The 72,089-nt window shown below is 35.1% G+C and overlaps 1 protein-coding gene across 1 annotated transcript; it reads left to right on the forward strand.

Annotated features, from left to right (window-relative positions):
- Nucleotides 1-21,531: 21,531 nt before the first annotated feature.
- LOC131069633 (SKP1-like protein 10) lies at nt 21,532-22,101 on the forward strand. The gene has a single exon (XM_058005150.2). It carries the CDS (start codon nt 21,532-21,534, stop codon nt 22,099-22,101), a length of 570 nt encoding a protein of 189 aa, XP_057861133.2.
- The last annotated feature ends 49,988 nt before the right edge of the window (nt 22,102-72,089 follow it).

The following is a 72,089-nucleotide window of genomic DNA, read 5'->3' on the forward strand; positions in this document are numbered from 1 at the left end:
AAATCTCACATGGTATCAGAGCATAATAAATTTTTATGGGCATAATAAGTTGTTTTTTCTAGATTTTTAAAATCTTTTAAAAACACAAACATCATTTTATAAGTCAAATTGGGAACACTTTTTTTTGTCACTTCACGCATGTCTTGCAGTGCTTCCAACCGACAGTCAAGGGGGGGGGGGTTGATTTGCTCCTTTATATCTCTTGGCCACATCCCAATCGAAGGCGTCTTTTTCTGCAGTATTCTACAGGGCTTCTTGGTGGAATCATTTTCATGTTTCCAGATTTGCACTATCATGTTGTATGCTCTTGCATGAGCAATGTTGTACTCGCACTATCATAAAGTGCCACACCTCTTTGTATCTTGTCATTGTTGACATATTTGATGCAATCCTCTTGTACACAGATTAGGAATATCTTGTGAGACTTAGTGCATGGCTCCAGTTGAGACTTAGATTGTACACATGTGTGCATGGCTCCCATGAGACTTGGATTGTACCAGTATTTCTGCTCTTTCTAAGTATCCAGATGATGCTCACAGCAAGTTGTCTCCATGCCTGATACTTATTTTTGTGCAGCGAGTGATTCATCGTCATCAACTTGGTACCTGGTTTTGTCATACTTTGACATTATTGGTGCAACATTGGCTCTCTTTCTTCCTTATGGGGAGGTATTTTGGTCATCATCATTAGACCATCTTTGTAGGAGATTCGACATTGAGGGGGGGCTTCATGGTCTCTTCTTCTCTCTAATGGGGGGGACACAGTTTTGTTCTTCTCATTCATCATTGAGAGCATTGTGTTTCATCATCTCTCTTTTGGGGGAGGGTTTTTTCCCATTGGGTTTTTCTCTCTTTCCCCACTTTATGGGAGATTGTATTTGCATTTGTACATGGGTACCTAACATGGCCTAGTAGCTGGGACCCATCTTGCATTTCTTAGTTGCATTGTAGTCTTTAGTGCGTTCCCCTAAGTTGCACTTAAGGGGGGGTGTTGGTGTAAATAATTATTCATCTTGGATATTATTGCACTATACTTAAGTTTACTTAGGTACATGCATTTAATAGTAGTTTGGGTATAAGACACTTGGGTGTTTGTGCTACATTGGGATAGTGTGTGTAGGAGAATTTCCACCTTTTATGGTGTTGATCTTATCTTGTTGTTACATTCCACCTCATGTGGAATATTATATTATTTCTCCTACCTACCCACACCTATTTCCTACCTATCCTTGTTTCTTATTGAGCCACATGTCATGTTTGTGTGCTCACATATCCCTAGCCTTGCCTATATAAGCAAGCTCATCTACATTTTTTGTATGGACAATCAATCAATTATCTTGTAATGATCCAGTTGATCATATTTTGCATCTTGATATAATACAGTTTATTCCTATCATATATTTTGTCTCTCTTATTTGTGCTTTCCATTGCCTCTAGATCTTGGCAAAATCTCACATGGTATCAGAGCTGGTCCATGTCTCACAATCAACCATGTCCGCTTTCATTTCCTCTTCAATCAGCACCCATAGGACTTCATTGAATTTATCCTCATCAAGTATAGTTGCCTGAACGTAGTCACTAATGTCAAGAAGAATATCATCCTACAAATATTTGACGTCCAGCTGCACCAGAGGGCCTTTCTTAGCCTTAAGCACCATCTTGTTGAACGTGATTAACCTGGTTCCTTCCTACTATGAACTCACCCTACAAGCGTTGTTCGTGATTTTCATCTTGCTTTGCAATCTTTTCTAATATAGTGACGACCTTCCTATATTCACTTAAATCTGTTTGTGCTTTTCATGCAAAAGACCATAACTGTCGGACTATATCTTCCTTCTCTTTCTTTGGCCAATTCAAATCTAGGTTGTGAAATGTTAACTCACTGTCATGAGGCAAAACCATTCCAATATGGGCAAGTCATGACAATTTCCTCTTTTTAGCTATCTTTAATTTTTTTAGTAAAAATGGCAGCATCAAATGTAGTAATACATGCCACCACCTTTTTCGTGTCCTTAATTGCTTGAATGACATTAATGACGGTACTTTGTGAATCTTCCCTTTATTTTCTCCCTGGAAGCAGTGCATGATGTGGCATTTGATGAGGCAGAAAGAGGAATGGCAAGAAGCAGTTATTCTTATCGACCTAACAGGCTCATTTAATTATGGCGGCGTTTAAGCATGATTCTATCTTTTCCTCCACTTGTGTAGCCACCTGAGCAAGTTACAAAAATAACTTGAGGTTACATCACTAAAATGTCCTTGCTTTGAAATCAGATATGTCCCTTAAAGCTTTGAGAAACCCCAAACTTAATCACCATATAAAAGATGTCGGAGGGTCAGAAGATCGAACAAGTTCACAACCATCGAACTCTTTCAAAGACAACCACAAGTTTGACTTTCTAATGATGTTGAATTCCTGTTGACTCCTCTAAGTATGTTGGGTGATTGGGTAATTCTATAAGTGAAGAATCCCGCAATAGAGGTTAATAAACCCAAACAAGCCACGACAAGAGAGGGAAAAGAGGGAAATCAATAAAGATTTATGCCTTACCAAAAGTTAAAAAAATTATGGGTAACACTTCACAATTTCCACGCTGGCACAGGCAAGGAGGGTGTTGGGAGAAAACATGGAAAGAATAGCTCTATACTCGGCACTAGCATTTGACTAAAATGTCTTCCAAAACCATCTCAACAACTTCATTTTATACTCAAACTATAGCCATCCCTGCGATTTCATGAGATGAATACTCCTTGAGGAAACGTGGCAAGCAATTGAGACACTTTGTCTAAGAACTCCATTCATGGAAGAACAATCTGCAAAGAATAGAAAACCCTAACCTTGAAGCCGCATTTTAGAAAATTAGGTCACAATCACCACTTTACTCCAAGATCGATGAGTTTCATTAGTTGATAGTGTCGTTTTCTGAGAACAATTGCCTCTTTGCAATTCACTTTGTTGATGTGGCTTTCTATTCAGGGCTCATTTCTTCTTTCACCAAGCATGAGGAAAGATAACTTTTCCATGTAATAATAGCACAAGCTCCACATATAAGATTGGAAATAATATATCATTAATAATTAAAATATTCACCTTCCAATTTTGTCACTCTATTGTAGGCTTTTGACATGGGCCCACAAAACCTACCTTCAAACTTTCTCCTCGACACTCGTTGAGATCAAAAATCACCTTTTCCCAACATCCGAGAAAACCACTTGTTGTACATTATGGTTGAAAGATCCCTCACTAAAGAATATCACTTTGCACATGAGATACACATTTAATAATATTTAAAAAATATTATTAAATGATAATAGCTTTTGAAATTTATTTAAACTTGCTAGTTGCTTGCCCATAAATCAGGGTATATGACTCATGTGGAGTATAAACATGAATTATTTAACCCTGCAATCACCTTATATCTTTGCCTTCAGAATATGTGTATCATTATTTAAATCATAAGGATGACTTTAAATAGAAAAATATTATTATCAATTATAACCAAAACCTGATGAGGCAAGTTGGGTCTCTTGTGGGCCCAGCTTAAAAAAAAATCGCTCACATACACCTGAGCTCTGAAAATTGTCTGAAACCACTTGAACATTCATCTGGAGCAAAAATATGCAAAATTTAATCATTGAAACTTGATTTTTTAACCACTTTGCAAAATGGCCAAAACAAGCTCTGAGCCTTTGTAAACCACTTTCAAAAGCTAACCAAATGACCTCATGAGACCATGCCACCTGATAATAACGTAGTTTGATATATTTGGAATCATCTTGCAAAGTGGATTCACTTTTTGCTTATTGGAGTGCAATATTTTAATCACCAAAGATGACAACTTATCTATTTATGCATTATTATTTACCAAAACCCCCTCCAAACCCTATTTCAAATCCATTTTGGAAAAATAGCTAATGATGCCATGAGGGTCTAGAAACTTGCACACAAGATCATTTAACTATAAGGAATCATAGGAACTAGATGTTTTGATGAAATATTCATCTAGCTGAAAGATATGAATGCTTAAATTGAGCTTCGGTTAAACACTTTTACTGTGCAATCTACAAAATAAGACAAATTCAAATGGTTTGGATTTGGCAAACATGTCAAATGAAGTCCTGGGAATCTTCAAATGGGCATAGGGGGACAAAAAATTGCAAGGAACATAGGGGAACAAGCGATATATCATAAAAATTAATTGGGTACAAAATGCAATCCTTTAAAGTAGGCTACTCAAGCTTTTTTGAAAATATGCACACAGTGAACCTTTGTTGACCCCTGAAATCAAAAAATCCAAAAATGCTTCAAATCTCATTATGGGATGATGCAAGATGACCTATGCCATCTCTAATAAGTGCTCAACACTTCCCCAAAGTGATTTTGCATAACAATCAATGGGTGCAAAAATAATGACCCTCCAAGTGAGCTATTTGGACAAGATTCTGCAATTGCCTTTCTAAGTGCATAAGCAAAAGTTTATGTGGGTCCTCAAAATTTAGGTAAATTTTGGAGGTCCCAACACTTTGGTTTACAGATTGGTGGACTATTATCCTTTTTTTTCATTACACTATTGGTTATATTGGGATTAATTTATTTGCCCTTATCTCTTGCTAAATTTGTGTAAGATCATTTCATTATTCTTGTGCGACTGTTTGAAGTAGATACAAGTAGTTCTTCACCATGGTTTTCTCCTAAAAGGGTTTCCATGTATATCTTGGGTACTCTCTTGTGTGGATGTTGTTGTTTCTATTAATTCTAATCTTATAGTTGTTAAGATTTAAATAAGTAAAATTATATTATTCTAATTCACCCCCTCAATATAATTAAGTGCCCACTAACTAGAAATAGATTAATACCTTAATTAGAATCACAATGACCTATCCTCATCAAATCTATGGATTCTTCAAGTAGTTTCAAATTTTATATCAACCTATGTAGATTAATGCTTAGTTTGCAATGACAAGTTTCAACATACTATAAATTTTTAATTAATTCACATGCACACAATTTGATTTCATGGGTATCTTAAGTTGTGTTAACATCAACACTACTTTGTGGTAATTTCTTTATGCATTTGATCTAGTCAACAAAATCATAGATTTGGCTTCTTACTTTTCTTTTATATTTGAAAATATCTACAACATTTCCCTAGAAAAGTTACCATTTGTTATACCATGTGCACACACTGCATTTTTATCTTGGGTTCAAATATGTAGCCTCTTTTTTATTTTTACCATGGTTTTTTCGTTTTGATCATTTTTCCTACTTCCTTTTGTTCCTACCCTTGGTCATGGCTAAACATATTTAAATTCTAAATGTCAATGAAGTTCATGTATATTAAATTCCTAGTTGTTTAGGCTATTTCCTTAGTGATTTCATCAAAATTTAATTTTTCAAAGTTTTTTGTTTAGCCATGCCTTCTAGCTTTTCCCCTATCTCTCAATCCACAATGCAACCATTTTATCTCTGTCAAGGTTAGAGTTTCAACCTTATCTCTATTTGAGTAGCTCACCAAAGCGATTGGTAACACTGAGGAGATTATCAACGCTAACTGCAATAGCTTTCTTAGCTTGGAAAACAGAGCAGGTGCCAATGAAAAGAGACTTGATGGAGTTGAGAAAATGCTAAAAAAAATAGGTGAGCAAAGCCACAAGATTTTGAAGTCTACCTCGGCCAGCATGAAAGCCCTTATCTACAAGCTGGAGAACTACCAAGGGGATAAAATCACGGTAGGCATTATTGATGTTAAGGATGACACCCCAGACCATAAGGACACAGGGCTTGGGAGAAGAATGAGAGCAAGCACTAAAAGGATGCAAAGAAACATTAAGGAAATCAAGGATATTAAGCAGGCAGTGGACAATATGGAATAGATGGAACTAGAAGCGGCATAAATGCTTCAGAAATTAACCTAAGCCTGGGCCTCTGTCCGTCTTTTTTGGTCTATAATCTGCATTCTCTTGTTTGTTGGTGTTTTGTTCGCCAACTGTCTTTCCTTTGTTTTTTGTCTTTTTGTTTAGTTGCGCTGTAATGTTTATCTTTTGATTTTCTGACTATATTGGTTTTCAGGGGCCCATCAAAACCTGTTTTCCCATTTTCAAAAACTATTTTTCTTGACTCTCAACTCTCAATCATTTTCACTATGTATTCTTCTAGAGTTATAATTTCAACCTCTAACTTCATAGTTTTCCTTATGGTATGATTTCTTGTTCCTTTTTATCCTTGATTCTCAATCACTTTTTGTTGTCTTTTAGAGTCAATATGTGCTCCTTGCCTTAGAGAAACACTAACATAGTGTTAAGAGTTCATTAGTTTATTCTACTTCCCAAACTACAATAAAGTGTCAAATTTCATCATTTTCATCTATATCTTGACTCCCAACAAAGTCATTTTTCCTCTTCTAGAATCAGAGTTTGAAATTATTTTTTTACAAATTAAGTATATTGATTCTATTTAATTTACAATAGGGTTAGGGTCAGAAAACATTGTATATAATACATAAAAGTGCCATTATTATGGTAGGTGTAATGTGTTAGATTCAATGATAGTCCCAAAGACAATAAGAGGGGGGGTGAATCAGTGTCTAACCGGTTAACAAAATATTTAAACTTATTAATAACTTTGCATCCCAAAATAGTGTACCGGTAAATAAGAATTATTGCAATAAACAAAAATAATAGAGACAGCATAGAAACACGCCATAACACAAGATATTTAACGAGGAAACCCCGTGTGGGAAAAACCTCGATAGGATTTGTGACCCACAATATTTACTCATTGTCCAATGAATAAATACTACTTACAATGAGGGGCGTGCACATGCAAGGAGGCCAACAGCCTAGAGCTCACTGCTCAATATAGAGTCAGACTGACTACAAAATGGATTATCAAATCTAATACAATGTACTGCTCAAAACAATATCTCTCATGCTAGGTTCAATACCGGTTTAAGCTCAGTCAATAACCAAAACCTTCACTGTCAACTATACCACCTTATACAAAATTTCCTTATCACACATTATATCTTTCTCTCATCACTCTCATAAAATGACCTATAAGATCTCATACATATATGAGTCTTTTACAATATACCATGTCGGCTTACAAAAGACAATTACATTACAACACAATTCATATAAACAAAAGCTTATCCCATGTCAAAATGAGTGCCCATATGCTTTGTTGTCGATGTAATCTGAATGTCGGTGAAGTGCCTATCGGTGTTGGTGTATGTTGGTGTATGAAGTTTGTGATGCCGAGTATGTAGAAACCAATTGTCGGTGAATTTCCAATTGTTTGCCAGATGGTTGCCATCAATGAAAACATCAACTATTCTCATAAGAGTGTAGAATTCCAACAATCTCCCCCTTTGGCATTGATGGCAACACTCATGAGAAAAATCAAAACTATTATCCAAAAATTGAAATCCGAAAAGATGTGGTCCCCCTGAGCAAGTGATCTCCTCTGTACATTCATTTTTTTCTCCACTACTCCCCCTTTGATATCAATGACAAAGGATTTCATCAAAAGAGTACAAAAATGCTATCTCAAGGTTTGTAACAGGTTGGTTACAATATGAAAGATGTCCACCAAAATCATATTCAACCTCTGCATAAATTTGTTGTTGTCATCTAAAGTTGCCTCAGTCTGCTGGATCATACTAGTGAGATAGTGTATCTACTGCTCCAGTGATCATTCTCCTTGTACTATTGCCTTAGACAATTTAGTTCTCTGAGTAATCAGATTATACAGCCTTGAACCAAGTTTATCTTTTACTTCCCAGGCATTAGACTTTATCCTTGCCTTGTCTTTCTCAATTTTTTCTAATTTCTCCTCAAAGATTGCCATTTTCTATTCAAAAACTGATGAGTCTGGATGAACCTATAATATTATCTGCAATGTCATCAATTTCTTTTTGTGTCTTCTTGATCTCATTATCAATGTCCTCAATCAAATAGTAAGGTTTACATACTTCCCTATATAGCTCCTTATACTCCAAAATTATAGAATTGAGTACCGATAAAAGTGTATCCACATGATCAGTACATTTCTTTATTGTCTTTTCAAATAATGTGTTTTTCTCTTTTTTAACTCTCTCCTTTATGATATCCTCATTCACCTTGTCTATAGTTATAACATTATCAGAAATGAATTTGGACAATGTGTCCAATTTACCTAAAGAATCCTTAATGTGATCTATGTTACAATTTGGTGCAATCATCTTAAGAATAGGTAAAGTGTTGTCAATTGCCTTAAAATCCAATGCATTGCAATCAGTTATCCTCTTTATAGAATCCAAAAGTACCTCTATGATATTTGTAGGTCTAAATTCACCTATAGATGTACTCAGTTCAGCTATAGATTTCATCTCAATAGATGTCTGACCAATCACCTTCAGTGTCTCATCTTTATTTCCATCAGATGTAACCATTTTGCTTTTATTTTCCTCTGGTGGATCTGTTTGTGTTTTCACCTCAACCTTTAATGGTTTCTCAGATTGTTTCAGTGTCTCTATAACAGCCGATTTTTCAGTCTCAACATGAACCTCTAGCTCTATTTGTTTCTCTGAAAGTTCTACTGTCAGTTTCTCAAATTCCGGTGATCCTATGCTAGTACCTTTGTTCTCTATGGGTTTTCTATTCACTGTCGATTTCTCTGTTTGAATCGGTATCTCAGTTTCCTAAGAGTCAACAGTTTGTGCCGATTTCTCTGAAATATTGCTTTTATCAACACTATCTGCCTTAACCTTTGAATTATCTTTATCTACAACAATGTTTACCTCTTGAGTATCCACATTCATTGTAAAGAGTATCTCAGACTCGAGGTTAGTATTATCATGTGTTATACCTTCAGTATCAGTAACCAGTGGATCTACTGAGTGTGTCGGTGGTGTATCCAAAGGAGACGGTGGAAGGTTATCGGTAACCTTTATGTTTGGAATACCACCAACTTTTCCTTTACCCTTGTCCTTGTCTTTCTGATATACTTTGGATGTCTTTTTAGGTCTTCTCTTTTCCTCTTACTTTTCCTTCTCTACAAAGAATATATCCCATTTATCTGCAATCTCCTCTGCAATCTCTTTCACCCTTCCATCCATCAGGCTTACTTGTCAGTGTCCACTAACAAATACAGATCAGTTAGCTTCAGAGATAAGTTCATCAATTTCTTCCTTGGAGTTTACCGGATGAACAGCCAAGAGTGCTTCAACTTTCAATTTCTTATCCAATTCCATCACTGATAGCCTTTTTGCTTCTAGTCTCATGTAGAGATCATTTGGTAGCTCATCAATCACTTCTATCAAAACTTTCTTGTATATATCAAAGTGTAAGACAATGCTTTCCTCAATGGTGTTTATGTCAGTATCATTTGAAGTGTTATACCATTTGCTTACATTAGACAAATTACCTTCCTCTATTATCTCATTCAGTAAATCATTCAATGTGGGGGTAACCGGTGTCTGTTTCTTCTTAGGTGTAAGTTTCTTCTTCGGTTCCCTAACTACCTATTGTTTCTTCCTTTGTGTCTTGGTTTTCTGAAGGAGATGGTACTGGTGAGGGTTTTCTCTTCCTTTCTACTCTTTTAAACTCAGCAGCCTTACCACTGTCAATGTCGGAAGATGTTACAACCGGTGAAACATGTGCTTCAGGTAGTAGTCCTTCAAGTTCATTTGCCGATATACCAGTGATGTTCCTGACATTTTCTTTGATTTCCTTTACCTTCTTGGAGGCATCTCTAATGAATTTTTCTCTTCTCTTAGTCCTTTTTTGCATAGACACTTTACTCTCTATGGTTTCTGTATTTCCAAAGAATTCCTCAGACAGCTCCCTTGGTGCATCAAGTAGAGCTTTAGCATAAGTTTCCAAAATAGATAAGTCTACCTCATATCCCATATGTTAGAGTATTCGGGTATTTACTTGATTAATTAAATAATATTTTTTTAATTATTTAAGTTCCCTTTATCTCTTTTACACTTAAGCTAACTTTAGGTGCATAAAATTAATTATTTTAATTAATTATTATGTGCAAACCTAGGTTTTCCCTTTTAGGGTTTCTTGACCTATTAAAGGTTAAGTTCTTTCTTTTCATTGTATGAAGAAGGATTATTATTGACAATACATTTTGGAGATTATTGAGCTCTCTCTTTTGGAGCATATTTTCCTGTGTTTTTGTTCCTTCTATGATTTGCTTCCTTGCTTCTCCTTGTAACAGGTTTTTCAACTTGCAGAGATCATTTGGGCTCCTGTGGTGTTGTATTTTCTCAACTCCTATATGGTATCAGAGCTTCAGATCTGCAGCTACCTGTTCTTGTTTTGAGAATTTTTGCATTGGAACCAAATCTGGGGTTTCAGAAAGTTTTTTTATGCACCTAGGTATAGGATTTTTTTCTGAGCACTTTGGGCCTAAACACACCTCACCATCATGCTCAGAAGGCCTAAAAACCCCTATGGTCATATAAAATTTGACCTTTTTTGGTTCCTGAGCCTCTGGGAGTATTTTTTCTCTAGATCTAGGTCATACTGCCTTGGCACGTAGTTCGAGAAAAAAATTTCAAAAAAAACAAAATATTTTGCCTTTTTACAGCATGCAGGCTGGATTTTGATTTTTTTTTTTTAAATCTTCAAAAAAAAAAATTTTAAATCAAAAAATAGGGCACACAAATTTTTTTGGCAAAAAAACAGAGTTTTTGGGGGCCCCCACGGTACGCAGGGTACCGTGGGGCCCCTGCCTTGTTGCAGGCCCGGCTTCCGTTCCCACCGACAGCCTTCTCTTCTTGGGGCTGCTGCTCTCCCTGACCTTGCCGCCGCTGCGGCCCCCGCCTCCCGGCCCTCGCCACCTCCCAGCCCACTCTCGCCACCCGCTGCACCTGCTATCCCTTGCAGCCCACTCCGCCCCGGCCTTGCACTGCCATCATCGGCCTTTCCCCCGTTCTGCCATCGCCGGCCTCCCTGTGGCCCCCGGCGGCCTCCCTCTAGCCCCGCCGGAATCCACCGCCTGACAACCGCTGCAAACCGCCAGCCACCAAAGCTCCGCCCAGTCGCCACCGGAGTGCCACCCACTGGCCACCAGAGCACCGCCCAGCCACCAGACTACCTTTTTTGCCTCTTTCAGGGGGGGTTTGGTTTTATGGCCATATCTTGGGCATACGGAGTCATTTTTTCAAAAATGAATAGGTGTTGGAAAGCTCGTTCCGAGCCGAACCTCGTCATGTTGGTTATTTTTTCCAATTTTTTTGTTTGACTATGTTTTTTTCTAGTCAAAGTGAGGTCTTTTTTTTGCACTCCGGGATCCATAGAATGAGCATCTGACCTCTGTTTTTTGAAAAATTTATATTTTCAGAAAGCGTGTGTTGTGTAATTTCCATCCATATGAGTTTTGCTTCCAGATTCTACTCCATGCATATTTTATTCAGTTTTTTGCTTTTCAGCACTCTGGTGGATATCTTGGTTGTTTGAGGTCCTGGGATCTCTTGTCTGGTTCGGATGTCTCTATTTTGGTTCTCGTATCTATTTCTAATCTTCTTATAATTGTAGCATTGTCTTTATGCAAATGCACTAAGATAAAGTGCCATCATGCATTGTTTACTTGGGATGCACATCTTGTGCCTTGTTGTACATGCACTACTTATAAAGTGCCATGAGGGGGTTGATGTTTGCCTTGTTTTCCATCCACCTTTGTCAAGTGAGTGTTCCTTCCATGACATTCACCTCATGTTGTGTCTCAAGTGAGTGTTCCTTCCATGACACCATGTACTTTTCTCAACACCTTTGATGTTCCTGGTTCTTCGTCATGCAGTTCTTGTTGGCTGTTCTTTTCAGTGTACCTATCCCTCTCCCTCTTCAGCATTATGGGGAGGTTTGTCCTATTGGTTCTAATGCTTCCGTGGTTCGATTGATCAGCTCTTCAGGCTTTGGTGTCTCATGCCATCTGTATCTTCGAGTTCAGTGTTTTCCTTGTTTGCCATCTGATTTGAGTAGTGTCATTTGAGGGCACTCATGCAGATTATAGTCTTCTCTACATGGTCATGTTCTATTTCAGTGGAGGTTCTTCAGATCAGTAGTTATTCTTCGACAAAGTTTGCAGGTTCTTCATGCTTAAGTAGTGTTTTTTTTCCATTTCTTTTTGGAGTAGAGTTTTTTCCCATGTGGTTTTCTCTATTTCTCCAGTTCATAGAGATTTCATTGTATTTGGGTACCTGATCAGGCCTTGTTGTCGAGACCCATCTTTATTGCTTTCAGTAGTTGTTCTAGGTTTTAGCTTCTCCCTAAGTCTAGCTTAAGGGGGGGTGTTAGAGTATTCGGGTATTTACTTGATTAATTAAACAATATTTATTTAATTATTTAAGTTCCCTTTATCTCTTTTACACTTAAGCTAACTTTAGGTGCATATAATTAATTATTATATGCAAACCTAGGTTTTCCCTTTTAGGGTTTCTTGACCTATTAAAGGTTAAGTTCTTTATTTTCATTGTATGAAGAAGGATTATTATTGACAATACATTTTGGAGATTATTGAGCTCTCTCTTTTGGAGCATATTTTTCTTGTGTTTTTGTTCCTTCTGTTATTTGCTTCCTTGCTTCTCCTTGTAACAGGTTTTCAGCTTGCAGAGATCATTTGGGCTCCTGTGGTGTTGTATTTTCTCAACTCCTATACCATCTCCGTAACCCAAATAGTTCTAGGACTTATTGCTTCCACCCAAGTTTCATCTCTCTTAATAACAAAGTAGATTTCCTTGTCATATTTATCAACTATGTTTTGTGGTAGTCTCTCTCTTGCTCTCATCTTAAATTGGAATGTTTTGAAATATTCTGTAATGTTATTAACATTGTCAGTGCCCATATCGGTGAAAGCATCTTGTATCTATTTTCCTACCGGGATGTGATAACCAAAATCCTTGTGACCTATGTCGGGTATCTCCTTGGTAAAGTACAACATCAGACATACCAAAAGGTTTCCAAAATGGAAAGTACCTTTCTTGTCACCCTTAATCTTCTTCAGGTTGTCAATTAATTTATCTTTAAGTCATTCACACACATCAATCTTAGCATTATTGTGTACCATCTCATATGCACTGTGAATACATAGGCTAGAAACATAATTTAGTCTATTTGCATGAGTAGCTTTGTAACCTAGTACCATACTCACATATCTTACATTTATGTCCTTAACATCATTTACTTTAAGTAACTTGTTATCAGATGTTGCTTCGGTTAAATCCATAACTCCTATGTTGGGTATCTTCTTCGTTTTATCAGGCCTACTAATGGTTGAAGGTAAACCAGTAACTGCCTTAATTGCTTCCCTGGTTATTTTGTAAATAGATTCTAACCACATGAAATCTCCATGGACTCTGCTCAATACAAGTTTGATAACTTCCTTAGGAAATTCAGGAATGTTCAGAATCTCTACAAAACCTATATTTTTCACAATCTTATGTTTGGGTTTGATTACTCCATTTTCATCAGAAATGACCTCAATAAACATTTTCTTCAACTCCTCAGTCCCTAGGTTTTCTATGTTGCAATGTATGTAAATTCTAGGGTCTTCTGCAAATGCTACACCCTTAGGGATTTTTGAAAAAGCTCCTACAAAATCATCTTGTTTCGCAATCTCGAGGATAATCTTGAATACGGGTCTAGGGTGTTTAACATTTTCCACAATGGTAGGGTTCGAAATAAACTCTGGAATAGAAGATGAGGAAGCTATTTCAAAGATAAATACCTCTAAATCGAAATTCTGAATGCTTGAAAATCACTTCGCAGCTTTGCCTTAGAATGCCTTGCTCAATTTCTCGCTCTCTAATCATTTAAATTCTCTATGAGTTCGAAATGAGGGTTTCCCAGTGCTTTATAGCCAAAAGTTTCTTTAAAACAACATTATATGCTTGTCAGTTAAGTGAAAACTTAACACATTCGTCGGTAAAGAGGAAATGTATATTCTCACCATCAACCAAGGGTAGAATGCATGATCTTCAACTTGCTACAATACCCCCTAAGGATTGTTCCTCAATTAGATGAAGAATCTCTTGGCGGTGGAGGATTACTCTGTTCTACCGGTGAAGATATAGTTTCATCAGTTCTCTGATCACTCTTCTTAATCCATTGTTTTGAAAATTCTTGCTTAGCTTCATCTACCTTTTCTTTTCCCTTCAAACTAGATCCTTTGTTGTTTGTCGGTGTATTCTTGCTTCTACAAAATTTAGCAATATGTCCAATCTTGTTACAAGCATAACAGGTTACATTATTCCTCTGAATAGCCTTTCCATATCCTTGACCGGTTTGTGATCTGCATTGATTAGATAAATGCCCAAATCTTTCACAAACATAGCATTTCACATTCATTCTACAATTTTCTAAATTATGACCAACTTTGTTGCATTTGGAACATTGACTGGTGGGTGAGTTTGTATTCTGATTATTTATAAATCTACATTGATTTTCTCTGTGACCATATTTGTTGCAATTGAAACATTTGTCATTAAATTTATAAGCATTAGGTTATCTTACTCGTTTGTTCTGATCTTGATTGTTTGCAGTACCGGAACTTACTCCATGTTAAAATCCAAGTCCATTAGTATCTCCATTAGGTTTCTATTTTTTAAGCATGTCATCAAGTTCTTCTGAACTTTTCTTGAGTTTTTCTTTGTGTTTATTTGCAGTAGCTAACTCATTTTCCATAATTCCAACTTGTCTCACCAGCTCAGCTTTATCATGTTGCATGTGAATCAAGTTTATCTTTAACATATCATTTTCATTTCCAACATCATTAAGTCTCCTAGTCAAGTCTTCTTCATTCTTCTTCATGTCTTCAATATTTTTACATAATCTCATAGTCATATCTTGTATTTCATTCTTCATATTACTATTTTCTTGTCTCAACTTATTTGCAATGTCTCTAAGAGTTTCTTTTTCATCATCATCATTCTACATCTTCTCATGAAGTTCTTTTCTTTTATTTTGTGTTATAGCAAAGTTCTCCTGAAGTCTTTTAATGAATTACTGTGCAATCCTCAGATCATCTTCAAGTTTGATATTCTTTAATTTTTCTGCATCAAAATCTTCAAGGGCTCCTTCCAACTATTTTCTTAATTTCTCCATCTGTACCGGTGTCAGAATCTTCCTCAAGCTATTAGGATTTTGAAAATAGAGGACCAGACTCTGATACCAATTGTTAGATTCAATGACAGTCCCAAAGACACTAAGAGGGGGGGGGGGGGTGAATCAGTGTCTAACCGGTTAACAAAATATTTAAACTTATTAATAATTTTGCATCCCAAAATGGTGTACCGATAAATAAGAATTATTGCAATAAACAAAAATAATAGAGACACACCATAACACAAGATATTTAACGAGGAAACCCGGTGTGGGAAAAACCTCGGTGGGATTTGTGACCCCCAATATTTACTCACTGGCCAATGAATAAATACTACTTACAATGAGGGGTCTACACATGCAGGGAGGCCAATAGCCTAGAGCTCACTGCTCAATAAAGATTCACACTAACTACAAAATGGATTATCAAATCCAATACAATGTACTGCTCAAAACAACATCTCTCATGTCAGATTCAGTACCGGTTTAAGCTCAGTCAATAACCAAAACCTTCGCTATCAACTATACCACCTTATACAAAATTGTCATATCACACATTATATCTTTCTCGCATCAGTCTCATAAAATGACCTATAAGATTTCATACATATATGAGTCTTTTACAATATACCATGTCCGCTTACAAAAGATAATTACATTACAAAATAATTCATATAAACAAAACTTTATCCCATGTCAGTTGGAGTGTCGGTAGGCTTTGTTGTCGATGTAATCCGAATGTCGATGAAGTATCTGCCGGTGTCGGTGTCTGCCGGTGTATGAAGTTTGTGATGTCGAGCATGTAGAAACCAATTGTCGGTCACTTTCCAGTTGTTTACTAGATGGTTGCCATCAATGACAACATCAACTATTCTCATAGGAGTGTAGAATGCCAACATGATGAGTGTTTTGTAAAGTCTCAAAATATTTGTATTTCTAGATTTAACCCCTACAACAATGAGAAAGAGGTTTCCTTCTTGAAAAAATCATTCCTACTTCTTGAGGTGTGGATTTCATACTACTCACACTAGAGTGAGAGAGGAAACCAACTCTATCAATATAATGATATTTTTTAGATGTTAGATGGTTTTTGGTATCCTCGATATATAGATTTCATGGATCTCTAATATGCCTTGCATATCTTTGCTAGAGATATTTTATATTATTCATACCTCACCAGATCTAGGATATTTATTGTAAGGATCGATCTAAGCTATCATATCTTACTTATCCTTTTAAGGGAATTTCATTTCTCTTTGCAAGGGTAGGTGTTCTCTCTAGGTAAGATTTGCAAATTTCTCTAGGATTTTGTTGGATATTTTATGCCAAAGTATATTTGGAATTATTGGAATGAATAAACACCAACATATTAAAAATTATATACTACTTCATTTCATGTTTTTGAATTATATGTTTGGAATTTTTGTGCTAGCCTTAAAAAATTACATGGTCCAAAATTTGTAATAAAAATTCAATTTGCAATGACTTTCAATACCAAATACTAATCTAATAAAATGGTTTATCAATCAAAATAGATTCTACATTGAAGAATCTTCTTTTGTGATAGTGCCAACATGCATACGGAACTCTAAAAAGACATACAAAAAAAAAAGTTTAGATGATGCCAATTTGCCTAACCCTTGAGATTCTCATGTACCAATATTCCTTTAGAGTAATGAAATTAAGATGATTATCATTACCAATGATTTTGAATGTGCATGTGTAATTCATAGGTGGACTCAAGATCATTAATAATTTTGAATGTGCATGTGTACTTCATAGGTGGACTCGAGATCATTACTTTGGCTATTTGACATCATGTCAAGTATTTTCGGTTACAATCACAAGTTCTTGATATGATATTAGTGAATTTAATATTTACACTCTTGTCAAAAAATTGACAAAAAACCATATTAACATCATGCACTTGAAACAATTATTTTTTCTAAACAAAAGGTTTAGAGGTTGTGAATGATGTGATTATTTATTGATCAATATCTTTCTCATGCCTCTTTTCATTTATGACCTTTATTGTGCTAAATTTTGTCCATATGGGGGCCACTAGCTTCATGAAAGTGCTTTCACAATTACATCATCCTATATTACTTCTTTGTATCTCCATGCTTATTTATCTACATGATTTCACATTGAGAATGACTTTACACTGATACATCTTTCAAGTTATATCAAGGGTATCATGCCTTGTCCATTACATCTTGTGTTATTACTACATCTATACATGAGGTATGCATCATATTCTTCTCCATTACACACATCATTTCATTATTTTTCCCATGCAAGGTCCTTTACCTTGATGCAATGTTACACACTTACATCTTACATTGTTTCACTTGTAGTGACCTATTCATGTCCTAAGGAGCTACTTTATAACAATGGAAGCATTAGGATTTTTTCTTTCCCTATCACATTGTCTACCAACATGAACTAGCCATATTCTAAGGGTTATATTGGAGTCTTCCCAAAATTATTGTTTGCATGTTATGCACTTACATCTTTATCACCACTAGGGACTTATCACTTTATTTGTACCAATGTGTGCTCATGTTCTTGGATGTTAGATTGGGGGCATATATGTCACACTAGTTTTTAATGTAGTTACATGGGTCCTCCTAATCATTAAGGGCCAAATCACCAATATTTGCCCATGTTAGGCCAACATCATTATTAATTTGATATACTAGATCTAGTCCATGAAGTTACCATGTTTATCATTTAAAAGATTTTCATGATTTTTGCATAACATATTCATTCATAGTTGTACTTTATATGATTGCATGTTACCATGCTTAGATTATACTTACTTTTTTAAATATTTTGTACTGCATACATAGTCTATTAAATTAATATGATAAATACATAGTGTTATCAGTTTATGGTGTCGAATATATTTACCATATTCTTTATTTTTTATCATTTTTCCTAGCTTGTTTTGTTCCCACCCTTGATCATGGATAAACATATTTAAATTTTAAATGTTGATGAAGTGCATGTATATTAAATTCCTAATTGTTTAGGCCCTTTCCTTAGTATATTCATGAAAATTCAATGTTTCAAAGTTTTTTGTTTAGTCATGCCTTCTAGATTTTCCCCTATCCCTCGATCCCCAACACAACCATTTTATATCTTTCAAGGTCAAATTTTTAGCCTTGGTTCTATTTGAGTACCTATTAAGAGGTTTTTCTAACTCCCAACTCTCAATCATTTTTAGTATGTATTCTTCTAGAGTTGGAATTTCAACCTTTCACTTCCTAGTTTTCCTTATGGTCTGATTTTGTGTTCCTTTTTATCCTTCATTTCTAATCACTTTTTGTTATCTTTTAGAGTCAAAGGTATGTGTTCCTTGCCTTAGAGAAATACTAACAAAGTGTTAGAGTTGATTAATTTATTCTACTTCCCAAACTGAAATAAAGCGTCAAATTTCATCATTTTCTTCTATGTCCCAACTCCCAACACTATCATTTTTCCTCTTCTAGAATTGAGTTTCAAAATTATTTTTATGAATTGTATATAATAGATTCTATTTAATCTTTAATAGGGTTTGGGTGGGAAAATATTGTGTATAATACATAAAACTGTCATTAATGTGGTAGGTGTAATGAGTGTTTTGTAAAATGTCAAAATACATGTACTTCTAGATTTAACCCCTACAATTTTTAGAGAGAGGTTTCCTTCTTGAAAAGTTCATTCCTATTTTGTGAGAAATGGATTTCATACTACTCACACTAGAAAGTGAGAGGAAAAAAACTCTACCAATATAATGATATTATTTAGATGTTAGATGGTTTTTGCTATCCTCAATATATAGATTTTATGGATCTCTTCTATGCCTTGTAAATCTTCGCTAGAGATATTCGCTATCACTCATACCTCACCAAATCTAGGACATTTATTATAATGATTGATCTAAGCCATGATATCTTATAAACTAGGTTACCTATCATATAAAGGGAATTTCATTTCTTTCGCAAGGGATAGATTTTCTCTCTAGGGAAGATTAGGATATTTCTTTAGGTTTTTGTTGGATATTTCATGCCAAATTATATTTAGAATTATTGGAACAAAGAAGAACCAACATATTAAAACTTATATAGGATGAAATCGATCAGAGGAGAGCCAAACACAAGCAACATCTTTCATCTCCTTCTGCATCAGTGGAGACCCTTACTTCCATGGTTAAGGATACCTCAGATTCTAGTACCACTAATTTTGTTAACGATTCAAACAAAAATATTTCCTTCTTTGACAAAGTACTTAGTTTATGTAAGGATTGGCAGGATTGTGATGCCTCCGCCAAGTAGGTCATCTCTTTGTGCCTTTGGCAGTTGGTTGGTTTTGCTAGGTTTTATGTATTGGTGGTTTTTGTTGTTAACTCTATCTCTGGTTTAGTTTGTGTTAGTGGTTTTTTGTTTGTCTTTGTTTGCTAGGTCTTTTTTTTTTGCTAGGTGTGCCCTCCTTATGCGTCCTAGATGGCACTTTTATGTAGTTATGTAATACAGTATAATGGTACGGGCCTATCATGCTTTTTATAAATTAGAACATATTAAAATTTATATACTATTTTGTTTCGTGTTTTTGAATTATATGGTTGGAGTTTTTGTGCTAGCCTTAAAAAATACATGGTCCAAAATTTGTAGAAAAAATTCAATTTGCAATAACTTTCAATACCAAATACTAATCTATTAAATTGGTTTATCAATCCAAATAGATCCTATATTGAAGAATATTCTTTTTGTGATAATGTTGACACCCATACAGAACTCTAAAAAGACTTATATACAAAGAAAAGAAAAAAAAAGTTTAGATGATGCCAATTGGCCTAACCCTTGAGATTCTCATGTACCAATATTCGTTTAGAGTAATGAAATCAAGAGGATTATCATTACCAATGATTTTGAATGTACATGTGTAGTTCATAGGTGGACTCAAGATCATTAATAATTTTGAATGTACATGTGTACTTCATAGGTGGACTCAAGATCATTACTTTGGCTATTTGACATCATGTCAAGTATTTTGGCAGTTGTTTCAAGTTCAACATGTTTGACTAATGTAGATTCACCTACACTCAAAAGGGTGGAAAATTTTAATAGGTACAAGTGCATAGATTGACCTTTTACTATTTTGTTTATGCCACTTTGCTTGGATATCTTGAGTAATTGGCTATTATCCATGATTTTGTGTATTTTCGCATCAAATTTGACCCAAATTTTTAGATTGACTCTTGGAAACATGGTTAACCCTTTTCAAATAAATACCAATCATGGATTACATATTTATTTTCCTGGATTGATTATGTGGACAAAATCAAACCTTGTTTAATTCAATTCTGTAAAATTGACTCATTTTTTTTTTTTGAATTCTAAATTCAAATTAGACATGTATGACCCCTTGCAACTAGCCATTGTGCATCATTTCTCACATCAAATCTCTTGAATTATGTATCCAATTCAAGTGAAAAGGATACCATCCCTACACACCTGATCATAACTTTCACTCTAGCAATCATTCAACATGCAATCTTCCATCATCTAGCATATACTGACTTTTCACCAATTTAATGTCCAAATTTCTCTTTTTCATTTACTGCTATCAACTTACAATGGGATCCATATCTGGATTTAACAACTTTCCAAAAGCACTCTTGTCACTCTAGCTTCAAGCTTCTACTCCTAGAACCCAAGTTACATACTAGGACATTACATTACTCTTGTTGCATTCAAAATCTTAAGCATTATATTTTCTAAATTATAGAATCCAAGTGACCCTCATGTAGGGTAGTGTCTATTGCATTCATTATCTTTCAATATTTTATGAAGCACTCTCAATTCAAAAATAAAGGCTCAACCAAGGAGAACATGATCCTCACTTGGCAAGATCCTCTAAGGCATTGGTCGACAACATTTCTCTTTGTTTTGTGAATGCCATATAATACATAGACTACTATATACAGTTCTAGATCAATGTTGATTTTAATTTCTTTCATAATTTATCTAATTGTTCATATCATATCAAATTTTATGAACAATTTCTAATATCAAATTTAGTATCAAAATATCAATACCCATCATCTATCACAACATTTTTCAACTCCTTTCTTTCAAATACCAAATACATATATTATTATTTACTTCAATTTTCAAATCTATTCAAATACAAAAATTCCAATGCCAATTCTTAAACCTCTTCACTCATCCATTTACAACCTTCACCACCTAACTGCGGCTCTAATGGTACAAACCAACTAATTAAATAACTAACAAAAACTACACATCTAACTAACAAACTAGTTTGTTTGCCATTTATTCTATGTATTAATTCCTTAAAAAACAGTTACAAAACCGTAGCCTAACCGACATAGGGTTTCATTTTTTCTCCGACGATCCCTATATAAGATAAATCAATCCCTCTGAGTAAACCCATGAGAGCTTTGTTTCGTTTCGTTCTATCAGTTGCAGAGCTCTCTGGTTTAAGTTCATCAACAGCAATGGAAGGCAAAACAATGATTCTCAAGACTTGGGATAAACAAGAATTCAAAGTGGATGAAAGTGTGATAATGCAATCCGAATACCTTACAGACTTAATGCAAGACTACGAGAATGATAAGAGCTATTGGGAGGAAACATCAATTCTAAGTGTACCCATGTATGGCATCTCTCCCAGATTATTGGAGAAGTTGCTAAGTTTCTGTAATTATCATGCCACTGCCAAATCCAACAATACAACCCAGGAGGCTGTGAATGAATGGGAAAAGTCGTTTGTTGATGAACTTAAAGGGGATATGCCAACTTTATTCTGTCTTCTCAAGGTTTCTCATTACCTAAAAGTGAATCATCTTTATTTTCTATTATGTCAAACTGTTGCTGATTCGCTTGTGGAATGCGAGAACACGAGCGATCTCCAGCGATTAGTCACCATACCCGAAGTTACAGAAGAGATCGCACAGTTGTTCCCCGTTATTGTAAGCAACGAAGACAATATGATCCCTTGAATAAAATCATTTGAAAGGTTCTCTCTGACCAGATTCTGTTGTTTTATGCAAATGTTCACTTCAGAAATCTTTTTTAGTTCTTCACAGATTTTTGAGCGATTTCTATTAAGATAATATGATTCCTTGAATAAAATCATTTGCATGTTTCATTCTGAACACAGATTGTGTTATTTTCGGCAAATGTTCACTTCAGTTATGGTTTTTTAGATTGATTTATATGATATATCTAATTGGATGGACTCAAGTTTTTTCTAAGCATTCGTTTCTATTAGATTGATGTTTATTTCAAGAATGGAAGTTCTTTATCTATTTATTTTTTATTTTCAGTTCTGTTGTTTACACAGAATGTAAACCATATCATATAGTTGCTCAATATTTTCTAAATTCCATGAGAGATGAAGAATTAATGTGGCCGATAAAGAATCGACATGATGTTTTCCATCCACGAATAAAGATAAATTCGTTATTCAAACGCATTAATAAACGCGGTTGTTTTTTGCGAATAAGATTAGTTAAAAAAAACTGAATGAGAAACGTTGAATCCATTTACATTATCTATTCCTAGTGAAGAAGATGTGTGATATTGTAGCTATCTATAAATTATCATAGATTTTAATGCGATTTTTATTGGTTTGATCTTTTTAATTTTATTTTATTTTATCTGTTGAAAAACAATTGCAAGATTAAAACATATACTAAAATGTAAGATATATTAAAATTTAATTAATGATAATATAAAACTTTATTAAATGGTTAGTATTATGGTTATGGATAGGGTTAGGGTTAAGGTTAGTATTATGGTCAAGGTTAAGGTTTACATCATTGTTAGGGCTAGGGTTAGGGTTTATATTGTGGTTAGGTTCCTCATCAAGGTTATGGTTTGGTTTAGGTTTAGAATTATTGTTAGGGTTAGGAGTTAGGATTATTGTTAGGGTTATGGTAGGGGTTTAGTGTTATGGTTAGGGGTAGAGGTTACATCATGGTTGGGGTTAGGCTTAGGATTATTGTTATTGTTAGAATTATGGCTAGTGTTAGCATTTACATCATGGTTAGTGTTAGGATTAATGTTAGGGTTTACATCATGGTTAGGGTTATAGCTAGAATTAATATCAGAATTAGGGCTTGTGATTATGCTTAAGGTTAGGGCTTGAATCATGGTTAGGGCTTGTGATTATGCTTAAGGTTAGGGCTTGAATCATGGTTAGCGTTAGGATGTTTGGGATAGGGTTTACGGTTAGGTTAGGATCATGGTTAGGGCTTACATAATATTTAGGTTTAGGTTTTAACTTTAGGTTGGGAATTATTGTTAAGGTTAGGGTTTAGGGTTATGGTTAGGAAATTACGATTATGGTTATGGTTTATGTCATGGTTGGGGTGAGGGTTAGGATTAGTTTGACAATTAGAATTATGGTTATGGTTAGGATTTTGAGTAGGGTTAGGGTTAGGGATAGTTTTTGGGTTAGGGTTAGGGTTAAGGTTTAGGGTTAGGTTTAGGTTTAGGAATTAGGGTTATGGCTAGGTAAGAGTTAAGGTTAAGGGTAGGGCTAAGATTACAATTATAGTTGGGGTATATGACTATGGTTAGGGTTATAGGTTTCGTGATGGTTGGAGTATTAGAGTTAAAGTTAGGCTTTGAGTTTAAGGTTCTGGTTAGGATTATGGTTAGGGTTAGGATGTACATCATGGTTAGGGTTAGGGTTAGGGTTAATTTTAGGGTTAGGGTTTACATTATAGTTATGGTTAGGGTTAGGCTTTACTTCATAATCATGGTTAGGGTTTACATCATAGTCATGATTAAGTTTATGGCTAGGTTATTGTTTACATCATGGTTGGGGTTAGGGATAGGATTATGGTTGGTTAGGTTTAGGGTTATGGTTATGATTAGGTTTAGGGTTATGGTTATGATTAGGTTTAGGATTTATAACATGGTTAGGATTATAGTTATGGTTATAACATGGTTAGGGTTAGGGTTATGTGTGGGTTATGATTAGAGTCAGGGTTCAATTATGATTAGGATTTGGGTTATGTCCAAATTTAGGGTAAGAATTATAGTTAGATTGGGGTTAGGGTTTCATTTTATTTATAAGGGTTTAAATATGTTTAGGGTTGGGATTTACACCATGCCTGGGTATATATAGGGCTAGGTTTAGTGTCTAGGATTTTGGATGAAATTCTTGTTAAGGTTTACATCATGGTTAGGGTTAGTGTTAGAGTTTAAGATTATTGTTAGTGATATGGTTAGGGTTAGGTTTACATCATGCTTACGGTTAGCATTAGGGTCTACATCCCAAATAATAGTTAGGGATAGGATTTTGAGTTAAGTGTTAATGTTATAGTTAATTAGAATTAGGGTTTAATTATGATTAGCATTATGGTAAGGTTTTAATTATGATCAAGGTTTAGGGTAGATTATGGTTAGGGTTGGATAAGGGTTAGTGTTAAATTAGGATTAAAGTTCAATTAGGGTTAGGGTTAAGGTTAGGGTTAGAGTTAAGATTCAATAATATTAGCATTAGTGTTAAAGTTGAATTAGAGTTAGAGTTAAGATTTAATAACATTAGAATTAGTATTGAAGTTGTAGCTAGGGCTTAATTGTAGGGTTATAGTTAAAGATAAGGTTAGGTTATGGTTAGGTTTCAACTATGATAAGATTAGGTTATGGTTAGGGTTTGATAAGGTCTAGATTAGGGATATTGTTAGGATTAGACTTTGATTATGATAATGGTTTAATTATAGTTAGAGTTAGTATTCGATTTTAATTTGGGTTAAAATTAAAGGGTTATGATTCAATTATAATAGGATTAGGGTTAAGTTAGGATTAGGTTAGATTTGGATTCAAGTTGTAGATATTATTTAATTATTTGGGGTTATAGTTAATTTTAGGGTTAGGATATGGTTAGGTTTCAATTGTGATAAGAGTTAAGGTTAGGGTAAAATTAGGTTTAGGGTTAATATTGGAGGTAGGGGCTAATTATAGGTTTTAATTATGGGTAGATTAGGGTTATGATTATAATTAGCATTTGGCTATGGTTATGGTTAGGGTTTGAGTATGGTTAAGGTTAGCTTTTTATTATAATTAGGGATTGGTAAAGTTATGGTTTGATTTTTGTTAGGGTTTAATTATGGTTAGATAGGGGTTCAATTAGGTATAGATTAGGGATATTGTCAAGGTTAGGGTTTGATTACATATGATAAGGTTAAAATTATAATTAGTGTTATTATAGATTCTAATTAGGATTATGATTCAATTACATTAGGGTTAAAGTTAAATTAGGATTACAATTCAATTAGGGTTTGGGTTTGGGCTAGAATTCAATCAATATTAGGGTTCAATTAAAGTTAGGGTTTAGCTTAGGGTTAGGACTAATTGTGGCTAGATGGGATTTAATTTGTAGGTAGTGTTTGATTCTCTATGGTTATAGTTATGTTTATGGCGAGGTTTCAATTATGGTAACATTAGGTTTAGGGTTAAAATTAGTGTACAGTTAGGGTTAGGGTTAAGATTGGAGGTAGGGTTTAATTATAGGTTTTAATTATGATTAGATTAGGGTTTTATTAAGGTTAGGGTTAAGGTTTGACTATGATTGGGATAAGGGTTTTATTATGGTTAGGGTTTGCTTATAATTTTGTTTTGGTAAAGTTATGGTTTGATTATGATTAGGGTTTAATTATAGTTAGATTGAGGTTTAATTTAGGTCAAGATTATGAATATTGTCAAGGTTAAGGTTTGATTATGGTAAAATTTTAAATATAGTTACGTTTAGTATTAGATTTCAATTAGTGTTAAAGTTAAGGATATGATTCAATTACATTAGGGTTGGGGTTATATTAGGATTAAAGTTCAATTAGTGTTATAGTTTGGGCTAGATCAAATAGGATTGGGGTTAAATTAGGTTTATGGTTCTTATTAGGCTTAGGAATCAATTAGGGTTAGATTAAGGTTCATGTTGTGGGTAGGATTGAATTCTATGCTTAGATTTAGGGTTTAGGGTTAATATTAGGACTATAGTTAGGGTTATGTTTTACATCATACTTAGGGTTATGTTTTACATCATACTTAGGGTTAGGGTTTACATCATGATTACGATTATACTTAGAATTGGGTTTTGGGTTAAAGACATAGTTAGTTTTAGCTCAATATTAGGGTTAGGGTTAGCATTAGGGTTAGAATAATAATAAAGCTTAGTACAATAATTATGGCTAATTTTTTGGTTAGAGTTTCACATAGGGAAAGTATTTGGGTTATGGTTTGGATTACAGTCAATATTAAGCTTAGAGTTAGGATAATAATTATGATCATGATTAGGGAAATGGTTAGGGTTAAGGTTAGAATTCTAGTTAGGATTTGAGATAGGGTTAGGTTTAGAGTAAGGATTGGGAATAGGGTTAGAGTTAAATATAAAATTAGAATTAAGATCAGTTTTATGATTAGAGACAATATTTAATTTTTTAGGATTAGTCTGAAAATGTGTGTCTATAATTTCTATTTAAAGGCAACATTTAATTTTTTTAATCATTGTGTGAACTTGTTTAGAATGTATATCTCTAAGATTAATCTCATCTCAATCTTAATGTAATAATTTAATTTTCATATATTTTTTTATTACACATTAAATTTAACTTCATCACATTCACCATTCGACTTGATTGCAATCACATCAATTAGAAATCTTGCCTCTATTAATATTAGGCACAAAAAGTGGTTTTTGGTACTACCCATTCTCACGTGTAGTTCTAAATATGAAAGAAAAAAATTCGTACACAAAGATATAAGAAAAAACATGAAAGGCCAAAATAATGTGGGTACCCTAACCCTAGGTTTGAAAAAAATGACCTTCTATATGTCATATTTCTCATATATATTTACACACTATTATATGTATTTGTCATTTTCTTATTGGGTGTGTAAATACATTTTCCAGTTGTCTCATATCAATTTGTGATGCTAATGATAGATATTAAGGGGCTAGACATTAACCCCAAATTTTCTTCTTTATTAAATTCAGAATTTTGACCTCTTTTCTATTAGTTCAATTGATTTGAATTATACATGTTTGTACAATTTATTGCTATTACAAGAAGTATTCAAATAAATTTAATATGTAACTAATATATATACCAAAATCTTAAGCAAGAGAAATTATTCTAAGAATATTTTGATTTTGAACATTAACATCACAATTACATAAAACATCTACATACTTGAAAATGTTAAATATGATCAATTACATTTTGATTTAACAAATTCAATTGAACATTTATTCATTCTAATCCCAACTCTAAAAATCTCAAACTTTTTTAATCTCTTAATCATATATTTTAATAAATTATATATCTTAATTGTAAAGATAAAACTCAAGGGAAGTTACATTTTAATCGTTTCCATGTCATGCCATCTCATGTCCATTACTATTACCTACTTTGATAGATATATTAAAAAATCTAGAAAAAGTGTAAAAACCAATGGCAAACTTGTGTTACATTTCAAAACCAAAAAAAATTATAGGACAAACCTTCCAACTAAAAATGCGAAATGGTATTGAATAAAAGAGAAATTTTAATTGACGTACATTTAATTCATAATTGCTACATAACAACATAATTAACATTATTTTTTTAGCATTCATGGAAGCTAGCCAAGGACATCCCAACTTCACACGGAATTGCTCAAAAAAAGGTATGATAACAAATTCAACATAGATTTTTTTTTAAAAAAGAAACCATGCAAGAGCGGGAGAAGGGAGAGGCTTTGCATTTGAATTCAGGGCAGGGCGGGAAACCCTACAATGGATAGGTGAACCAATGGGAGAAAGGAAATGACAATTCTCAGGACTACCTGAATTCCACTGAGCCAAATAGAAAAGACCCAATGGATGGGGAACGACAAGCAGGCGACAAGCCTATCGATCCTAATGGGGAAAATGGAGAATCACATGCTGGAGACATTCCTAGGTAGTGACCTGTTTAAAGGGACAATGGTCGGTCTTGGACTTCTCTATTCGGTGTCAAACCGAGTGGAAATTCCTCGCTCCCTCTGGTTTGTAATATCTCAGATCCAGAAAAAGGTATATTTTCTATTGAAATTCTAGACCCTATTATTGAGCATAATATTAACCTTATGGCAATGACACTGGTTGGAAAAAATTTGGGCCCAAGGCCAAATATTGATATTGTTAGGGCATTTGCTAAATGTAAATGGGCGCTTAAAGGTCAAGTAGAGATCACTGCTATGTCCAAAGGAGCTCTGTCAAATGTCTAGCCAAGAAACTAAGGCTCCATCTTTTGACAAGTCTCCAGTCTTCTTCAATAAACAAATAAGGGTTCTTAATCGAAGTAAGGATCATGATAGAAGAGTCCCCTCTACCCCTAAGATACTTCATTTAGAGCCTACCTCTAAACAATGGAAAGGAAAGGGCCCTCAAAGCAAGTTATTTGTTTTAGCTTCAAAGGCCATCAACCCTTCAACTAGTCATCTTAAAGATAACGCTCTTTCCAAAGTGGAGTGGTATTGGTAACAATAATCATGACATTGTTGCATAGTGGCATCAATCATTCTCGGGTATGATCACTATGCTCTCTTTGCAAAATGAATTTTTGTTAATAGAATGCATATATTCCAATTTGAAAAATTCTACTCTCCATGGTAGTCTTGTTTTCTATCTAGGGTCCACCTTTCATTTTCTTGATTGGAAATTGGGGTTTGACCCTTTCTCTCATAGAATTAGGAAATATCCAATTTGGCTCAGCCTGGTTGGTCTCCCCTCAGATTTTTGGTGTGTTGAAGGTCTTCTAAAAATTGGAGATGCCCTACGTTCTTTTCTAGGTCTAGAAGAGGACTTCCTTAATGGGAGTCAAGGGGATGTGGCAAAAATTTGCATTGAAGTTGATTTATATCTTGGTTTTTATGGGGAGTTAGAAATTGTATGTGAAGTAGGGAGATGGAAACAGAAAGTCAAGAAACTAATTGATAGGCATCTTGGGAAATGTTTGTTGCGGAATCAAATTATTTCTGGAAACTCTCTAAAAGGATCATTTGGGCCTCTTTTTCAAGTTAATGATCCTTGTTTAGTTTCTTCAGATAAACCAAGAGTTGAGGAGAATGCTTTTGTGATAACAGTTACCTAGCAGAACAAAGAGATCATTGGCCCTCTGAATTGGGAAGATATTATCCCCTCTCTAGTTTTACCTGTTCAACCCTCTCCTGAGCATAGCCCAAATATTCCTTTGATATCTAATCCTAATTCCACTACACATAAAAACCACAAAATTTCAAAGAAGAAACCTTCTCCTAAATGATGCCTCAAAAAGGCTATCATAGCTAAATATAAAAAGCCAACCAAGAAAAGGAAGCGAGTTAAGAGATCCAAAAATGGAGCTCTAGCAAAATCCTTTAGACAAAAGAAGTCTAAGATTCAAGCTCTCTCGGATCTCTTGTCATAAATTGAAAATCTAAAGGAAGAAATCCTTCAAGAATTGAATGTCTCAAAGGGGGAAAGGGTCTTGGGGAGGGGTATCCACCTCTGTATATAGAAAGATTACACAAATTAGGAATGGCAGAGGAAGAACATAATTCTATTTTCTCTCCTCTCAATCCCTCTCTGTCTCCTAGATCTCTTCCTAGGAGTGTCACTATGAATTCTAAATACTTCAATCTCTCTTTGAAAATACCAAAATTTGATGGATCTCCAATCCTTCCTTTCGGCTATTCAAAGCTGGGAATAGTTCAAAGCATGATTAATGATTATATGTAAGATGAAGAAGTGACCGAGAAAGTAATGGAGACTCCCCTAGTGGCTTTATACTCTCAAGTGAAAGAAAAAAATAAAATTAGGTATGAAACAAATGTTTAACTATAACTCTAAACCTAACTTTGGTTTTGCCTCTCCCAAGAAAGGAAAGAAGTCCTTAAGTGACCATAGTAACTTTGGTTTTTCCTCTTTTCCTTTCACTTTGGAATGCAGATTTCTTCATTGCTCGGGGTCTGACCATTTTCCTCTTCAACTCAACTCCCAAGGTCCTCCTACTCTCTCTAAACACCCTTTTACTTTTGAAAATATGTGGATGGACTCAAATTTTCTCTTATAGAACAATGGTGGGAAGAAGCCTGCTTTGTAGGCTCTGAGCTATTTTTCTTTCTATCAAAACTTAAATATATCAAACATAAGCTACTAGAATGGAATGATAAGCACTTCATGAATATCTTTGAATCCAATAAACACTTAGAAAATCAATTGGAGGAGATGAATGAGAAAGTTATTAAGAATGGCATGAATCAAGTAGAATATTTGAAAGAAAGGGAGTTATTAGTAGATTACGAAGATATTTTATCCAAAGAAGAAACTTTTTGGGAACAAAAGTCCAGGGATAACTGGTTGCAAGCTGGAGATAAGAATACAAGACTATTTCATAATGTCACTAAACATAGAAGATCCATTAACAAAATTGATAGAATAGAGGTTCAAGGTAATCAAGTTCTACATGAACCAAATAGTATCTGATTTAAAATTATCCAGTTCTTTTTTAGCCTGCTTAATAACAAGGGTCTGATTTAAAGGAGTAGAACAAATTTATCTCAGTTATTACTAAACTCATAATAGGGGATCAAAATAGGTGGTTAAATGAAATCTTTTTATTGGAGGAAGTCACAGTTACCCTTAACCAATTCCCCTCTAATAAAGCTCCTGGCCCTGATGGATTCCCAATTGGTTTTTATAAAAAGTGTTGGCAAGTTATTGGGCGGGATCTAGTGAAGGCACTTGAGTTATCAAGAAAATTATGCCATATTCTCAAGGAAATTAATAACACAACAAAGAAACATTAAACCATGAAGTTCATCATCAAATAGCTCATCAAGAATGCATATCATATATCATTTAGAAATGTGTCAAAATACATCATATCTACAACATCAACATCAATATCAAATCTCTCAACCTATGCTACCTTTATCAGTAGGTGCATCTCACCTAACTCCAGTCTATCTCGGCAACACCCTATGTGGACCCATCACTCCTCCACTGCTAGTCTATCGAGAGGTAGACCGACTCGATCTCCTCTCATGAAATCACTAAAACTAGGCTCTCTTTGACCCTTAGGAATAGCTCTCTCATAATCCTGCCTATAATAAATAACCTCCTGTGCAGCACCAAAATATCTATCAGCCTGGCTCCGTGCCTCTGTCACCAGTCCAAATAAATGATCGTATGAATCCATGGTAGTCTGAGCTCTCCTAACTGCCTCATCGCTCTCCTTCTATAGTCGATCTCTCTCGACAGCTATCTGATCCCTCTTTGCAATCAACTCCTCCATCACCTGCCAATATTGATCTCTATCCTCCATCTACCACTATCGTAAAGTAGCAACTAGGTCCTCTAAATTCCTAACCTGGTCTCTCAATCCCTCCTCATCTCTTCTCTCAGCACCTCCAGACTCCACAACCTGGGGCATATCAACATCATGTCCACTATCCCCCCACCTCTCCCACCTCCATCTCTACCACCTCCATCTCTACCACCTCCATCTCTCCCATCTCCATCTCTAACTCCTCCATCTTTCCCCCACCTCTCCCTCTCCCCCTGGGACCCCTGCCATGTCTAATCTATTGAGCGCCAATCGAAATTGTTGGATCTATCAAAGGTATAGGCCTGTGTTGTGGACCCTGGATCTACTACACCAACACGCCATCCCCACAGAACAGGAGAAAGAGCATCAAACTCACCACTAGCAACATGAGGTTGCACGCAAGCACCCCAATCACCAACCTCTCAAGTAGTGCGAGCAAAATAAGTTGTCACATCCAGAATACTTTGTATCTCCCCAAATTGTTGGAGTACACGGCCATGAAGATGCATATCAATAACCCTATGACCACCCACGTCTCGACCAATAAGATCTCTTTGTTGTCAACAAAAAGGAAGATGTTGGCCATCATCAGCCCAACTGGGGCAAGTAAGATAAGGTCTCTATGAGAAATACTGTAAGATATCAATATGATGACGCCAATACAAGATGTTACTTGATGCCCTATGTCTCACACCAACAATGTACCCATAAACATATGGTAGATCTGGCTCTAAATCAATATGTAATGCAAGACGAAAGATAGCTATGTGCTCCCAAGCCCATGTCTGGAGCAAAGTAATGCCACATCCAACTGATTTATGTTGTAAGCAAACAATCCCATTCATCTGATGATACAAAGTGGCAAGAAGACAAGGACCCCAAGAAAACACACGTCTATCAATAATCATATCATGTATGACTTGTCCCCATCCAACAGGGAAACCATGGGTACGTCTATCAGGGATCAATAATCTAGTAACAGTGAAAGAAAGAACAACGGTGAGATCATCATAATCAAAATCATCCCAACGAATCTCATAACGACCACGAATATGCAAATCCTTCTCCTCACACTTGAACAATGTACACAAAGAAGAAACACCATCATGATGATCAAAAGTAATTGTGTACCAAATATCAGAATGTGTAAGATATGCCACACATCCTCAAGTGTGATGGACATCTCACCTGTCGATAGATGAAAAGAACATGTCTCGGAATGCCACTGCTCAATCAAAGAAGTAATCATGGCCCTGTTGGCCGTAACCTTAGGCAAATGCGCTATGTAATACAATGCAACCTGTCGTAACAAAGTGGTATCCTCTAGGTCCAACTCATGACGTCGATCAAGACCATCTAGCCTTGTCTGTCTAGCAAGCAGTACTGGATAATGCTTCTGCATTTGGAAAACATAAAAATGAATCAGTTACATCATCAAATTATTAGGACGCATAAGAAAAAATTATCTTTACTATCAAATGCGACAATACCTGTATCAATTGCGGAGTAAAATTAGCAAATGCGAATTAATTCGAGTAACTATGAAGAAAACTTTACAAATGTGAATCAAGAAAAGCAAGTGTGACATAGAATATCAAATGTGGTACATTAGCATCAAGTGCGAAATAATGTTAATTGCAGTAAAATCGATAGTCAATTACGATATTCACGAAAAAATGACATATCATCAAAAGATTGAAATTTTGAAAAAATAGACATAAACAAGAAAAAAAACATGACAACTCACCATGCCACCAATGTCAGGAGGTCTCTGATAAGACCGCACTCGCTCGGATAAATGCATCATCGCTTTGTGACCTATCATTTCACTCCAAGGATGCCGAAAGCACTAATATCTTTAAGGACTTCTTGCAAAATAAAATAGTGCAAATGAGCTCAAATCAATACCAATCTTCAATTTATAAGCTCAAAAATAGGGTTTTTCTCACCATAACGCCCATGGACCCCTCCAACTTCAACACAGTTGTAGACATAGAAAATGAAATTGAAACCATTTCAAACTTCATATTATCACTATCTAGCACATTTCCGAAAAACTGGTCTTCCTACCACAATTTTCAAACCATTTTTTCCGAGGGGGCATATTTATACCCTAAGTGTCACCGAGGCATACTAGGGCAATTTTCTTTTCATTTTCTTTGAAACAATGTCGTTGTGACATTGTGTCAAAGAGGGGTAAATGTAGACACCTGAAAATGTCTCATTAATTCTACACTAATTATTCATCTATTTAATTAAGTAATTATTTGATTAAATTAACTATTTCTTCTAATCCTCACCCTTCAACACTTCTAATTATTCTATTTCTATTCTCAAATCATTTTAATCAATTAACCATATCTCAATTATTTAATTAATTATGACATTTTCCTTAGTTAAATAATCTTTATTATTTAATTAATTCAATCTCCTATGTTTAAATAATTTCATTTAAATTATTTAAATTAATTAATTAAATTCCTCCAAATCCCCAAATTATAATTCCACTTAATTCCATCTAATTTCATTTCATATTTCCCCAAATTTGAATTTCATATCATTTCATCTAATATCATTTCTTCCAAATTCACATTTCACCAAATCTGAAATTCAATTAATTTCATGTGCATTTCAACATTCGAATGACCAAATTTAAATCCAAATTGAAAATCAAAATCAAATTCAATTTCAAAATCCTACAACACATACAAAATCAGAACTGATTAATCAAATTAGTTGTCTAATCAGTTAACTCATCAATCATCTTTTTTAACTCAAAATCAGCTTTTTATGACTAATCCATCAATTCAGCCATCTCCCTAGTCCATTCAGTTTACTAATCAATCAAATGAGTTTACTAGCCAATCTATTGAGTTCACTCTCCAATCAAACTTGTTAACAGATCAATCTATTGAGTTAACAAATCAATCGTGACTAGTTCACTGATCAATCATTTTTAGTTATCTATCAATCAACACTTGAGTTCTATTTCTCCCCCCTTTGTGTTGAAAATCTATAAATTCGATATCATTTTCTCAATTCATGCTAGAATCACAGAATTAGAGTCTTCAAAATATTTGTATGCGGGAAATTGGTGCAATACCTGAGAGCCACCAACCACTCAGATTGGAGAAGCACAATGGAAGCAAAGATGCAGAATGAGGGAGTTTTTATTTGAATCCATTTCTCATTTCTTGTATTGATTTTCATTGATTATGTTTGATGTTTGTTAATTAGTTAAGAATTGGTGATTCGTTCTTATTTGCAAATTAGCTTAATACATATGACATTCAGGCGTAGAAACACTAGTACCCCTAATTTTGTTAATGGTTCAAACAAAAATATTTCCTTCTTTGACAAAGTTCTTAGTTTATGTAAGGATTGGCGAGATTGTAATGCCCCCACCAAGTAGGTCATCTCTTTGTGCCTTTGTCAATTGGTTGGTTTTGCTAGGTTTGATGTATTAGTGATTTTTGTTGTTAACTCTATCTCTAGTTTAGTTTGTGTTAGTGGATTTTTGTTTGTCTCTGTTTGCTAGGTCTTCTTTTTTGGCTAGGTATGCCCTCCTCATGTGCCCTAGGTGGCACTTTTATGCACAGTTATGTAATACACTATAATGGTACGGGCCTATCATGTTTTTTTATAAATTAGAACATATTTAAATTTATATATACTATTTCATTTCATGTTTTTAAATTATATGGTTGGAGTTTTTTTGCTAGCCTTAAAAAATACATGGTCCAAAATTTGTAGAAAAAATTCAATTTGCAATAACTTTCAATACCAAATACTAATCTATTGAATTGGTTTATCAATCCAAATAGATCCTATATTGAAGAATATTCTTTTTGTGATAATGTGGACATGCCTACAAAACTCTAAAAAGAATTTTATATAAAGAAAACAAAAAAAGGTTTAGATGATGCCAATTTGCCTAACCCTTGATATTCTCATGTATCAATATTCCTCTAGAGTAATGAAATCAAGAGGAATATCATTACTAATAATTTTCAATGTGCATGTTTAGTTCATAGGTGGACTTAGGATCATTACTTTGGCTATTTGACACCATGTCAAATATTTAGGCACATGTTTCAAGTTTAGCATGCTTGACTAATGTAGATTCACGTACACTTCAAAGGGATAGATTACCCTTTTACTATTTTATTTATGCCACTTTTCTTGGGTATCTTGAGTACTTGGTTTTTATGCACGGTTTTGCTTATTTTGGCACCAAATTTGACACAAATTCTTAGATTGACTCTTGGAAGCATGATTAACCCTTTTCAAATAAATCCCAATCATGGATTACATATTTATTTCTTGGATTGATTATGTGCACAAAATCAAACCTTGTTCAATTCAATTATGTAAAATTGACTCCAATTTTTATTTTTCTTAATTACAATTCAAATTAGACCCGTATGACCCCTTGCAACTAGCCATTGTGCATCATTTCTCACATAAAAGTATTTGAATTGCGTGTCCAATTCAAGTGAGAAGGACACCATCCCTACATCATTGATCATAACTTTTCATATCTAGCAATCATTCAACATGCCATGTTCCATCATCTAGCATCTACTAACTTTTCACCAATTTAATGTCTAAATTTATCTTTCCATTTATGGTTATCAACTTACAATGGGATCCATATCTAGATTTAACAACTTTCCAAAAAAATCTTCTCACTATAGCTCCAAGATACTATACTCGTAGAACCCTAGTTACACACTACGACATTACATTACTCTTGTTGCATTCAAAATCTTAAGCATTATATTCTAAATTACAGAATCAGAGTGACCCTCGTGTAAGGTAGTGTCTATTACATTCATTGAATGCCATCTTTCAATCATTTATGAAGCACTATTAATTCAAAAACAAAGGCTCAACCAAGGAGAACGTGATCCTCACTTGGCAAGATCCTCTAAAGTGTTTTTCAACTCCACTCGTCTTTGATTCGTGAATGTCATATAATGCATAGACTACTATATCAATGTTGATTTTAATTTCTTTCATAATTAATCTAATGGTTGATATAATATCAAATTTTGTGAGCATTAAATATCTTAAATTCCTCATTCCAAATCTAATATCAAAATCCCAATACCCATCATCTATCACAACATTTCCCAACTCCTTTCTTTCAAATCTCAAAATAACATTATTATTTAATTCAATTTTCGAATCTATTCAAATACACATTCCCAATGCCTAGACTCTATATTTCTTTACTCATCCTTTAAACAACCTTCACCACCAGAGTGTGGCTATAGTGATACAAACTAACTAAATAAACAACTAACAAAAACTACACATATAACTAATAAAAGAGTATGTTTGACATTTATTCTATGTATTAATTCCTTAAAAGACAGTTACAAAACCAAACCCTAACCGACGTAGGGTTTCATTTCTAGCTCTATCTTTGTCCTCATCCCTTTTTATATCTTGATATCTCACTCTATCTATATCACTCTTTCCCTCTCTCTCATTCACTCCATCTCTCATATTCTATATTTTTCTCTATCTCCCTCTCACTCATAGAAGTAAGGGCTCTCTATCTCTATTTATCCATTTATTTCTCTACCTCCATCTTCACATCTCTATATCTCTACCTATCTCTCTATATCACCCTCTATCTATATCTCTCTCTCTATCCCTCTCCCTCTATATATATTGAGCTATCTTCCCTTCACCCTTCCATCTATCTCTCTTCATCTCTCGCTTCATTTATACCTTATGCTTCATCGATATCTCTTTATCTCTCTCTTTATATCTCCATCTATCTCTCTCTCTCTCTCTCTCTCTCTCTCTCTCTCTCTCTCTCTCTCTCTCCATATTTGTTCCTCTCTCTCTCTCTCTCTCTCTCTCTCTCTCTCTCTCTCTCTCTCTCTCTCTCTCTCTCTCTCTCTCTCTCTCTCTCTCTCTCTCTCTCTCTCTCTCTCTCTCAACTCTATTTATCCCTTGCAAAAAATCATCATTTTCTAAAGGACCTACTAATTAACCTCATATACTACACATATATGTAAAAAACAAAACCCAATTTTTCCTTAATGAACCTTCCAAACCTCTTCGGCGTACCCATTGCACACCAAAAGTGCAATTGCTAGTTATAATATATGTTGTTGTTATGTTGTTTAACCAAGTTGGTTGGAGTAACATATGAAATCAAATAAATTCTTATCATCAACATTAGAATTATTTCTTATATTTTAAATTTATATTAATACATTTTCACAGACAAACTAAACAATATTGATTTATTTTATGAGAATTTCTTATAATAATGATTTTGATCCACTCAATTTTGGGGGGGTTTCCTAGATGGTTGTCAATGTGAATCCTAATAGTTATAGTCAAATAATCATCTAGTAATTTACTTGAATAAATCGTCATCCTTGAAATTAAGGGTGATAATAACTTAAATTTCTTAAACTTTTTAATATTAGAAAAAGGATAAGATAACCTTATTATCTAAGTGAAGGTTTAGTTAGAAAAAAGATAATATATTAGGTGCATTAGTTGTTTCTCATTTTTAAATTCATACTTAAGTTGTTATGGAATAATGGTTAGAGAGAAATCATTTTTGGAACATTTGAAAAAGAAAATATTTTTTATTATTGACTATTACACATTGTTTTAATTTGTGATTTAATCCATAATTGTAGTCTAGTAAATTTGAAGACTTTAAGGGAGTATAAATAGAGCAAACATGTTTTATGTTACTGGACTTATCAACCTAGCTATTTTATGGGACTATAATTCTTGAAATGTATACATTTATACTCAATTTATAGTAAAAGAAGATACTTGTATAGTTCTGGAATATATTTTGAGTATATAGATTATTTTATGATGAGTGTTTGTCTAGTATGGTATATGAACACATGATAATATATTTTGTAATTTTTTTATTGAAGTTACATTAGAATGCCTATATTAAATAAAATATGTTACATGATAGTAAAACAATAAAATAGTACTAATTCTTCAATCATAAACTCATGATATGTTTTATAAGAAGTACACATATATATAGTTCCCATCATGATTTTAATTGGAAAGAGGATTTTAGTGAAGATATTTGTGAAATTGGATAGGGATTTATTAATTAAAAGAATAAAAGAATGTATCTAGAAGAGGTTAAACAAAGGATTTGTTCCAAGTAATCTATTGAACATTCTACATATTAAAATAATGATACTTGTATTTTATGTAAAGGAGTAATATATTTGTGATGCTTATTCATTAATTATTTGCTTCTATATTGAATGAATGAAATCAGTGTACTTATTTCCTACATTTTAGTTTGAAGTGATACGTAACATTGGTGTACTTAATTTTGAGGAATAAGTTCGGTTACAATCACAAGTTCTTGATATGATATTAGTGCATTTAATATTTACACTCTTGACAAAAAATTGACGAAAGACCATATTAACATCATGCACTTGAAAAAATCTTATTATTTTTTCTAAACAAAAGGTTTAGAGGTTGTGAATGATGTGATTATTTATTGATCAATATCTTTCTCATGCCTCTTTTCATTTATGACCTTTATTGTGATAAATTTTTTCCATATAGGGGCCACTAGCTTCATGCAAGTGCTTTCACAATTACATCATCATATATTACTAATTTGTATCTCCGTGCTTATTTATCTATATGATTGAACATTGAGAATGACTTTACACTAATACATCTTTCAAGTTATATCAAGGGCATCATACTTGTCCATTACATCTTGTATTATTACTACATCTATACATGAGGGATGCATCATATTCTTCTCCATTACAGACATCATTTCATTATTTTTCCCATGCAAGGTCCTTTACCTTGGTGCAATGTTACACACGTACATCTTACATTGTTTCACTTGTTGTGACCTATTCATGTCCTAAGGAGCTACTTTATAATAATGGAAGCATTAGGATTTTTTCTTTCCCTATTACATTGTCTACCAACATGACCTAACCATATTCTAAGGGCTATATTGGATTCTTCCCCCACATTATTGTTTGCATGTTGTGCACTTACATCTTTATCACCACTAGGGACTTATCACTTTACTTGTACCAATGTGTGCCCATGTTCTTGGATGTTAGATTGGGGGCATATGTCACACTAGTTTTTAATGTACTTATATGGGTCCTCCTAATCATTAAGGGTCACATCACCAATATTTTCCCATGCTAGGCCAACAACATTATTAATTTGATATAATAGATCTAGTTCATGAAGTTACCATGTTTATCATTTAAAAGATTTGCATGATTTTTGCATAACATATTCATTCACAATTGTACTTTATATGATTGCATATTAACATGCTTAGATTATATTTACTTTGTTAAATATTTTGTATTGCATACATAGTCTATTAAATTAATATGATAAATATATAGTGTTATCAGTTTATGTTGTCGAATAGAATAGACAAAAAAATCAAAATAAAAAATTTACAAAATCAATAAATTAAAATGTAAAAGTCAATAGAAAAACCAAAAAAAATCATTGTTGACTATAATCATATACAATCTTCATAATGCCAAATTCAATATGCTATGTGAACCCTAGTGTGGAACTTACCATTTTATATCTTCAAAGCTTTTTATTTCTGAAATGTCAATATTTTTTTTCTTGTTCACTTGTGTGGAAGAAGAGAGAAGGGTCAAACTACAACTAGTTTGAAATGTGAGAATTATCAAAAAGGTTGTTTTTATTAGGATAAACAGGTTTTGAGGGGACCCGAAACCCCTTACAATAGGTTTTGAAGGGACCCGAAACCCTCGAATTTTACCAGGATCTGAAACCCAAAATAGACAGCTGCAAAAGATACATCAAAGATAATCAATAGCCTAAAACTAGCCTAGCAGCAAAGTGATATCAATGAAACCTAGCTGGAAAGGTAGAAGTGGTGTAGAGGCACCTAAGCACACAAGCATACCAGGAGGTCCAAAGTCATAATATGAGCAATTTTATTGTATTTTGAGTCATTCATAATGTATTAAGGTTATTTGAGTCCATTGAATCATAATATGTAAGGCTAAATGAGCCATTTTATCCAAATATATCATATTTGGTCCATCTTGAAGTGTTAGAAGTGTCCATGTAAGGGTTAGAGTCATTTATGTCAAAAATACAAAAATTGTAAAAATTGCAAAGTTGCAACATTGCCAAAAAGTGCAACAAAAGTGTAAGAATGAAATCCATTGGTCATGAGGTGGTTAGAGTAGTTAGGAAGGAGTTTTAAATGGGTTATAAAACCATGTTTGGTCAAAATCAAGGGGGTAGATAATTTTGGAGGGGATTTGACAAAGATTATCCATCAAACCCTCAAATTGTCATAAGGTTTTAAGGAATTTGTGGCTATCATAGATCCATGGAGGATCACATTTGGTGTAATTTTTATATGTAGATGTTATTGAATGATATATTAATGAAATATATTTTAGATGAACCCTTTCTTATACATTTTTGTGGAGTATTTGGCAAGATATGTTTGTTTTTACAAAAATTGTCAAAACCCTACCAAGGGTTACCCGTTTTTGGAAAAACACTCATAACGTTTGATTTAACTGTTGGATCTAGCTAAACATTTGAGAGAATTTTTTTAACTCATTAATATAAAGTTTGACTGAAGATATTTTCTTTATGATGAATATATAAAAATTTATTGATGATTGTTTTCTACAGTTCATGGTCAAAAGCATATTGGTGAAGGCAACAGCAGTCAGGTTGCAGCATTTGGTGTGGTCACATGAGGAATTATAATGAAGAAAGGATATATGTGTTGGAAAGGTATTTGAATCCTCTTTCCAGTTCTTTTTATCTGACTTAATTTGGTTAAGATTTGAATAATTTGTGATTATTGTGGTGAAAACAATTTTTAAAGGATGAAACCCTAAACTAGGGTATTCCATGGCAATAAATAATTTGTTCTCTCATGTTATGGTGAATGTTATGATCTGAAATATTGAATGAAGGTCTGTAGGGATGGAATATAACCTTTAAAATTGGTTTGGAGTTGAGAAGAGTGGTTGCTCTTTTTATATGCCTCTTGATTCAAGTTTAAGGTCTTGTGTTAGTTTTGGGTTAGTAATACCCTTGAATGAAAGTTTTATGGTTTGTGATAGATGCCTTGCATCAAGAAGGCCAAACTCTTTCACTAGAACAAGGGTTTTATCAAGGTTCCCTTAACCTTCAATAGATACTAAGGGTTTTTCCAGGCACCCATAACCTGATTAATGGGTTTTACAAGGCTCTCACAACATGATAACAGAAGCTCTTGGCCACAAAAGACCACATAGCCAATACCTAACCAAAAACAAAGAATGGCCAAACTAGGCCCTTAAAAACTGTTAGCAACCATCCAGTCCCAGAAAAAAACTAAAAACATAGGGTTTTTCCAGGCTCCCTCAACCTTGAAAGTGGGTTTTACAAGGCTCCCACAACCTTCTAAGGCCTAGAAAAAAATAGCACTACTTGTATGCACAAGATGGCTAAGAGGGTTTTTATAGGCTCCCACAACCTGCAAACCATCTTGGGACACAGTGATAAAACTATGAACCCAGAACCATCTGCGAAGACCACCATGAGGGTTGAGACTAGCTCCCTCAACCAGCAACACAAACTGCAACAACCAACATGCTCCTCCACACCTACTCTCCACCTCAATAGGAGAAAGGGCCATCTCAATAGGACAAGAAGGGACATAGGTCGACAAGAAAGTGGGTTTTACAAGGATCCCACAACCCACTAAGGCCCAGAAAATAACATCTTGTCCTAAAAGTGCAATCTGGCCAAGAGGGTTTTTATGGGTTCCCACAACCAACAAACCATTCTAGGAAACAAGGGAAAATTTGTAAACTCGAAACCATCTGCGAAGAAAACCAGGAGGGTTTTGAGTGGCTCCCTCAACCAAAAATGCAAACAGCAGCAATTGAGAAACTCTCCCACACCTACTCTCCACCTCAATGGAAGAAAGCGCCATCTGAATAGGATAAGAAAGAGAGCATCCTAATTACCCAGATAGCTCAAACACAACCCATAACCCATGCCACCACTCCACCTCCATAGGAGAGAAAAACACCTCATACAGAGATCCATGAGAACTGATAGGAAGAGCATAAAAAACCCTCAGCAAGGAATAAACTAGGAGAGAATAGAGGGTCCACACAAAAAAACCAATGAACAGAAGCAACAAGCCATCCAAAATAGCTAAAGCAACCACAAGAGTTTAAGCCCCACAAAACCTGAGCAGAGAGAAACTTGTAGCAGACCAACCACGGAAATAGAAAACCCCAACCCCAAAAGACTGGGACTTCCATCTCCAAAGTTGCAAAGCGTTTAGCTCACACCCAAAGCCAAGAGCACCCACCAACACAGCCACACCTTCTTGTAACCAGACATAGAACTACCTCTAGCACCCAAAACAATCTAGTAGTCCCCAACCCTTACCAAGAAGATCAGGGGAAAACAGGAGGAAAAGATCACCTCCTTCCCTACCGTAGACAACCCAGATCTTCATAAAACTGCAACCAAAAGCAAAATTGGCACGCAAGGTTAAGCACAAGCTGAAAGGAAAATACCTTCTCCCAGCCCATATATATCATCATCCTCCTCCTCTTCACCTGAGTCTTCACCCATAGAAACCCTAGCTCGTTCATTCCCAGCTACTCGCCCATTCCCGCCCATCTCTCTATAGTTACTCTCAGGATAGAGAATTTGTTACCTTAGTTTTGAATGGTTCATTGTCAAAAAGGTCGTTAGTTTGTGTATGTTGCACTATTTTTGTTACCATCTTAATTTCAAAATCATATGGGTCTTGAGCAAAAGGATTGTTTTTGTGTGAGCTTGAATTTCATCCTTAGAATGTTACCTGTAATAAGTTAGTTTCACAAAATACAAATGGAAATGTATACAGGAAATCCAAATTCAACCAATGAAACTGCATGAAATACATATTAAATAAAAATGCTATTTTACCTTCATGGCTTATGTCTCATTGTGTCCTAACTCCACTATTCCTGGTTGCAGATGGTGTGCTCTCAGACAATGCACTGTTGGCTTCCAAGATGGCATATGAAGAATGGACTGATAACTTGTAGTTAACTAATACTTTGATATGTAAATGGTACATGATTATGCTAAATGATTATGCTAAAATGCTATACGATAATTGCTATTGCTATTTGCTATTTGCTATTTTATTCAAAAACTCACGGATGCATATGATTAGCTTGCAAAATGCACTTGCAGTCTCTTGAAGTCTAACTCTCTCTCAACTGAAGCTCTTGATTTTATAGACTTTGAGAGGATTAGATGATGTGGCTTAGATCAACGGTCATGATCAGATCTACAGATTTGAATGGCTATGAGCAAAGGTGAAGGTTGAGAGAAAGGGGGAAGGAGAAGACAAGTGTCACTCATCTCACCTTGACTGGGTTGCTGACTGAGAGAATCTAAGGATGGTTGGAGGAAATTTAGGCATGATAGGACAAGTGGACTCAAGTCCTTCCTAAGATGTAGGGGTGTTGGAGAGAATATAGGAAATGGTTATGAAATGTGTGTACGTACACAATTTTCATTAAGTTTGGAAGTTGGAGATAAATGATGAATTAATATTTAAGAAATATTAATTTCCTTAGCCACATGTTTGATGAGTTGGCAAAAGGAAGATGAAGTGGAGATGGAGGGTGAATTGGATAAAGGGATTAAATAATTTAAGAATTATTTAATATTTGAGACTATAGGATAGGAGAATAACTATTAAATATTAGATATTTAATTATTTGGAGGAGATAATTAAATATTAGATATTTAATTAACTTGGTTAAAAAGGATAATTAAATATTAGATATTTAATTAATTAGAAGAATAGGATAAATGAATTAATTAATAAAATATTAATTAATAGAAAGACACGAAATGAATTAAATAAATTAATCTTTTCAAATTAACTATTTAATAGAAGAATAATTATTAAATAAATATTAAATATTTATTTAATTGCTCATAGCCAATTTTAGGTGTATACAATTTCTACTAAGCATACTTACCCATTTTGTAGAGTTTAACCTCTAAAATGGGATAGATTTACTATTTACTTTGTGGATAGTGTAATTTTTTAAATATAATAGGTTGAATGTATTTATATTAGTTTTGTTTGGTTGTATATGATAAGAGAGATTTGATTCTCATAGTATTGGAGGAGGGATGTTAATATTTTTGAAGGAAGGTAGACTCTTAGAGAAGAGTTGTTCCTTTATTGTGCAATCATTGGAACCTGGATTTTGGCACACTTGAATGAGAGTGGATTCTTGAATGTGAGTTGTTCTCTAATTGTGTGTATAGGTTAGGATTCGTTCTCTTATGTGTTACAAAGGATTTGAAGAGTTAGACAATCAAGATGGTCACTAATGCGATCAGTTTGATTTGTGTTGTGTGAATGGAAATTTGGGTAGAAGTATATCATCAAATTTTCAAATGGGTTGCTTTGTTCATCTTCAAATTGTGGGATCACCCACTTCAATGTGGGATCAAATGTCATGGTAAAATTACACACACATTCCTCGATGATTTTATGCATATTTTATAGAAAATATCTCCAAGTGTGTACTTATTGACAAATGGCACTATTTGTTGATGCACCTAGGAGCCTAACATGCGGACCAAAACAAACCTCCACAAGAACAACGAGAAGAAACACAAGAAGCTATTTCACTAGTCAATGAGCTATTGCATTGTTGAGAATGAGATATGTTACAATGTACAAAGCCTTTCTTATATAAGCAAGAGTGGGAAAGAATAGATCACAAGATATGGACATGTGTCTCAATCATATGTGAGGGTAGGTAGAGTCCAACTATCGACGACTAGCTAGCAATAATTATTAAATGCAAGGTAAACATTAGTAAATAATATTTACCTAGCTATGTAATTATTAAATAATTATGCCTAAGTAAACTTAAGCATGAATAAATAGGATAAATATATATTTACTCCAACACCCCCCCTTAAGTGCAACTTAGGGAGAAAAACTATGCAATATGAGATGCATTATGGGTCCTAACACAACAAAGCCATATTAGGTACCCATGTACAACTAAAATGCAATGCAATGAAATCACTCACAAATGGGGAAAAGGAGAAAAGCCCTATGGCAGAAAACTCCTCTACAAAAGAGATAACATGAAGGACTAAGAAGCCTCCAAAGGAATGTCCCAAAAACATGAACACGAAGTATTTACCTCCAAAGTTTTCACTTAGAGAGGGCAATCTAGAAGTTTCATAGACGTGGGACCAAATTGTGGTCTATGAAATGACATCTAAGATTTTAGAATCCATCTCTTTGAAAATTGGAGGGGAGAGGAAAGGTGAAAGGATTAAATGTGAACCTATCTATATTAAGGCTATGCACCAGTGTAGAGATTTTACAACACTTTAAATCCTCTCTTACAAAGGTAACAAGAAACATCCAACTTCCATAAATTGAGCACAATACACCATAGACCCTTCATAGTTGAAAGGAGAATGAGATACACAAGGTCATATAGACAAAGAGTATAATATTAAAATCCTTTTATAGGAAGCACATGTATTGGCTCAATGAAATAGGTATATCTCTATTAGCTCTTATAATAATTAACCATTCATAGGTTTTTCTTACCAAAAGGCATAGTCTAATTTCTGATTGAAGATTATCGAGGAAAATGGAAGAGTTAAAGATTTTACATGATCTATAATCCACAAACTAAAGCTAGAAATTATAAAAGTCAAGACTCATTTTCAATAGTAGTTATACCTATCTTCTAATGACACGGAGCATTGAAATAAAAAAATTGAAACAAAAATAAAACACATAGAGAGGTAGGTTTGGCATAATCCATTGTGTTTTAGTTCCATTAAGAAGAGTAATCATACAATGTCAAGGTCTAGATTAATTACTACCAATTTTTTAAATGGTGACCAGTGAACAAGTGAATGGCCAACTCCTCCTTTCTACAAAGTTGCTCATAGGCTTATATAAAGAAAGCCCCGCTAAGTGAGATAGTGCTTATAACTAAATAATATTTTGTATATCCAACGTGTGTTAATGATCATCATAGAGATCATTGCAGCAGAATTGAGTCTGTGATTCTGATATAATTAATTTCTCTTAATGAGCACGACATGGGAACCACCTAGAATTATCTAGTACTTCTGTTACAATCGCTCGACGAAATGAACTCCTAAGCTTTGTGTACATCTGCCTTTATTTCCATTTACACCCTTTGATTTTATCATACAATGTTTTTTAGTACAAATTCGCTTGTGAAACAGCCAATATTGCCCCTTTGATCCATTTTCGATCTTAAAACACCTCTAGGCTCCAATCCTGCTAACAAGTGGCATCCTCCACCTATACTATGAGCCTCTACGCCTTCGTTTGGAATATCCTATACCTTAGACATGTTGCATGCTGCCATGTTTTCTTAATGTTCTCTTTCTTTTCCTCCCCCAAAATGTTGCAATGCCAGCACATGGTGCATTCCACTATGAGTGTTTCTAAAAACCCATAACCTTCGCAGGAATCCCACGAAATAAACACATGGTACACTGGCAGGATTTCTAAAGTACTTGGGAAATATTTTGGCTTTGAAACCACACAAGAGTGACACATGGACTGCTTCGTGCAGGTTGGACTTAAGAAATGGTAAGGAGACACTCAAAAAGGAAGTCGCTAGCGTTGAAGTAAAAACCTCCCCAAAGGTGAGATTATGGCATTGTTTCTATCAATACTTCAAGAATAACTTAGCGACCGAGAAAAAATCTGTAGAGTTGTAGACTCATTTATATGAAGAAAATCAGTGAATCATGAAGAAGTTGTAGATAACTATCGAAAGAAGATCGATATGGTGTTGTACTTAAAGAACCTCTTCTGAAACAAGATGATGATCAAGATCAAGAAATAATCTACATGAGTGTTCTAAATGACACTAATTGAGTAAGATCATATGGAAACAGTGACAAGACACCTATCAATCTAATTGAAAAATTAGATGGCACATGAATCTACACAAGTGACTCCAACGACACTACTTAACCAATGAAGTTGAAAATACAAGTGCAATAAGAACCATGATCAATTAAGGAATGAAGGTTGCCTCCACAAAATAAGAATTCAAGAGTGTCTCAACTCACTCCAAGCAAAAACAATGAAGAATTAACAAGAATAGTATAATACCCCCCATAATGTTGATTATGGAGAATCTTGAAAAATCCACTAAAATTGTGTCTCATCAAGCAATGCATAAAGGAGAAGATACAACTTCTGAAGTAACCAAGATAGATTACCTACAACTAAGAAAAGGGTGTGCTCCACGGCCACACGCATGCATGAGGAAAGAATCCCAAAGATTCTATAGTTGTCATGGAGGGACACTCACTTTCAACAAAGTTGTGGTTGTAAAACAACAAAGGAATTATACAACCCCCATGGCACTTTATGATATAGTGCAAGTACAATAATATGGAACAATATTTGTGCAAAATCCATAAAATACATGACAAGATGTGGCAATTTATCTCAATTTGTCTTCAAAAGAAATTGCTTACAAAAGATGCTCAAACATATCAATAGGACAAAAACTCTATATATACATATGATGTTGTCAAAATGAAGCTATCCCACACAAACAAAATGTTTTCAATTGCCAAATCAACCAAGTAATTAACCAAAGTGTCAAAACAAAAAATCTTTAATTAATTGTACCTAGGGCAAAATCTAGAAAACATGCATGGATAGAATGAAAGTGCTCTAAAAGACCTTTCCAATGTCACAATAATCGCGAAAAAAATACAATAATTATTCAAAAATTATGAGCTTGAGATACCAAAACATACTTTTGACTTCAATAGACTACAAAATACACCACCAAAAACAATAAAAAATGATAAAACTACCTGCACCACTAGATAGTGCACCAAACCACCTTTACAATGATATTCCATTTCCCAAAAATTGGCACCATGCGCCCAAGTTATGACCAATAAAAAAAATCGCCAATTTGAACCTAAAGGTGATAAAAAAAAGGCCCACCCCTGTTTAGTTGAAAAAAAAAAATTAAAAACATTTATCAAGGTGGTGTTGGCACCAAACCCACATATTCATTACATACAAACTCATGTAATGTCGAGCAATGAAAACCGTGTCCTCCAAACAAGACTCCATGTGACCATGAAGAATAATTGAACAACAAACAATGGGCCCCTTAGTGCTAAGAGGCAAAATATGTGGCAAGTTCCCCTGCCACATCAACAAGTCAACAAGGTACCAAACAAACACCACGAGCCAAGTCACCAGACAACATGGGCACCAAATCGCAAAATACAGCTATCAATATCCACTAGTGTGCGCAATATTTCCAAGAAGGGGCTTGTGAGCCTAAGATGACTGCTCACTTCTAATAAAAGGAATATTAAATAGCCAAAAATTTCAACCCCCAGCGCATATGGGACTAAACGTCCCAAATGAACTCTCAATGTGTCCTCATATCTACACGTCCTTTCGCTATGCTCACACAGAATGAGAAACCCTAAATTTTTAGGGTGACTCTATAATTTATAGTCTTATCAATATTGGATACCTTTGGATACAATGCTTGCAAAGGTTGTGCTGAGCAGCAAATGCCCATGCGTGAGAGGATACCAATATTGGAGGAGATAGTGCTTGCGTGAGGCTAAGAAGCCTACACGATTGGAAGGAGAACCCTCCTGAGGAAATCATGCCTACTACAAGACAATATGCAGGCTTGTTAGACCACGAATCTCCTCAGAACACCACAAAATACAAACCAATTTACACAAGAGATCGGCCTCTAGCAATAGCCAAGAAAGATAGAGTAATTTTCCGATCTCCTTGGGACAAAAAAAACTGTTAAGAGAGCCCTCAAATCTTCCATCTAGATAGCCACTAATAAATGAACAGAGAATTTTGTCAGTATAAAAACTGGGCAATAAACCTTAGAGAGAAAATAGATTTGTGCCAAATGATAATAGCACAACAATCACCAAAAAAAAATGCCCTCACTGAAAAAAAAAAAAAAAAAAATTGGACCTCACATCCTAAAGAAAATTCAGTTGGCAGAAAGGAGTTGCGGGGTTAGAAGTTCTAATACCATGTTGATGCACCCAAGAGTCTGATCTGCAAACCAAAACAAATCTCCACAAGAACAACCAGAAGCAAGTAAAAAGTCATTTTACTAGTCAATGAACTATTGCATTGATGAGAACCTTGTTTATATATGCAAGAGTTGGAGAGAAAAGATCACAAGATATGAACATGTGCCTCAATCATATGTGAGGGTATGTAGAGTCCAACAAAGGACAACTATCCAACAATAATTATTAAATGCAACTAATATTTACCTAATTATATAATTATTAAGTAATGATGCTTAAGTAAATTTATGCATTAATAAATAGGATAAATCCGTATTTACTTCAACACTATCTTGTACAAAGTTGGGCTCACTTACCTCAGCATGCACATTCTCATATATTTAGCCCCCATTTTATTCCCATATGCACATGCCCTAATACATTTGCCCAAGTCTTGCATTTATTATACATATCAGTACATCTATCCTAATATAGCAACTAGCCATTTAGATCTGATCATTTGTCCACCTAAGGTTATCTTTGTAGTCACAAACTTGACCATTTCTTTTATAAAATTCAAATTCAAAATTTGGCCAACTAGCCCCCCTTTTTAATCCCACTTTAAGCTAAATAAGTATAAATTTTATGAAATTTGTGTTATGTGCTAGTACATAAAGGCATTTATTGTGTTCATTTTATACAAGGATTATCCAATTATCATTTGCATTCAAGTAAAAAACACTTCAATTGGTGTGTTAAAATAAATTGAGATATTCACAAATTTCTAGAAGCATATGCATGTCTAAAGAGTGTATTTTTTCAATCATATATACCCATTTCCACCAATTGACCTAGGAGAACATGTCTTCTAATGACACAACCACCCTACCAAGTTAATTCTAATTACTGCAACATATATCATTCAAATAATCCATAAAGAAAATGTTTAGAGTGTGCAAGGTTGAGTTGAGACATAGAGGACAAATGCATAACCACAAACTTGACCTAGTCCTGCATAAACTTGGTCTTAAATAGAGCAAGGATCCAATGTATGTTCCTAATCATTTTACATATAAAAGGGCACCATCTCTTGAGCACACATCTTACAAATACCAAAAGATTCAACCAAAAAAATCATTATTTGGTTACCAAGGTAAGCACTATTTTACTTTATACGTACTTTCCTAAACTAGTTGTTGCAAATTATCGAAACTATTAGTCCCAACTTTTATTATTTAATCTTGGCTAATTTGTGCTTAATTATTTAAGTGTAGGAAATGAAATCAAATTCAAATTAAAACCTCAAATATTAAAATCAATTTACAATCTATCACCTCAAAAATAAGCTAGGAACAAAAAAAAATAATAAAAGAAAAGAAAATATTTTACCAATGATTCTTGTTGCACCTTCCACCCAAAAGATAGATTTACTTGAATGATATAAAAATGTTGAAACGTGGTGTAACAACAACCCAAAAGGACCCAAATTAAACACTTTTTTAAAAAATCCAATCAATACATGACATCATGATAACAAGAACATTCATTTAGGGTATCAATCAATTAAATTGCCGTAACTCATAATTTTAATTACATCATATTCATTAATGTACTTAAACAACTAGCAATACCTAGAAGCATACCTTATGAGATCTATGAGGTAATGTCAGCTTCTCATCCATTACTTGCTTTGGATCGCTTGAGGTGAAATGTGAACCCTTCATAGTGGATTTAGTCCCTATCAACCCCTCCAAGCGGATTATGTGGCTCATGGTGAGAGAGGGGCATTGATTTGATCTATCTCCTTCCCACTTTTTGGCCAACATTGGCACTTAGTTGAACATTTTGAAAAAAAAAACTTCACTTTCTGACACCTATAACTTTTAAACCATTAAGAACTTGAAGATGATGTAAACTAGTGATTTGTAACATCTTGTCTACATATTCGAAATATATTTTTTCAATTTTTTTGAGGAAAATTGTATTGATTTTTTCATCTCCCTCAAAAAGTAGTTTTTTACAGCAAACAACATTTTTTAAGAGTGATGTGCATCCCGAAATACATATCTTTTTTTCTATAAATGAGAAAAATTCAATTCTTTCGAATTTTGGTTTATAACATCAATACCCAGTGCATACAGTTGGTTTGATATTTTATTAAGTTTTGAAGTCGAACTAATTATAATTTAGACATAGGTGTACGTTTGAACATGTAACTTGTTCTATATATATCGAAATTCAAATTTATTTTTTTGTTAGAAAGAAGACATTAATACCTAGTGCATAGATATTTTTCAGAATTTTTTTGAATTAGTTTATTACTTTTGCCAATGCATTAAATAGAGAAGTTCATGTTCGGTAAAAAATCTAAAAAACAAGATCATAATAAACTCAATATGTAATAAAATTATAGTTATTAGAAAGCTTGCTTCAAGGACTACCATCCTACATTTTGGGTTGTCAAGATTTTTTCATTTGAGCCTTCAACCAGAGGTTTGAAGGCCAAAATTCTATAGAAAGTTGAAGAGTTGGGGGAGAGAAGCATAGAAAGGGGGCTCGAATGAACCCCCCTAGGTTCATTTTGGAATGGTTAAAAAGGGGTTCGCTCGAAGGGGGGTTCGAGCGAACCTCGGTGATGTCACACATACGATCGAATTAGGGGGTTTGCTCGAACCCCAAAGGGTAGTTCGCTTGAACACCCATAGTACGAACAAACACCCTCAAAAAAAATTTCCCCCATCCACATTTTTTCTTCATGGGTGAAAGTGGGAACAATTATTGTGAGATGACCCCATCCATAACTTTCTTTGAATCGCTTGAGGTGAAATGTGAACCCTCAATAGTGTATTTAGTCCCTATCAACCCCTCCAAGCAGATAATGTTTCTCATGGTGAGAGAGGGACATTGATTTGATCTATCTCCTACTGACCAAACTCCTAAGGTGTTGAATACCTCAAATTCATAACACATGTCATACCACACTATGAGGCTTATCTCAATTTTTATCTACCTATTTTCATTAGAAATTTTCCTTTCTCTCTAGTCCAATTGGACAACTAAGAAATGGGGACATCGATCACCAAAATGCAACTGGCCCCCAGGCCCACATGCTTCTGGCAAAATCTATCCAATTACCCTAGACCAACACACCTACATGCAACTAGCGATATCCACCCACTAACTAGGGGTACAATTGATAGTCTACCAGCACATTATTCTCCTTAACCGCGCTCAATCTTGAGTGGATAAGCTTAAGCCAAAAGGCATTACCAAGAATTCATAATGTCCATACCTAGTTTGAAAAGTTGTTTTTGGAATATCCTCTTCCCTGATTCTCAGTTGGTGATATCTCGACCTTAAATATATTTTAGAGAAATTAGTTTCTCCCTTAATCTTATCAAATAATTCATCAATTTAAGGTAGGGGATACCTATTTTGAATGGTCACCTTCTTTACCATTGAATAATCTATGCACAACCTCAATGTTTCATCATTCCTCTTGATGAACAACACTGGAGCTCCCCAAGAAGACACACTAGGAGGAATCAATCCCTTCTCCATTACATCTTGTAGTTGTGTTTTGAGATCTTATAATTTGGCAATGTTCATTCTATAGGGGGCGTTTGAGATAGGCTTCTTACAAGTGTAGTTGTCGATGCACCAAAAGATTGACCTGTTATTGCCCGATACAGCCACTAGACTTATAGAATCCACAGGAGGCAGTTAAGCCATGTCACAAATCTGAGAGCTGCACTACACAGCACAAGGAGACTAAGGGCACACACCTTGCAACAATCCCCCCAGTGCAAGCGAGGGGTTTGAACCTGTGACCAAGCTCTAATACTACTTCTTACAAGTGTGGTTGTCATTGCACCAAAAGATGGACCTGTTAATGCCCGATACAACCACTAGAATTATAGAATCCACAGGAGGTGGTTAAGCCATGTCACAAACCTAAGCATTGCACTACATAGCACAAGAGACCAAGGACGCACACCTTGCAACAAGGCTCAGCTCCACAAACTAGGCCTATGGTCAAATCCATCTGTCTCCAAGGAGGCAATCTTGGCAACTCCTCAGGAAAGACATCTTGTAATTCTTGAAGGATTGGATAATCTTCAATACTATGAGTTGGGTCTTCGTTGCCCTCCTCTACCTTCACCAAATAGATTTTTCTTCCCTTCCTTACTTCTCTCTTAACTTGCATAGTTGAGATCTTTCTCGTCGCTAAGGATCTCTAGATTCCTTGCAGAACCACTAATCTCCCTTGGTCATCTAAACATTCAATTCTCTTACTATAGCAATCCAATTTGGCTTGGTGCTCTTGGAAACAACCCATTCCTAGGATTAGTTCATGTAGGATCATAATTGTGTGACCCATAGATTTACCTTAGTTTTTTATAATTCCTAGGTCAATTTCAGCTTCACATAGGTAAAAGTTAATCTTTTGAGTCTTACCTAACCCAAACTTTACCTCCACCTCCTCTCAACTTAGTCTTTTGTGATCAATTTAATATTTTTCATAATTCTAGGAGAAACAAAACTATTTGTGGCTCCTAAATATGCCAAAATAGAAATAGGTTGGCCATATGGTGTACCTTGAAGCTCTAGGAGTGAGGCATGTTGTCTACTTGACGATTATGAACTGTTGCATAAATTAGAGAGGTGGGTTTGGTGGCATTATCCTGATTCTTGGTGAACTTACTTTGGTAATGATCACCTCCACATGTCCAAAATTTATCCACCATTCCTCTTTTGACTTCCTTTCCTCTCGTGGAATCCACTAGTGTTGCTTGTTTGGATATTTTTTGTCTTTTGTCTTCTCTGTAATTCTAACTCTCTTACCCATAGTTCTCTCTATAGTTTTGGCCCCTCTAGAAATGTTGAGAACCTTTTAACTTAAACTTAGATTCCTAGAATTCCTTCTTTTATTATCTAAGTATTTAAAGGAATTGGTCTTTTCTTTGCATTCCTACTTTCTTTTCTACTTTTCTTCTGGAACTAAGGCCATCTCCACTGTCTAGTTCAAGTTTTTGCGTCGAGCAAGCTTGATTGCATATAAAATAATTTCATTCAATGCCAATATAAACTTGTTCACTTGATCCTCTTCTTATTTTATATAATGCACATGGCACATTAGGTTCATAAATTTAGCCTTATACTCGGCTACTAATATTCCCCCTTGGCCTAGTGAATGGAATTCAGTCATCTTTTGATTTTGATGATGGGTAGATATGTATTCCTTGTGAAATTTCCTTGTGAACTTGTCCCAAGACATTTGTCCTATATCATAATCTCTAATTCCCACCATAGAAAGGCTTCACCTTCTAATTGGTAGATGGCGATTCTCGCCTTAGTGTTAGATGTTAGTTGTAGAAGCCTAAAATATTCATTCATCCCAATTAGCCATGCTTCAGCTGCATCTCCACCTCCTATCCCATCAAACATAGGTACTTGCATCTTCTTCAATTCTCGTATTAATAGGTCCTTTCCCACAGCTTGTTGTTTTCTTGAATGTGAATGATTGTATGTGGGAATTCTAGAGCTATTTTCATAATTGGGATCTATTTGCACGTTGAACTCTTGATCTTTATCTTTAGTACCTATACATGTATTATGGTTGGTACCTTGATCTTTCTACTTTGTCAATTCTTCAATCTACTGCTATTGAGAAGTAATTTTTGCATGAAGGGAATTCATCTCAACTTGCAACCCCTCTTCTATAGTAGGAGGCATTGATGTGGAACTCCTACTTGCACTTAGGACTTTAACAAGGCTAGGAGTAGCTACCCTCCTTAAGGTCCTCTTCATTATTGAAAGTTAATTTTGTGAGATAAGGATTCAAGTATGATTTTAATTATCATCATTAATATATTTTCCAATTACCTAAATCTTGTTAATTATAAATTGGAAATTGGAACCAAATTAATTAAGGCAACATTTAATCCCAAAATTTAATATCCATTCCAATGAAATCTACAATTTCATTAGAATACATTGAATATACATTTGTAGTCATGATTTTTCATTCAAAAATAGTAACTTTTACATAGCATGACAATGATTGTTTAATACTATTTCATTGTCTTCACACACTCATGGTATGCTAATTACATCATAGGAGTTCCCTCATCTTCAAGCTCCTCTTTGATTTCTTCCTCATCCAAGGCACTCGTGGATACAATCATATTGGCATGGACATGGTTATTGTTGACTTGGTCAGCACCTCCTTCGGGATTCACGACATGTGCTTCCTCCCACCTCCTGTGGATCCTTGTCTCAGGTTGCTCTCTCATTTGTTGATAGCTTGAGCTTTTGGCATAACGGTAGTAATGATTCCAACAATTGGCATCAGAACGCTAGGTTAAAGGTTAAAATCCCAGGAGGTCTCCTTCATTCTGTCAGTGTGAAACCCTCAGTCGGTGTTGAGGGGGAGATTGTTGACTTGATCAGCACCTCCTCCGGGATTCACAACATGTGCTTCCTCCCGCCTCTCATGGATCCTTATCTCTAGCTGCTCTCCCATTCATTGATAGCTTGATCTTTTGGCGTAATGGCAGCAGTGATTCCAACAGTTATATTCTACAATAGCTTCCTTGGAGAGACTAGGAGCATTGCATCCACAACCAAAAGGGAAAACTCTAATGGTTGAGGGCTTTGTCTTTGGGATCAAGCATCGGATTTATTTTTGTGGCTCTAGGTTCTTAGAAGATTTGATTGACTTCTTTCCTTTGTGAATCTTAAGTCATTTGATGGTTTATGCAAGTGGCTCAGTGTAAGATATTAGTTTTATTTATATTTTTGGTTTTACAATATTAGTTGTCTTGGGTCATTCTCAGTTGACACATCGAGGGTGTGGTTTGCTTATAGGCTTCTTGTTTCCCTTTCTTCTACATCCCATGGTTGCCAATAACAAGTATACATATTAGTGCAAGGAAGGTGTGAGCACCTAGGTCCTAAGGTTGACATCTATGCTCAAATAACCCAAATTCACACAATTTGTTTTATTAGTTTTTAATCCAATCAATACATGACATCGTAATAACAAGAATATTATGTTGGCATTATGGATGAATTTATTATGTGTTGCATTGATGTCAACACTATCTAATATGATTGGTTACCGGTAGACAGGTTTTGGTTACCGGTAGAAGATCTAGTGTTATCGACATAAGAGATTATTTGTTGGACACTTCCAGCATGTTTGGATCTATGGAATGTGATTGGTTACATGTGGTACGTGCTTCTGGAGCATGTATTGGTCAGTTGGTATTGACTTGGTAATAGGATGCTATCATACACTCAGGTAAACCCTTATTGGCATTGGTTTAAGGCTCTTCCGGCAGAGCTTTCACTGAGGAATCTTGACAGGATGCATAATTGGTGTTGGTGTAGCTTCTACATGGATTTTAGGATGCTGAAGATGTTCTTTGATAGTGCTTCAACTACTTGAAGACATCGCTTTGGCATGGTGGATCTAGAATAGGTCTGGTACCTATCTAGGTTATGGACCGATATCATGTTAACGTGTACTCTACACGTTACCAAGATGTTTCGGGATGATTTATGGATTGGTTATTATTGTTTTGGTCTTAAGCCGACATGGCATATCATTGTAAAATGAATGTATGTAATGATCTTATTGTAATATCTTTTAGGTGGCCGACCTAATTGGTTTAGGCCTTAGGGTTGGTATAAAATGATGTAAGATCTCATTGTAGATCATGGGGTTTATGTTTCATGGTCTTGGAATGCAATATCATATGAGAAGGAGATTTGGTCAATCATAGGTGATCTAATTAGGATTAAGGAAGAGGTCAAAGGCCTCCAGTATTGAGCTTAATCGGGACTATAATCAGGCATGGTAGATGCTATCTCTAGCAGTTCACTCTATTGGATTGTTGTCCATTTATCTTGAGATGGTTGTATCCTCTATATAGTCAGTGAGACTCTATTGTAATGAGTAGTATACTTTAGGCAGTGTGCCTTCCTACATGTGCAGGCCCCTCATTGTAACACATACTTTCTGCAGAAGTATCTTCTGACTGTGGGTAGGCTTCCCACCATGGTTTTTCCCTTTTCAGATTTTCCACATACAAATCATGGTGTTATGTGGTATGGTTGATTTGCATTGTTTATCTGATTAATTGCTAAGTTGCATTGTTTACCAGTATCTATTTCTGCTTTACCGGTACTTAATCTGGTTAAAGGTTCTTAAGTGGATTAAATGTTATAATATGTTAATGACTGATTCACCCCCCCTCCCTCGGTTGTTCACCAATTATCCTAACAATTGGTGTCAGAGCCTTGGTCCTCTTTTGCAGAAGCTTAACTGCTTGAGGTAGATCTTATGGCAGCTAACACTTCTAGTCCACCGGCAACTATTTTCAGAAGAGAAATCCCTAAGCTTGATGGAAAAAATTATGGGATATGGAAAATTTGAATGAGGGAAGTCACTGAGAAAGAATACACACCTTATGATCCGGCATCTAGCAATCCTGCTCCTACAGACTTGGATAAGAATATTGAGAATGATTGCAGAGCTAGAGAAGCCCTCTTGTGTGTACTTATTGATCAGCAAATCATGGGATTAACTGATAAATCATTGGCTAAGGTTATGTGGGACAAATTGAAAACTCTGAATGAAGGTGATCCTATTGTCAAGATTTCTAAACTTGATGGCTACCGGGTAAGATATGAAAACTTGAAGATGGAAGATAATGAAAGAATTGATGTGTTTATGGAAAGAGTAAATGAGATTTTTATGGGAATTTAATGTTGTGGGGGATTTTTGAGTGAAGATGAAATAGTTTCCAAAGTCTTGAGAGCCCTTCCACCGGCTTACAAGATGAAGGCACCTACAATTAATGAGTTGAGAACAATGGCAAACTCTTTAGTTAACAGAGACATTCTGATTGGGAAATTATCTTCTTTTGAGCTTGAAGAATTTGGATCTTCTGGAGCTATAAAGTCTAAAGCTGCTTTTCATGCATCATCATCATCATCTACCAGCAAAAGTGATTGGAAAGTCTTATATGCAAAAGAATTGGAAGACATGAGGAAATAAGATGAAGAATTGGAGCAACTTGAAGCCTTATTTGCTAGAAGAGTACCTAAAGGTCCGACAGGAAGTAAGTATGAATAAAAAGCACCTTTTAAATGTTTTTCATGTAATAAGATTGGTCATTTTGCATAGAGATGTCCTGAAAGGAATGCAAGAGAAATCATTTAAGCCTAACCAGAACAGATATAGATTCAAGAAAAGTAAGCAATGTTGCATAGCAGATGAGGAAGGAGTAACTGATGACTCTAGAGATGAACCGATAGAAGACTCTACTAGTGGATCTGGAAATGGAAAAGAATGGGTTTTCTATGCTTTATAGAAAGATGAACCGGAACCGGATATCAAAAATGAAGAAAAGGCCCTAGCAGCAAAAGTTGAAGATAAGGATGAATGGTTAATTGATAGTGGATGCTCACATCATATGACTGGAGATAAAGGGAAATTTTTATCCCTGCAAGAATACAATGGTAGTCAAGTAAGATTTGGAGATGACAAAGCATGTATGATCAGAGGTAGAGGTATTATTTCTTTGGATGGTAAGCATAATACTGATAATGTCTATTATGTAGAAGGTTTAAAGCATAATATTTTGAGTGTTGGTCAATTGGTGGACAAGGGTTTCCAACTTTAGTTTAAAGATAAAAAATGCAAAATTATTAACAAGATTGGTTTGGAGATTGCAACTAGTATTGAGACTGGAGGTAATATCTTTCACTTGAACACGGGTAAAAAGACATGTTTGATTGCTCATATTGATGAGAGTTGGTTATGGCATAAGAGGTTGTGTCATGTTAATTTTGATTATATTGTTAACATCAATTCAACTAAGTCAGTTAGAGATATACCTAAGATTATGAAGCCTCATAATCTAGTATGTAAGGAATATCAACCGGGAACGCAAGTTAGAACTTCTTTTAAGAGCATTCATGATAAATCTAATGATGTACTTGATTTGATTCACACTGACTTATGTGGTCCAGCAAGGACTAGAACCTTTCAAGGGGATAGGTGTTTCATGTTGATTATTGATGACTATTCTAGGATGATGTGGGTGACTTTTCTTAAGGAGGAGTCTGAAGCTTTTGAGAAATTCAAGATCTTTAGAGAAAAAGTTGAAACAAAAACTGGATTGAAAATCAAATTTCTAAGATCAAATCATGGTGGTGAATTCACTTCTCATGAATTTAATAGTTATTGTGAGACAAATGGAATCAGGAGACAGTTATTTGCACCTCAGACTCCTCAGCAGAATGGAGTAGTGGAAAGAAAGAACATAACCATTTTGCATGCAGCAAGATCCATGATGATGGAAGCCAAATTGCCTCATATCTACTGGAGAGAAGTAGTGAGTACATCAGTCTACACATTCAACAGAGTTCACATCAAAGGTGAAACCGGTAAGACCCCTTATGAATTATGGTTTGGACATACACCTACTGTTAAGTATTTCAGAATTTTTGGAAGTAAATTCTATATCAAAACAGATGATTCAATTGGAAAGTTTGATCCTAGATGTGATGAAGGGATATTTCTTGGTTATTCAATTCAAAACAAAGCATATAGATGCTATAACAAAAGATTGTAGAAAATTATGGAAAGTGCTAATGTGAAAGTGGATGAGCAGTACAAAAATCATTCTATATCATATGACAGGGAACCGATAGTGGAAATGATCATAAGTGAACCAGCAATGCCTCAACCGATACAATAAACTGAGACAATTACACTGGCACAATCAAAAAATTCAACTATGATTGATGATCAAAGAAGTGAACCTGAAGTTCAGAAGACACCAAGGTATGTAAGATTAAATCATTCTAAAGATCAAATCATTGGAGATAGGAAAAAGGGAGTTATGACAAAAAGAAAACTGGCAAATGAAGAGGTATGTCTTATTTCTCAAGTTGAACTGGCAACTGTTATTGAAGCTTGTAAGGATAAACATTGGTTAAAGGCTATGGAAGATGAATTAGATCAGATAGAAAAGAATGAAACTTGGTCTTTAGTTCCCCGGCCTAAAAATAAGAATGTTATTAGAACTAAATGGATTTTTAGGAATAAACTGAATGAGGATGGTCAAGTTGTAAGAAAAAAGGCTAGATTGGTTTGTAAAGGCTATTCTCAAATGGAAGGAATTGATTATGGTGAGACATTTGCACCTGTAGCTAGAATTGAAGTTGTTAGACTATTTATTGCCTATGCAGCTTATAAGAACTATAAGGTTTATCAAATGGATGTTAAATGTGTATTTTTTAATGGTGAACTTGAAGAAGAAGTATATATTGAGCAACCTGATGGATTTTCACTAACAGATGATAAAGATATGGTTTGTGGATTTGAAGAAAGCTTTATATGGATTGAAACAGGCTCCTAGAGCTTGGTATGCAAGGTTGGATAAATATCTTTTGAAGCTTGGTTTTACTAAAGCCAGTGTTGATAGTAACTTATATTATAAGATCATTGATAATGATATTCTAATTATTGAAGTATTTGTTGATGATATCATTTTATGAGGAGAAGATAAATTGTGCATGGAATTTGCTAACAATATGAAGAATGAATTCGAAATGTCCATGATTGGTGAGATGAGATTTTTCTTAGGTTTGCAGATTACTCAAACTGACAAAGGCATTTTTATCTATCAAACTAAGTATCTGAGGGAATTGTTGAATAATTTTGGTATGGATAATTCCAAACTGGTAAGTACTCCTTTGGTGACAAGTGAAAAATTATCTATCAAGGACACTTCTACACTGGTAAATCCGACAAGGTATAAGTCTATGATTGGTGGTCTGTTATATCTAACTCAGACTAGACCAGATATTATGAATGCAGTAAGTATTGTTTCAAGATGTCAAAGTAATCCTAAAGAAAATCATGAATGTGTAGTAAAGAGGATGTTTCAGTATTTGCAAGGAAAAATAAAATATGGTTTATGGTATTCTAAAAATGATGATTTCACTTTATGTGCATATACTGACTCAGATTGGGCAGGAGATACTGATGACAGGAAGAAAACCTCTGGTGGAGCTTTCTTTCTTGGTAAGAAACTAGCTTCATGGATCAGCAAAAAATAATCATGCATTTCTTTATCTACTACAGAAGTTGAGTATGTGGCAGCAGCAACTAATTGTTAAGTTCTGATACTAAATTTAAAGTACCGATGCCAATAGCTAACAAGATGAGAGGGGGGGTGAATCATACAAACTTAATCTTCCATAAAATCAACAGATTCAACCTCGGTAACTTAAAATTCAGCAATATAACCAAAAACTGCTAAACATGCAAACTCATAAACACATAATCATCATAACACATATAACACCAGATTTAACGTGGAAACCCAAATAGGGAGAAACCACTGTGGGATTTTGGACCCACTAAGAAATATACTCATCTAGAGTATGCTCGGTTAAAAGCAATTTCTGTTAAACATTTCAAATGCATTGCTAGATGTGACCCAGTTAAGGGATTTCCCTCATATCTATTAGGATCTTCACTTTGTTAGAAGTGACCTTGTTAAAGGATTTCAAACACTCATTTAGAATGTTACCTTGCTAGAGGGTTTACAAATAAGACTGTTAGGTCCACTCGGTTAAGAGATTTCTCTGTTATTCAGAATAAACAATAGTAGTAAATATATCTGCAACTTCACATCTAAAATGCTAAAGAAGATTTTTTTTTTGCTCCAAACAATCTAGTCATAGGACTTATCTTGTCCCTCTGTTGGGCTCCCTACTTTGTTATTCAAACAGGTCTTCTAGCTTCTATGCTCGGTAATCACTATGTAGCATCCCTGTGCTTACACTTGCCCGCATGCATTGTTTATCAACAATTCCTTATTTATAAACAATTATAACCGCTTAATCTCCTTGATCACTTTTCCCATGATCAATCTTAGCCATCAGATCTTCAATCTTGATTAGGTTCAATGTATCCTTCGATCTGAAAATGTTTTACCTCGCCTTGGGACTTGCATTCCTTTCTTGGAACTTGCACAAAGTTATTGCAGTTCAATCTGAGCTGTAGATCTTCCTGCCGATCTTCCATTGCCATAGATCCTTAACAAACTTCATGCGCGGCATACCAATCATTTATACATCTCCAGCTCATCATTGTCTTTCATTAAATAATGCTTTTATCCATCCAATGCGCTCTGTCATAACTCGGTTGCAACTCAGTAAATACTAAACTTTACTCGGTAGACATTTCGCCTTCATTAACCGATATCGATAACCTTAGGGTTTACCGACTAGGTTCCTTAAGGTTTACCGACTAGGTTCTTTGCTCGGTGACATAGTATAGTATTAACCTTACAATCACCAACATATGTAGGATATCAAAACAATATAAACATCATGATCTCATCATTGTCTAACTCGGTAATAGTTGCCCATTGAATAACTTATTTCTTCCCTTATTCATCACATTCTTTCTGTGTCACTTACCGACATCTTAATTCTCTTCAAATCAATCTTCTCAAGATATGGCAACATCATACTGAATTAGAAAATCAATTTCTTGACATCAATGACAAAATAATGTTATAAAGATAGTTATCATCCTTTTTCAATAATCTTCAACAACCTTCTCAATATCCTTAATGAATATCAACAATCTCTCTTTCTACTGAAAATGCCAGCAATCTCCCCCTTTGGCATTGATGGCAAAACCAACAATTAAATTGTAATACCAACAAGATATTCAAATTGATTCAGATTCAGATTGTTGTTAGACTTCTCCTGTTATCCTTGAGTTGTAGACTTCTTCCGAAAGTCTTCTCCCCCTATCATTAGTCTTCTGTTATCTTCTTCATTTAGGATTTTACCATTTAGTCTTTTCCCCCTTTGACAGCAATACCAAAAAGTAAAAGAACTAAATCATGATTTCTTCCTCTGTGAAGTGATTTGCCTTGTTGTGTATCATCTCAATCTCAGTCAAAGCAACTTGTCTCTATTCACTATTCCCTGCACACCTTTAGGCGACCTCCTAAAGTGTAAATTAGCATCAATCCACACATAATATTCTGTAGATTCATCAAATTGATGCTTTCACCGAAATCTGTCAGTGAGTAGATGATAGGGGTAGGACCCCTAGCTTGCTTTTGAGATACTCAAAAGTGTCCCTCGGCAGTGGCTTTGTGAAGATGTTTGCTAATTGCTCCTTTGAACTGATATATTCTAGCACAACTTTCTTCTCTTGAACTTCTTCTCTGAGATAATGATACTTTATAGAGATATGTTTTGTCTTGGAGTGCATTACCGGATTCTTTGAAATGTTAATGGCACTAGTATTATCACATAATATAGTTACCGGCTCGGTAACTTTTTCATTTATACCTTCCAACAGTTGTTTGATCCATGCTATATTGGTACAATTCAATGTTGCAGCAACATATTCAGCTTCTGTTGTTGACTGTGAGATACATCCTTGTTTCTTGCTAAGCCAACTTACTAGTCTTTCTCCCAAAAAGAAAGCTCCACCACTTGTGCTTTTCCTGTCATCTATGTTGCCTGCCCAATCAGCTTCAGTATAAACTTTTAAATCAAAATCATTCCTCTTTTCATATACTAAGCCATAATCTTCAGTGCCTCTCAGGTATCTGAAAATTCTCTTGATTTGTCATATGGGTTTCCTTGGGATCTGCAGAAAATCTTGCAACAATACCTAATGCATGTGCTATATCCGGTCTACTATGCACAACATATTGCAACTTACCAATCATAGATCGGTAAAGTGTCTCATCAATAGATGCAGATTCATCATTCTTTGATAGTTTACAGTTAGTAATCATAGGAGTACTTACTGGTTTAGAATCCTCCATTCCAAATTTCTTCAAGATTTCCTTTATGTACTTGGATTGAGTAATGAAAATCTCATCTTTCATTTGCAATATTTGTAAACCTATAAAATACTTTATCTCACCGATTAATGACATTTCAAATTCTTTGCTCATTTCATTTCCAAAGTTCTTGCATAAGGAGTCATTACCACAAAAAATAATATCATCAACAAATATGGCTGAGATCAGTATTTCATTGTCCTCATCACTCTTCATGTACATGTTGTTGTTTTCACTTGTCCTTATAAAACCAATTTTGATCAAATAAGAGTGCAGTCTCTCATACCATGCTCTAGGTGCTTGTTTCGGACCATATAAAGCTTTGTTTAGTTTACATACCTGATCTTTATTCTTGTCTTCAACAAATCCTTCAGTTTGTTCAATGTAAACTTCTTCTTCTAGCATACCATTCAAAAATGCAAATTTAACATCCATTTGATATACCTTGAAATTTTTGAAAGCAGCATATGCCAAAAATGTTCTTACTCCCTCAAGTCTAGCCATAGGTGCAAAGGTCTAACCATAATCTATTCCTTCTTCTTGAGCATAACCTTTGCAAACTAGTTTTGCGTTGTTGCAAATGACCTCACCTTTTTCATTTAGATTGTTTCTAAAAATCCACTTAGTACCGATTAGATTTTTATCCTTCGGTCTTGGGATCAGTGTCCATGTGTCATTCTTCTTGATTTGATCAATCTCTTCTGTCATAGCATTTACCCAATCTTCACTATTAAATGCCTCTTTTACTTGTAGCATCCTAAAATTGTGACACTTGCAATTTCGACTGCATTTGGGTCTTCACGATGGCGATGCAACACGGAATCTGAATGGAGACCCCGAAACTTGTTCATGACATCAAAAACTGCAGTTTTCAGCACCCTGGCCTGATCCTCCTTGCACCCTACTGTCCCGAGAGGTGGGACCATGGCGCCCAGCGCCCTGGTCCTTCTGGACTAGGGTGCCCAGTGCCTTGGTCCCCCAGGACCATGGCGCCCAGCGCCCTGGTCCCTGGCCCTATTTTGGGCCCGGTCTCTTATGGGGCTTCGGGTCTTTAAGTTTGCAAATTGGAAAATAATGTTTCCTGGTCGGCCTAAGGTCGGGAAAATCAGTCTATCAGCCCTAATTGACAAATGTATAAACTACTTTTCCTCTCCCATTTTGAGGAGAAAAAGGGACATATGTGTACAAGAGGCAAAAGCGCTAGGCAAACATTCAAACATTCAAGCATTCAAGCATTCCTTCAAGCAATTGAGCATTCTAAGTCTCCATTCAAGGCTGAGTGTTGCATTCAAGACAAGGATTCAACCATTGAAGAGGAGATCACATACAACATACAACATACTACATACATTACACCTTCACATGTAAGAATACAAACATTCTTACAACAAGGTATCAGTACTTGTTTACATTACAAACATTTACATTTACAGCATTCTCATTTCTTGGTTAATTCCAAAACCGGGGTTTGACCTAAAGGCAAACCCCTCATCCCTAACCCCCCAATCGTCCTCTCTTTTCTGTGTGTAGGTTGCAGGTACGCAGCTGTAATTGAAGATCTGGAATCCTTGTGCAGAGACGAACAGATCCCCCTTCGTTTCGCGGATTTTTCGGAGGACCGTGTGCACGCCGGGCGCCATCGTCCCGTCAACTTTCGCTCAAATTTGTAGAACAGCACCGTCTCGACAATCTACTACTAATTCCAGGTCCGTAGCTTCATCCCATATCCCTATCTTTGTTTATAAGCAAATCTTTCCTACTTTACATGCATTCCTAGTTCAATCTTTCTATCTACATTCTTTACAAAAGAGGTATCCTTGATGTCTTAACCCTTGAAACTCATTTAGAATCCAATCTTGCATTACATGGGATTGGATCTTGTGGGTTTCAACCCCTCTTTTGAATGTAAAGTCTCTCCTAAGTGAAAACCATCAACCCTAGTGACCTCCCTTCTCTCTCCTTGGAGTTGGGGAGGGGAGAACAACTAGGGTTCAATTTTTCCGCTTTACATTTTGGTGAATCTGACGTGAACATCCTCATTCTGATTATTCATGGTTAGATCTAAAAATTTTGTTTCCTTAATTACATTTCCATGTTTGATCTTTTGCAAATTTTAGAGGTTAATTGCATAAAAACCCTAAAATTTTCTTTTCAGTAATTGAGCTTGTGGAATGTTTAATTGTTGTTTCAGATCTACCCTTCTACTGCAAATTGTCAATTCATATTTGTGCTTTAATTCTGAAAATTAAGTGGTTAAATGTCAAAACCCTAATTTTTAAAACCTTCTTGATTCAACCTTTGACTGATAATTTCACTAATCAAAACACCTCCAAATCGGCTGTAACTTTGGATTCCGCAATAAAATCACAATATCTTTCATCCCTGAAAATTTGGAAAAAAGTTGCGAGGACCGTGTGCACCCCAAGCGCCATCGTCCCCGACATTTTTTCCGAAATTTAGGGAGCTAGATCTTACTGTATTTTTCTGCTAAAATCCAGAATTTTGGTTGATTTTATCAATTTTAACACCTTCAAAATTAAAGTCAAAGTTGGTCTAGCGATTGCTTGGATTGAGGCTTCTAATCATTCAAAAATTGTTGAAATTGAAATTCATATCAAAATTGTGTTTCTTACAGTCCTAAATCTAAAAAGTGTGTTAGCATTCATTCAAAATTTCAGTGCTTTATTCAAATTTTTGCAGTTTGTGACTTTTGAAATTAAGTGTTTAATTGCAACATCTTTGATTTCCACTTTCAAATTTGAATTTTGCATGAAATTGAGTCACCTTTTAAATTTCAAAGCTTGCATTGCTTTCAGTATTCCCTCTAAAATCATAAAATTCAAAATTTTGGTTTCCCTCTCTTTTTCAAAATTCAAATTTTACATTTTTCAACAATCTTGGTAGGGTTCAATTTTGAGATTGCAACTTTAATTTGGCCTATCTACAGATCGTAAAATCACTCAATTTTTTCAGATTAGCTTTAAAATCATCATAAATTTCATCCCTGAAAATTTCGAAAAAAGTTACGAGGACCGTGTGCACTCCATTCGCCACGGTCCCGAACATTTTTTCCGAAATTTCGGGAGATTGTCCTAATTGCATTTAACAGCTTAAATCTAGGAGATTGGCTGGATTTATTGAAATTTTTTGCCTCTAAAATTCAAAATCTTCTCTCTTTCTTTAGTGCATGAGTTTTACAACAATAAGCCCTCCTTACACTATTCCCGTTAGACGAAGCCTTAGAATTAAGTCCTTCCAAGGTTTAATTTCTGAGGAGATGGAACCTAATTTGAATGGCCTTTTTAACGAGGACATGGGTAATTCCTCTAATCCTCTTAATGATGAAGAAGCTCTCCATGAGGTTTCTGTAGAACAACTTTCAAAATTGGATAACCAATTTGATGATTTTCGACAATGGATGTCTCAAGAATACCCTGATAGTGAAGCTCTTTCATTAATTGAGGGTCTAAAACATATGGTTCAAAGTGATAAGAATGGAACTGATATTTTGCGTGGTATTGCACACATTGTGGATTCGAATGTGATGCCTATGAAGAGTTGTGCCGAAACCTTAGGTTACACACAACCTCCTACCCAAGTTAATCATTCTATTCCTTTGACAACTTCTATTGCTAGTATACCTACTTTTACATCAAACATAATGACTACTTCAATACAAGACATTCCACCTATGATCACCAGTCATGGGGGCAATCCTTCTTCTTCAATTAACCCTCTTCCTTCATTCAATCCAACTTCTTCATTCATTCCTTCAATGAGTGTTCCTATTATATCTCCACAAATGAACATGATGCAAGGGGGCAATTCATTTAACCCTTCCATTCCTCCTTTTAGTGTTCCTCCTTTCCAATCATCTCCTATGACTAACTATCATAGTGTCCCACCACCTTACTCTCTACCTTCTTTCAATAACATAACACATCCATCACAATCTAACACGTCTAATATGAACTCTTCGACTGAAGTGACCATTAATAATCTTGCACAAACTGTCTCTTCTTTACAGCAACAAATTGCCTCTATGAATCAATCTAAGTTTAGTGTGCCCACATTTGATGTTGCGAGCCCACTTTCTCTTGACATTGTTCGAGCTATCCCCCCTAAACATGTTGAAATTCTGCATTTGGAGCTTTATAATGGTAAGGGTGATCCTCTAACACATGTTAAGACCTTTCAAACAATATGTACTGATTTTGCTTATGACCAAAGGTTGCTTGCAAAACTGTTTACTAGAACATTAAGAGATAAAGCCCTACAATGGTATTGCTCGTTGCCTTCCTATTCTATTACATCTTTCGAACAACTTGCAAATGTTTTCATTCAACAATTTCAAAACAATATAAGTCCTAAAGTTACTTTGATTGATTTAATGCATTGTAAACAAGGTGTTAAAGAAAAAGTGATTGATTTCATTGGTAGATATAAGCATTTGTATGCTCAAATTTCCTTTCTAGTGCCTGACAATGATATTCAAAGAATCTTTATTTCTAATTTACAAAAAGATATTAGAGAAAAACTTCTGTTTTCTGAGTTTACTTCTTTCCAATAGTTGTGCGCAACTCTTCACAATTATCAACTGACTGTGAGTCAAATGGAACAAGCAAATCCTATGGCTCTGAGTGATAAGGGTGATAGTAGTCAACAACCATTTGGGAAGTTTAAACCGAACAGAGAGTCCATTAAATTCAATGAAAACATCATCAACAACAATGTGAATGCGGCATCAGGTGTGCCTCCTATTTCTAAGTTTTTCAAGAAAGAAAGAAAGTTTACTCCTTTGAATGAATCATTGCATAGTATTATGAATAAGTTATTGGAACAAAATGTGCTTACTCTTCCTCCTATAAGGCAAATAGATCCTGCAAAGATTAATTCACCCTATTTTGATAACAAATCTTTTTGTCAATTTCATCGTCAACCTGGGCATGATACTGAAAAATGTTTTGCTTTAAAAGGTAAAATTCAAGATTTGATTGATAATAATACTATCTCTGTTTCTGGTGTGAATGATAAAGGCAACACATCTGTAGCTCCTCCTAACCAAAATCTTAAGATTTTTACTAATCAATTGCCTTCTCATACCTCTAATGCGATTGATACTACCGATTCCTCTGTCTCACCTGATGATCTTGTGTCCATGACTTCGAATGTGATTAACTTTGTAGAGCAGCAGAAAATCCCTAAAGAACTTTCCATCACCTTTGATTCTAGTGAAACTATCAGGGCACCTGATGGTCCTTTATATATAGTTGCAAAAGTCAAGAATACACCTTGCCGTGGAGTGCTTATTGATCCTTCTTGTATGGTTAATATCATTATTGAAGAATTTCTTTTTACTTTGCAATTGAATCAAGTGATCTATGATGAAACAAATGTGGTTGTGAAACTATTTGATGCATTTTCTTCTCCTGCAATTGGTTCTATTACATTACCTATTGAGGTCCATAACAAATCCCTTGATATGAGCTTTGCTATTATTCCATCATCCGAACAATTTCATGTGAAGCTAGGCTATCCTTGGCTATCTTCCATGAAAGCTATTGCTTCTCCTATTCATAAGTGTCTAAAATTTCCCCATAATGGTGAAGTTGTTACTGTCAATCATAGTCTCTTTAAACCAGCTAAAAGAACTTCTAGCGTTCCTATTGATTACTTTTGGCCTAAACAATTCCAATCTCTTCCTCCGCGAAGTGATCATATTTTTAAATCTTATCAAAAGTGGAAGAAAGATATGATCCTATCTCTAAGTGAACCTAGAACACCCAAACTTGATATTCCTATCATTCTTGAGAAGGAAGTTCGTCCTTTGAAAGATAAAACTAATGTCTTTCCTCAAGAAGATTCCCAACCCATCCCTATGAATGTGACTATGCCTATGACTAATAAACTTCCTAAAAGTAGACCTATTCCTCCTCGTCATGATGGACTTGGTCTCCTTCCTAAACCAAATATTCCTCCCTTATATGGAGCAGTTCCTCCTCCTTCCTCTTATGGAGAGAAGAGACCTTCCTCTTCTCCTATTGTTCAACCTAAGAGACCACAACCTAAACAACCAAGTGATAAGGATGAGAACATTCCTCCTCCTCAATCTTCGCAACTTCCTACTAAGACTAGACGAAATCGTTTTGCACATGAACACCAACGAAAGCATCGTCTTAGAGCTCAGGCAGCTGCTTTTCAAACTTTGCAATCCCCAAAAACACCTTCAACTAATATTATTCCATTTTCTCCTCAGCTGACGATTGAGCCGAAATCTCCTGAACATAAGATGCATGATGGTCTTGATCCTGTGCGAGTTAAAGATCCTATTTTTATAAATCTTGATGATGATATAGATGAAAATGTTATTCATGATGAAAATGTTACTCTTGTTCATTCTGATAGTGAATATGAATATGTTGATGTTGATAACCATCTATCTAACAAATTTTCTAAAGCACTTATCCTAGCTCCTAGACAAGAACATCGTGGCTTGGGGTATGAACATAGCCCTTGTTTGGATCTTGTGATAGCTCCATCTGTTGTGTTGGATGTTCCTCCTCTAGCGTGTTTCCTACCTTCCCGAAATATTGATCAGCAAGATCGGGGGGTAGATGACATGCTAGACTAGTTCATTAGCATAGCAGACTTTCTCCTCCTCTCTTTTGTTACTTCTTCTATGTGTTATTCTCATTCTTCTATTTGTTGTCCTTAGTGTTGTCTACTTGAGGACGATGCAAAACATTGAGATCTCTTTTGGTCTCTCTCATGTTGACTCAAAAGACGCATGTGTTCCCTTCTTCTAGGTGACCTTCCTTGATTGGGGAATGAAGAACAATTATGCATACATACATATGATATACATGAATTATCATACAACATACTGACCCCGAGGAAGGTGAAGTCACCTTGTGCTTTGTGTTTTGTGTCTATTATCCTTGGGCTTATCTCACACTTGGGGGCTAAATCCTTATGATAACGTGCTCCTTTCTCATCTCTTATATGTATCACTACCTTAAAGCAATCACCCCCGGTGAGGCATGTGTGATCGCTTTAACGTAGGGGGGCATACATCCCGTTCATATCTTTTCAAGATACTTGAAAATTTCTTGACAAATTTAGCTTTGCCTTGAAAATTTTTGATATCTTTCTTGCATGACTCATAGTGAGGGAACCTTACTACTAACAGTCATGGTTCTCCCTCGTGATCTTCCCTTTTACTTTGTCAATCGAAGTCGTAAGATCCTTAGTCCACTGGGGGCTTGGTGTATCTTGCCTCCTTGACGTGGTGAAAGTTTTTCAATGTTGTTTCCTTGTACTTTACCGGAAGTATGAGCGTACGCTTATACTCCCACTAAAGTGGGGGCTAAATGTAGCATCCTAAAATTGTGACACTTGCAATTTCGACTGCATTTGGGTCTTCACAATGGCGATGCAACACGGAACCTGAATGGAGACCCCGAAACTTGTTCATGACATCAAAAACTGCATTTTTCAGCACCCTGGCCTGATCCTCCTTGCACCCTGTTGTCCCGGGAGGTGGGACCAGGGCGCTGGGCTTTGGGTCTTTAAGTTTGCAAATTGGAA

The sequence above is a fragment of the Cryptomeria japonica genome, chromosome 11, assembly GCF_030272615.1.
Source record: "Cryptomeria japonica chromosome 11, Sugi_1.0, whole genome shotgun sequence".
In the NCBI taxonomy this organism is placed as follows: Eukaryota; Viridiplantae; Streptophyta; class Pinopsida; order Cupressales; family Cupressaceae; genus Cryptomeria; species Cryptomeria japonica.

Excerpts from the sequence above, each read along its gene's own strand:
- LOC131069633 (XM_058005150.2), top strand. The coding sequence starts at position 21,532 with ATGAGAGCTTTGTTTCGTTTCGTTCTATCAGTTGCAGAGCTCTCTGGT.